This window comes from Leptonotus elevatus, chromosome 1 (assembly GCF_054856555.1).
Source record: "Leptonotus elevatus isolate MCC_2025b chromosome 1, RoL_Lele_1.0, whole genome shotgun sequence".
Classification (NCBI taxonomy): domain Eukaryota; kingdom Metazoa; phylum Chordata; class Actinopteri; order Syngnathiformes; family Syngnathidae; genus Leptonotus; species Leptonotus elevatus.
This window is the reverse complement of record NC_141239.1, coordinates 24,633,359-24,705,447: the sequence shown is the minus strand read 5'-3', so window position 1 is coordinate 24,705,447 and position 72,089 is coordinate 24,633,359. Positions and strand designations below refer to the sequence as shown.

Below are 72,089 nucleotides of genomic sequence, written 5' to 3'. Positions count from 1 at the left end.
TCTCTGAATGCATCATACATGTTTGAGGCTAATTGCTGAAAACATTCAAAGGCTGAGAACTGCAGTTGTCAGCCACAAGTGTGTGCAAATAAGAGAGACATCTCCATAAAGTGTCTGTTAGAGGACTATTTTTTCTTTATTGTAGTCATTTTCTGGTGTGTTAATTTCTCTTGTATGGTGGGCTGAGGGAAAGAAGAATGAATTTGTCAACCACACATTTGTCTACAATCAGACAAACGGTCACTGTCTGGCCAACAAATAACAAATACTTTGCGCATGAACAGCAAATGCAGCTGACTGTGATTGACAAGTTTTATTTGGTGTGACTCAGAGCTGACCATAAAAAAGCACAAAAACTGTTCACGCTCACGCAGCACAAAACACAACAAAAACATTCAGCATCATGGAGTGCTTTAATGCCGACTCATTTTGTGTCCATGAGCGCGCCACATTTGACAAATCTAGCCAGGAATGAGAATTTTAAAACTAAATTCAACATTACATACCCGAATTTAATAAGTCAAAGATAAATCTAGCATAAAGAGTCCATCCATCATCATGACGTGCTTTAATGCAGACCCTTGATATTTCAGTGAGCTCTCGACAATTAACATTTTCAAGAGGAATGAGCAATTTTAAAATGTTTCGTGGAGTTTTAGAAGAATTATATTTAAATTTTATAATTGATAAGTAACATTAATATTACAACTTTTTGTCAAGGAACTTATTACTTTTGGAAAAAAAGGAAAAAGATTGCTGGTTTGTAATAGTCAGAATTTTAAAGGGTAAAAAAGTAGACAGTTTTTTAAATTAAAAAAAACCCTACTGTATTGTTGTCATAGCCTGATTTTTTAACCCAAAAAGTTATAAAAGGTTATGCCTAATCTGGAAAAAAAAACTTACTAGACTTAATTTTTATATTTGTATTCTTTAGAATGATAAAATGAAAAAAATGAAAAAAATATTCAAAATGACAACAATGACAATGGGGGGAGAGATGATTATTTTTCTTATAAATCAAGATGTTCCTGGAAAAAAATGCTACTTTATTTTGGTAATAATATGACTACATCAATTACTGTTATTCTTCATATAAAAACGCAATTTTTTTCCCACTGAAAAAAACACACCTTTTTCCCCCCAAAATTCTGACATTTTAATCTAAAACGAATTGTGATATTCTTGGGGGGGGGGGGGGGGGGTTCTTGAAAAATAACTAAACAAAAATAACTACAAAGTAAATATAATGTTCTTTAAAAAAAAATTTTTTTTTTTATAATATCCCTTTCGTATTAACATTTATAATTAACTGGCAGCAATCCAATGTGAAGCGTCTTTGAGTGTCCAGAAAAGCACTATATAAATCTGATGCATTATTAGTATGATGATGATGATGATGATTATTATTATTGGTTAGCAAGTAAGCAGCTTTTGTTTATACTGAATAGCCCTCTTTACAGAGAGTAATATGATGGCAGATGACATTTTGATCCTCAAACATAATTGGTTTTCCATAATTTCCTATGGGAAAAATGGCTTCAAATCTGTAGCTGACCATCGCATGAAGGGGTTCCACTGTCCAACGGTGCCAGGGAGGAGCCAGACACAATAGAGTCTGGAGCCTCTCCCACCACCTCCGCCAAGTGGTCTCCCCCCTCGACGGGCCTGATGGAATGCGTGCAGGCGGTCTCTCTCTCTCTCTCTCGTCCCTGGAAAAACAACCGCTGTGATGTGCAATTATCCCGCCACGGCTGCTCCAGTGTCAACATGAACAGGGGTCCAGATGGGACCTGCAGATTGACACGGAAGAGGCTGCAAAGAATTTCCGCTGGAAACAGTCAGTCTTCTAATGTAGCCAAATTTAAATTTGAAAAAACGTCAGGTTTGATTGCAGTTAATGCAACTATGCAAGACTGCAACTAGTCATTGCGTGCAAGGAACAAGATGACTATCTCATTTGTTATTTGTATATTTCATTGAGAAAGTGGTTGCTTCAAAGTCCAGAAACAATGTGGGCAGTTTTGCTATCAAGCAGTTCATCATTTCATGGCGTGTAAAGCACTCATACTTGAAATGCAGCAATTTATTTTCTGCTTTCACAGTTACTTATTGGTATGTGAGCAAAACTAAGAGTGCAGCCATGAACATGAGCAGGCCCTCGCACCTTTTTAATGGGGAATCCTCCAAATGAAGGTTTGAATAGCTTTGGCAAGAAAGCTCAGCAACCTAGCCCTTCTGTCAAGGCCACATGAATTCCCTTGTAGAACAGAAATGGCCAATTTCCTTTTCAATTCCGGGCATGGGACCTTGAGACTTTGTCTTTTTTTTCTGTTATGAACGACACATCCACCAAACTTTGTGTTGATTGGTGAAATTAAAGTCAGGGGCTCCTTTTTTTTCTTAAAGAGACTGAATGGCAAATGACTACTTCAAACCAAAACTCCTGCCTTCTTGTCGAATTTTGCTCACGCAAAAAGTTGCCTTGAAACATCCTGTTTTGCTAAATATGTCCACCCAATTTCGTGGACAACTGTGGAATTGATGTGGGCCGGGGGCTGCTATTTTTCTAACTTTCTGGTCACTCTAAGTGAGAAATGATTGTTTCAAACCAAAAAAGCTGACTTCCTGTTCACTTCAAGGGTCATTGAAACTTTTTTGTATTTCCTGTTATGTTTGACGGATCCACCCAAGTCAACTTTCTGTCGATTAGTGGAACTCATGGTGCCGGGGCCTGATTTTTTTTCAAACTTTCAATGGGCTATTACTGAATGAGCTTTGGGAGATATTGCATTCTGTATCCCTAAAATAAATAAATGTTCCCCTCAAATGTGAAGCCCACCAAAGGGGGAACGGCACAAATTAACGAACGTCTCCTGAGTAAGCTGTACAATTGAACTGCACTGCCCTCTATCGTCTATTTACCTGCACTACAAAGCTTTTTTTTGCAGGACGTGTCAACCTGTAGCAGCAAATAAAGATTTGTTAGTAGCACACAAAGTTGACTTCATCCTGTGTCCTGGTCGTGCCTGCCTTCAACTTTCAGCAGCGGCATGACCAATCTTGCAAGGGGCTGTGAAACTGCTGACCTCTGACCTTACTTCAGCTTGTCCCAGACGCACGGAAACTGTCAGTGTGGCCCTCCGGCTGCGGGCAGAGATGATGCGAGGAGATAACATTGTTTTCTTTCTTAGTCTGTTTAAGCAAACCCTGAAAGAAAACACCCTTAGAAAGTAATACACACAGTATGTGACTTCCTTTTTTTGACTACATTAACAGGATAGAGAATCTAATCTAATTTTATGAGACCATGTGAAGAAATCAAATGGCTTTCTTTCTTTTATTTTTTAAAGATTTTATTTCTGTAATTATATGACTTCGATTTCGTAATATTTTATGACTTTTAGAAAATATGACTAGAAAAATTCCGACTATCCTTGTCTCTTTGTCATAAAATTCCCTTAATATTACAAGTTGTCCAAAAATGTTTAATTCGAAAAAAATATTGTTGTTCTTATAATATTGTGATTTTTTCCCCCTGAGACAATAAGACTTTATTCTCAGAATGTAATGACTATGTAAAGATTTTTTTTTTCTTCTAACTGCAACTTATTTTTCGGGGAAAAGACTATCACAAAGAATTATGACATTAGTCTTCTAATATTGCAAGTTTCTTCTCAGAAAAAAAAGGCTATTATCTTGAGAAATTATCACTTAATTGCCATACTATTAATATTTATTTTCACCCAGAGAACAGTGACTTTTCCCTCATGATAAAGTATAACAGTTAAAAGCCTTATAGTTATTGGGTTGAAAATGATTTGAACTGTAACTTTAAACCTTGTAATTTACAACTATTTTGTCTGTAAGGCAATAATACAACTTTATTCTCCTAAAATTAGGATTTTTTTTTCTTTGCTGAGTGGCCTTAAAAACGTGTGAGTTTCTTGTTGTAGCAAAAGCATAATAACAGCAGATGGCACTATTTACCATCACAACTGTTAGCCTCGTGACATCAGCAAGGCAACAAAACAATCGAAAGCAAGCCTTTCCAAAGAAATTCTTATTTAGAACACATCTTCTTACGCTGCCAATGTCTTTTTATTGGCCTCAATTGCTATACTTACTTTTGGAGAAGCAACAACAACTCATACTCAGTTTTGAGAGCAGCTTTAAAAGTATTGGGCCACACCTTTTAACTATTGATAATAAATGCTTCAATGTACCTCAATTAGTTGCCATGAATCTTATCTCTCAAGATTCTGACCAAGTGTATGCTTTCAGCAACAATGCAAGGACCGTGAAGAAGGACTGCGAAGGCAAACGTTGTGATAGAAAAGGGGTGGCACTACATTTGGGCTGGGATGGGCCATTACCCCATCAGAAAATCCATGAAGCCCCAATTAAGCCCTTTCGACATTGTATTTGATATTTTAAAATATATTTATAAATTATTTTCTCAGCCCCCCTTTTGTGTCGGTCAAGCTTCCCTTGAAAATCCTGGAGCCATCCCTGCTCGGATGAGTTGGGTGCAGAAGAACAAACCCTAAAAGGGGTCAAATGTTTCCCTCCATATTGTGTTTGAGGGAAAACATACTAGAATAAAGTTGAAGCTCCTCAAGATAAAAAGATTATAACAGTGTATTTGTTTTTATAAAATTCAAGATTTAGAAAAAGCTCCCGAAAAGACATGCTTGGAAGAGTTGCCTCTATTTTCATACTATGACATTTTATTCGTTTTTAGTTATTCTTTTAATTAATAATGTAAAATTCTCAACATCAGTGTTTTTTTTTAATGTCAATAAAGACTTTCAATCTTTTTCTCGTAAGCTGATGACTATTTTTTGAGGTATTCTTTTCAGAATATGATGGCTATTTATGCCCAAAAAAGCATGAATTTATTCTTCCTATTACATCTGAAAAATGCTAACATAATAAATAATAATAATAATTATTATTAATAATAATAATAACAATAATAATAATAATAATAATAATAATAATAATAATAATAATAATAATAATAATAATAATAATAATAATTATACTGCTATAATAATAATAATTCACTTACCTTTCACTAACCTGTATTAAATGATACTGTCCATTGTACTGAAAAGCAAGCAAAATGGCGCCATCTGCTGGGTTTGGTGGGTCACTTTGACCCCTGCCCCTTATGCGGCGTCACCTCCTTTTTTGCTGACAACACACCTATGCTACAATAGAGGGCTCCGGGTGGCGGAGGGGTTACCGTCACTTGACTTCGGTGGAGGTTGGTGTGAGTTCACTTCCCGCCTGGGAGACCATAAATGTGTGTGTGAGTGCACCAAAAAAACAAAAACAAACAAACCCTATGCGACAATAGCATAGCCTAGCATGAAAAAGCTTCTTTTTTTTGTGAGTGTGTGCACCTTTGGGCCGCCGTGCTGTCAGGCCCACATGGAAGTGATTACATGGAATTACAGAGATCCTACAGAGCTGGAGAGTCTCCTATAACCGCTCGCTCATTCATCTCGGACGTACACTCATGAACACCAGCTCAGCAAGCAGTACAAGGAGCAAGCGAACACACACGCAGGTCAAGGAGAAGCACACACACACGCGCATGCACACGCACACAAACACACACACCTTGCCAGAAGCTGATCATTCCCCTCTTGGCTGTGTCGGGACAAGGCTGCAGTGTGCCCCCCTCCCCGCTGCCCTCTCTCGCTCTCTCTCTCTCTCTCTCTCTCTCTCTCTCTCTCCTGGACGGAGCCAGCGCTGTAAATTCCTCAGACAGGGCTGTTTAGAGGGCCTCCATTTAAACAGCGGGTTTAAGGGTGGGGGCTGGAGCGTGGGGGGCACGCTCGCCAGAGAGGAGCCTACTCAATAAGTCATCATCAAAGCCCCCGGGCCCCGCAGACGCTCATGTGAGAGAAATTATAGTGGCACACCGGATTAGAGCATTTGTGTGGTGGGAGGTGGGGGGATCGGTAGAGGGTTACCTGCTGCTGCTGTGTTCCATAGGCGCCATGCATGGACCAATGGGAATCAGGCTTACTGGATGGAACCTGGGAAACAAATAAAAGTTGCAAATTTGACCTAAGTTGGTCTACAATTGTGTTATGGTATGGTAATTAGGGGTGGGAATCTTTGAATGTCTCTCGATTCGATTCCGATTTTTGGGTGTGCGATTCGATTCAGAATCGATGTTCGATTAAGAAAGATTTTTGATTCCAAATGATTTGATTGACAATGATTTTTGCTTCAATTTATAGATGTTCAAGGAATCGTAATGATCTATTCCAGTCTGACTCGCTAACGCTAACTAGTGCTCTACTCGCAGCACTTTTATCACTTGAAAGAACGGCTCCACACAGCAAAAAATTCAGGTCTAAGCAAAAAGCAAGATTTTGTTGAGCTTAATTTATTGATGCTATTTTATTTGCCCTTGCTCATACTGTAGTTTACCGTACTTCTATCTCATGCACTGATTAGCTAGCTAACAGTCTATCAGCGGGATCAATTGCCACCGAGAGCAACCCCATTTTGCATTGATGGCCCATTCATTTAATTTATATCTAAAAAGCACAATGACACAAAATTCTCTTAATTATTCCCATGTGGGGTGGCCAGAGAGTGACTGTGGTGGCCATGACCAGCCCCCACCCTTTTTTTTGCACGCCACTGGTAAGAAGAAAAGCTTTTTCCTAAAACAAAAATTAAAAAATCACACATAAACTTTATTCTCATAACACTACAACTTTTCCTAAAAAATAACATGTTGTTTTGCGCCAATCACCACCGCAAGTCACTCATGATTTGTTTTGGTGCCTCCATGTTTTTATTACAGCGCACATCCAACGACAAAATGCTCCCCCAAACATCATTCTACCATGGCTGCTTTATGTCATAAGTGTGAACATATTTTGCTCCCTTAAACAAACATTGCAGCTTAACCACAAAGAGCTTTAATTGTCCAACACAACAACTTTTTTGCCTGCTTGTGTGTTATCATTCGCTACTGAAGCTTTAGAGACAGTGGCGAGCATGTGTTCGCGCTGTGGTATCTGGTTGCACATTTACCATTCCAATGCCTGCATGCACACACGCACATACACACAAACACTCCTCCCAATCAAGCCCATTATTATCCCAGGCATGCTCCAGGCTCCCAAAATATCTGTCAGACAGCTGTCGGCACCTCTCGGCTTAGCAGCTGGAGGGGCTCTTGAAGTCGTTCTTCTTCTTCTTCTTCTTTCCTGATAACATGCACAGCCTTTCCTTAAAGAGTCTGGGCCAGATACCTCGCCTGCCATTGCAAGACTGTACCCCCCCCCCCCCCCTTTTTCCCTCTAATGGCCTCCCCCTGAGCAGCCTACGAGCAATAAAATAGCAGACAAATGGTGTGCACGAGGCGTGAAAATGAGCCACCAGGAAAAGAAAAGCGGCGAGGAAGGCCGGGGTGAAGCCACTCTCCAATTACTATTAAAGCTCGGGCGTGACCAACATGTTGATCTAATTATCAAGGCAATATGGCGGAAGACTTGTCGAGTCCAATGAATCAACATCTTAGTGATTTCTGTTGGGCATACCTGCACAATCTAAAGAAAACCAATACCAGACTCCATTAAGAATCACAGTCATTTTAATTGAGCGATGCCTTTATTAGAGTAGTTTTTGTTTCCTGTGGTGCAAAACTGGGCTGCGTCATTCCGAGACATGTGACTAATAATTCTGTGACATTATTTAGCTTCAACGGAAGGGTGAACTATGAGAAAGAGGTCAAGTTGTGAAATGAAAAGGTCTGTTTTGAAGCGTGATGAGTCACATACACACAAGAAATCCACTAGTAAGACTTTATAATGAGCTTATCTGACAGTATCAATCAAAATGGAACTTTAAAAAGATTTTGTTGTTCTTTTGTTTTTGTACAACTCATGTATTGGATCCTGTTACGTTGTGTACATGTGTCTATTCCCTTATCCATTTTATATACCGATTACTTGTTGCTAAGCTAGAGCCTTCACTTGGTTCCGGGACATCAGTGTGGATGACATCATTCCTCCGTTGACTTCATAACCACCCTGAATCAAGTCATAACTATTAATAATATTCCAAACCGCAATATAAGAAGTACAAAGTACAGCATCAAGAGTAGTTCAAAATCAGTATTTATCTAACAACATGCATGTGACAAATAAAACACATCACAGTCACCAAAAATGATGATTAAAAAATATACCTGTCTGTGCTGACCGCTACAGACCAGACGTGTTTTGCTTGTTCAAACTTGGCTTGCTCTGTCCAGCCAATCAAAGACTGTATAAATGATGATTTTATTGCTCCCATTGCCATTGCTAATACAGTTGAGTTACAGTTGAGTTAAGTTGCATCGGCTTGTACTGCTGATTCTGATTCGATTGACATGGCAGCACATGCAGGCTAAAATACTATAGGATCAAATAAATAAATAAATGAATAACTAAAATAAGTAAATAAATAAACTTACCGAATTCAGTGCAGCCAAGAGAAACACTATGAAATGATAAGATTGGACTGTTGAGAATAAATTGATTATCGGGCTACAGCTACGTAATATATTAAGTATTTGGGTTTCCTACTGAAATTTCTATTGATTTATCAAGCTTTGGGAAGAATTATGAATATCCAAGAACAGAAATATAGGCACATTTCACATAATAATAAATGGCCAATTTAAATTGTTCATAGCTTACGAACTGCATTTTCAAGTCTAGAAACATTAGTAGGGAACGTTTTGACCTACGGAACAAAGTGACATCAGAACCACAGTATCACTTTTGGAGGTTAAAAGAGCACATTTGAGTAAGTCTGGTTTGTTAAAAATGGAGCAATGACTTGCATACGTATCCAGATTGTCATGAAGCATCAAAGTGTTGCTGAATCATTTACGTCAATTCAACTTTAATCAATTTACAACGTTCCAAAGTCCAATGCTTTTCAATGAGTGGAGAGTGTCATTTCCCCAAGTAAGACTTGTAAGCTCAGGATTGGCAATTGCCAGCCTATACTGGGCATACGATGCTGGTAGCTAGCTGCTAGTCACTAGCCATAAACGCTGGTGACTGGTGCCATATCATACAATGTGTTAGAGTTGACAATATTAAGTATTGTACTCTTTGCGTGTTCAATTAACTGAATGGTGAGATTCTGTTGAAGAAGTTCCTTTGCAAAGGTATTAATTACCAGAAGCTTCTGATCACACAATAACAAGTCACCCAAGCAGTGCTCTGTTCAAATGTGTAGCCTTCTCTCCAGCCCACATCGTTATTTATTCACAAAGAGGGTTCATAAAAAGGTCAGCCCACAACACACCTGGTTACAACTGAATGAATACAAGAGAATCCGTTCCCATGGGTATAAATCAGATTAGAAAAAATACAATAATAATAAGCCTGACTCCCTTCCGACACAGCAGAATCCCCGGCCCTCCCTTTAGATTACGAATGAATAGACAGACCCGTTGCTCTTTCTCATGAAAGTAACACAGATAAGAATATATGTCTATTCATACAGCCATACTAAATTAACTAAATCTAAAACGGCTAAAATATAATTTAAAACTAAAAAACAATGTTAATAACTCATCATTCCCTCATTTGAGCTCTTAAGAGCTCAACACATTAAAACATTTTTTTTTTCAATGGTTGTGTGGTAAAAATAATTATCCTTAAAACATCCCTTTAGCAGAAGAGGAGGTAGTTTAGCAATCATATGACATTAAAAAACAATTTGATACATTTAAAAGATTTTTAGTGGAATAAGCATAGCATATGTGAGGCTTAACATAAAATGTTGTTCATTAAAAAGTATCGCAATATATCGGCAGACGAATATGTGTTCTTTGAAGCCATCTTGTGATGAAGTTCTTTGAAGGTCTTTTTTTTTTTTTTTTTTTTTTAATGAAAAGAATGTCGCAATAGTTCGTCTCTTCTTTAAGAATTTGGGGTAGACTACCCAAATTCTTCGATTTGTCACGGGATTATTCTGCCCGAAAAATGTGACTCTTCTTTGAATGATTGCCCAAGAAAAGGCACTTGACTTGATCCGTTGACTGATGTCCTCAAACGGTGTCGAATGATGTCGAAACGGCCGCTCCAGAACGATCACTGGGTCAGCTGACGTGGCTCCAGGTCGGAGGTGATAAGATTGATGATCATCAGTTGATGAGATAGCCGAGCCTGGCACGTCTCCGGAAGACTTGTAGACCAGATGTGGAATTTTCACCAACCCCCTGGGGCCGTTCTCCTGAGTGCAGAAACTTTTCATTTTTAGTTTCTCATAAACTCACATAAATTTTATTTGGAGGAAAAAACCCTGATAGGTTTTGTTAGTTGGGATTAGTAAATGTTATTTGGTTAAGATCCGTAGGTCCTGTGCTGTTGGAACAGGAAAATATCTATTTTTGTGACATTAAAATAGAGCCCAGCCTTTGATTGAGTTGAATGACATTCGCTCATTCATTAATATAAGACAGAGCTTATAAATATTTATTTTTCAAATAGGTTTTGTTCAATAATAGGTAATTTTTTACCATGACTAAATTTGTTCTAAATTTGCATAACTGTGCCTTTCATATCTCTTATTCTCTTCCCAGAATCCCATGACCGGCCGAATCCTGGCATGCTGGGAAAAACTCACATATATTCATATTATCTATACTCTTTTGCAAACACTGGGCTCCAAACATTAAATTTTTCAAATATAATTCTGAGATAAAAGATATAATATAATATAATTACCTTCATTCGGCGAATATGCATTATTGTCCTTGCTTGCTTCAGACTTACTTTGCGATCGATTTCCTCTGGTAGATTTCTTCATATTCAAACTGTGGATTATCATTTTCAAACTCATCCTGTCAATTGGAGTGTAGGCCGATACCCCACAACCTTTTTAATTTCGTTTTTAAGTTTGATTTTAATTTTCTAACTCGTCTACATTGGTTAATTTCTTAAACATAAACTCCCTCATTTGACAAAGATCCACTGATTTTTTTTCAAACACGTCAAGATAAAGGGAGGACAAAATAAAAACCTCATAACTCAAAAAACGTCATAAATAACTCAACCCTCTAAATCAGGCTATGAGATAAACAAAAGAGCTACAAAACACTATAAAACTAAACATAAGCAGATACAACTTAAGACACTAATATATGATGACTTTGGGACCATAAAAAATAGAGGTAACCATATTACTCTAATTCTCCTAGAGTCCCGAAAATTATTTAAACTGCCAATCAACCTCACCTTGTTTACAGATTAGTGGGGCTGAGGATAAAGTCACACAAAATTCACAAATATCTACCATTTCCTAGATTTAATCAAACTAAAAATCATCTTCAAACTGCTAATCTTTCACATATTAGCGGGGCTCATAAAAAACACAGCACACAAAATATTTCTGGGATTTATAAATCACAGTGCTGTTAAAAAAAAAATCAAACTTAGCCATCAAACTCTTAGTTAGTCTTTTACTTGTTACTACTCATTTTATTCTATTATTTATTTTATACTATAGCTGCAGCTGGACGAAGTCCAAAAAAGTTCCTCACGGGGAAAATAAAAATATATCATATCATATCATATTAATAAAATTCCCATTGTACCAATTCAGAAACTGATTCTCCCAAAAATATAGGCAAAAATTTAGTAGGCTATAGATTGAAATAAATTTTCTCAATCCCTCATTTCAAATTTACATATGTCGTTTTCAATTTCCTGAAATATCTTGCTATAGATCACAGTTCCCCACTCAACACATTAAAAATGCCTTGCATACACCGTGCAGCACTTTACTGAATGGATCACATCTCATTCCGACCACCAACTTTCTTTGTCCAGACCCCCAGCAAAAGGCAGGACGGCAGCTGTTGTCAATGTTCAGTCCTGGCCAGCATGGCGGCTGCTGTGGCAGCAATGTTCAGAGCAGGCATTTAGATTTCCTCTGGATGCAAAACAGCCATAGGGGAGAAGTCACTAGAATGAGGCGTATACACAGTCACTGGGCATTGAGGAATTTGAACATCATGTTTTTCTTAGGCACAGGACGAGAAGACTGTTGCTCTGCGGATGCTGTCTGCAATGTGGATCCGATGACACACAGTCTTTCTGAGAGCTCACCTGATCAAAAAATGCACACTCGTTGATACAATGCTTTAAAAATGCCAGACTGAGGATATGGGATCATAGCAAGACAGTTCACTCCCTGCTTTCTCAAAAATGTTTCGTAAAAAACACAGCCTCATTTCTTTTTTTTTTTCAATACCCCTTCAAATAGCTACTAGCCATACAACGTATCAGCAGCTGGGGCGCATCCCGTTCGCAGTTTGTAATCAGTGAAGGCCATCAAACCCTCATCTGCCTTGGAACTCAAACATCAGTTTCTGAAATGACACACTCAGAGAAAAAAAAACAAATATTAAAAATCATTATCAACATGTCAATTTCAAAAACATTCATAACTCCTTATTCAACTATCTTACTTCCAGCCACAGCTATACAGATATAGGCATAATTATATCAACTCAACATAGCTCAAACAAAATGCCATTATTTTATCATTATTCTTTCTTCATTTGTCCCGAAAAGGGAAAGTTAACAAATTAACCATCGTCATCAATCATTAAAATATAAAGACTATTAGCTCAGTCACTAAAAAAATAAATAAAATAAAAAATAAAAAATAAAAATAAAACACTAATTTAATATTCTTTTTTCAAAAACTCAACAATATCTTTCAAATATTATTACTTATTTTATATTGTTTATCATTCCTCTCTTACCATTTTGACAAAGAAAAAGTCCCATTACGAGGACACATTATGCTAACAGCGCACAGCCCAGCCCCCACCTTTTTTTCTAACCTAGAAACGGGGGGGGGGGGGGGGGGGGAATCTTAACATTATAAATCGCAAAACCTATTTTATCATATTCCCATTAATAAAACAAACGCCACTATCACAACAATATCATCTCACACAAAACAACACCAAACTTAGTTAAAATATTGAAGAAAAACAAACAAAATCCCCATATGCACATTTCTCACACACAATAACAAAAATAGCCCCCACCTTTTTAGAAGCTAGGTCACACACTCAAATGCATACGCCCCCCACTCTTCAGTCATTATAAAATAATAAACGGTGTTATTCTATCAATTCGTTGTCTACAAATCTTATAGCATTTAAACCGCAGTTTTATACGGTGATTTCAGTAAACGGGTAACTTCAAACAAACCACCCGTAAACTGCTCCACAAATGCTGGAGTCATTTTAGCATCAAATTCAGCCTTTTTCCATTACCAACAAAGAAAATACAAAAGTCTGACATACCATTTTGTCCAGCGAAAGCTTTGTATACAATCGATCCATAGTTCGTTTTTTCATTGTTCATCGACGCTTTTATTTTTCGCTGAACCGGAAGCGCATTCAGGACAAACCATTCTGTATCCGGGTCGAAATCGCCTCCATTTTGTTTGTAGTTTTTGATGTATACATTCGGTTTTAATACAGTGACGTCTCACTTTTAGTATTAATAGTTCAATATGTTAACACATATGGCCACACACAGACAGACATAAGAATTACGTGACCTCTCGTTTATACACAGCGGTTACCCAATCCCGCTGAGCTAAACTGTTCTCCCTTTATTGCAAAATTTTTGCAAGGCGCTTTATTTAATAATGAAATTGTCACGTACCATCGAATTCAACCGTGGAACAAAAGGAATTCAAACGGGAATCCTGACCTCAAAACTACATATTGTAGAAGCGCCAACAAAATAAAATAAATCACGTAATCTCTCGATTGCAAATACAGTGATACAAAATCCAATCATCGCTGTAATCAACCCGGACCCCTCAATACTGTTCAATTTCAAACAGGCGCTTTTTCAAATAAAAGACATATTACGTGTAGAGAACTTTCACACCAAGAGCCATGAACAATTATGTTACTTGTCCTCAAATCCGGCCAAAACTGCTTAAAAAACAGAAGCGCGTACCATAATCTTCGCGATCCTTAGTAAACAAGAAAGACTTGTTACGTCATCCGGCAAACCCTTTTATTCAATATATATTATGGTCTAAGGATTCTTCATAGCGTTGACGAAAAACAAAACAAATCAAAAAATTAACCGCTATTTCTTCCTGTACAAAAAAAGCTTCATCACTTCGAGTCTGCATCACGTCACCTTCAAATGCACCACTCCACGACGTGTTTAGTTCAATATCGTCGGAATTATCAACTCTCTAACGACATCAAACTATAACTTATTCACACAGATCTCATTTAAAATTTAGACAATTTGGAAGACGAAAAAACCAGCTGCAGCGGACCAGACAGACACAACCTCTTCTACGTGGATAACAGTCTCCACTTACCGTACTTTATTTATTTAGGCCTAGAAGTTCCGCCCGTCCTTGAACGCCGCAGCTTGTTCCACGTCAGAATAACACCATCCGTTTGGTTCAACGGAGGAGACCATTCGTTATAATTCAGCGTCGGCGGTCACCATTTGTTAGAGTTGACAATATTAAGTATTGTACTCTTTGCGTGTTCAATTAACTGAATGGTGAGATTCTGTTGAAGAAGTTCCTTTGCAAAGGTATTAATTACCAGAAGCTTCTGATCACACAATAACAAGTCACCCAAGCAGTGCTCTGTTCAAATGTGTAGCCTTCTCTCCAGCCCACATCGTTATTTATTCACAAAGAGGGTTCATAAAAAGGTCAGCCCACAACACACCTGGTTACAACTGAATGAATACAAGAGAATCCGTTCCCATGGGTATAAATCAGATTAGAAAAAATACAATAATAATAAGCCTGACTCCCTTCCGACACAGCAGAATCCCCGGCCCTCCCTTTAGATTACGAATGAATAGACAGACCCGTTGCTCTTTCTCATGAAAGTAACACAGATAAGAATATATGTCTATTCATACAGCCATACTAAATTAACTAAATCTAAAACGGCTAAAATATAATTTAAAACTAAAAAACAATGTTAATAACTCATCAAATGACAGAATGAATGAGCAGTTTTTGAGCAGCCTTATTTAGCGATTGAACACGATTTCAGGACGAGGTGTTGAAGTCAAGCCAGCCGCCATGTGCGGCTTAGGCCAATTTAAAAACGGATGTATATGGGGAAAGATAGCTTTCATAAAAATGTGGGTGCACATGAAATAAACAATTTCCAGAGGCAGAAGAAATTCGTAGCATTTTTTAAAATCAAATTAGTCGAGCACTTGTTTCACCCGTAAATGTATTCAATTCTATAGTCAAATATTTGAAATTAGAATGTAAATTTCGATCAGTGAGTGTCTATCTATCGCCTGGACGCTACAACACAGTGGTATTTAGGTTGGCCGCACATTTTGAACATTGCAAAAAGTGAGCTCTCTGCGGCTGTATCACAATCCTCCCTCGTGGTTAGCGTCTGGCGTCCAAGTCCAAAAAGTGATGCGCCAGCGTGCTGAGCTCAGCCCAATTCTCAACGGCGGCCATCGGAACGCGTCGACAGGAGGGGGGAGTGCGAGAGAACATCTTGGACTTCCTTTGGAGATTTCAAGGGCGCACGGGATAGATAGATGTGTTCTGGAAAATGTCCGCTGCTCCCCTATGGTTCATCATAATGTATGACTGCAACTAATCCAGAGTGCAGAGGTTGAGTTCTTCTTGGGCCTGTGCCAGGATATGATGAGAAACAGGCTCGGTTGCATGTCTGCATGTCCCCTCCCCCACTTTCCCTTTGTCTTCAAACCACCTTTTACACAAGCCTGAATATTAGTGAGATAACACAGTGCGTCTCCAAAGAGTTAAAACGTGTTGCATTCAGGCGAGGGCACTCATAACGTGATCCCTCTCCAAGAAGGCCAGCTTACATTAAGAGCCAAATCACAATAAAGGTCTGCGGGAGCATTCTTCCCAACTTAGCCGAGACGCCCGGCTTGTCCCTTCTTGCCCTCGAGCGCGCAAAAATGAGCGTGCAGGAGCCAACCTCCGAGCCAAGGGACACAGGAGACGACCGACACCCAGAGCAGCGGGTGTCGACGGAAAAGTGAAGGCTGCGTGAATGATCCCGTCCGCAGTTTGGCGAGGCATCATCATCATCATCATCATCATCATCAGCGTCAACCCTACAAGACGCCGCCAGACGGCAACCTGGATGAGTCAACGGCAAAGCATTTGATTCTGTTTCCAGATGTTTCAAGGTCTCACGCAATAACCTTTAGCTGAAATATCAACATCATCAGGAAGAATGCATGCCATTTTTCCCTCTTGGACGCTAACAAAAGGATTCAAAGTCGGTGGATTAGAAAGTAAACACAGGCCTTATCGAAAGGCAAGTTTGTCTGAGGAGGGGCTCCATTTAGCAAAAACAAAAAAACAAAACTCAATCAGGACAGAATAAAACTTACAACGGTCCTGACTTTAAAAAAATTCAAAGTAACAAACGGTGTGCAACAAGTTAATTTCAACACACTCTAAAAACAGTTGGATTAATTATGATTAATCATGAATCAAAAATGGACCGATCCACTTTATGGGTCAATTTGACCCAATTTTTTGACCCAAGTAAATGATCTGACCAATATTTATGAGTTGTTTTATGCTGAAAGACCAATTTCTCGACTCAAAGTTGGGTCAAATCGACCCAAGTAGAGGATCGGTCCATTTTTGACCCATAGTTGGGTTATTTTTGACCCAACTGTTTTTAGAGTGCAAAAATACATTGAACAAGACTGACTGAATTTCCATTAGATTGTTTGATAATTAGAAGCAGGGTGGCCTGATGGTTGGCGTGTCTTCCTTAAATCCTTTTCACACTGCACTTAGCAACGCAGCGTAGCATCAACGAACCCGTTCATTGTGCTATGCGCTGCGAGGATGGAACACAATGCCTCGTCGAGGTGTTAGCTGTGACGTCAGAAGGCCCATGCAATAGGAAAGGGGCTGGCGGAGTGATTTCAGAATGCTAACAGCAATAGAGCAACCAGAAGGAAAAGCCTCCCTCGTACTTCCTGGTCGGCTACTACGCACACACTTCCAAATATGGACAAGCTCCTTGCACGAAGTAAATCATGCATCTGTAGATACTAAGTATAAAAGAATATTACAATAAAACTATATTAGGGATTGCTTTTGTGGACACCCTTTTTCCCTTTAAAAAAACAAACATCAAATATGCTATTTTAAAAGGTTGTGTAGTTAATCAATGTTTGATGAGGGCCACAGTCTAGGTCTGGAACACATTTATTTGACTTGATTAGTTTTTAATGTAAACAAATTGGAGTTTCAAAACCTAGCGATATATTGTGTTCAATGGGGTTCTAGAGTACTTGATTGTGTTGGAGGGTAATTTTAAGGTACATAGATGCAACCAGTTGATTGTATATGTTTTATATTTTTGCACATTTTAAAAATAAATTTTAAACTTGCACAGCTTAACGGCCTGTTTTAGATATATCGCAACAACAAAACATGACAAATTGTTTTAGGAAAATCTGGTATTTTACCCAAGGTAAGACCTGGCAGTGAGGCCTGTGCAGTAAATAAAGATATTCTATGAGTCACTGTTTGGCTCTAGAATAGATTATTTTAGTGATTCTTTACGTTGTCTAGCTGTATTTAATTTTAAGTGCAAAACATGCATTTACTGTCATCTTTAGCAGATGTTTATTTTTAATTTAAAAACGTTTTTTTTTTTAGATGTACTGTATTTTTTAAATATTTTTTTTACATTTTATGTGCAATATATTTTAATTGAATCATTATCTAAATACTGCTTGGATATATATTTTTTAAATTATTTCCCCCTATATTTAAGAATGGCTTGCAATAATATTGAATATTTATATATGAATATATAAATATATGCAAAGCCCCATTTTTGACTAAAACCTAGGCCTCGCTACTATATTTGGATGTGACTCATCATGACGGTGGTGGAATTCTTTTTTTTTTTAGGAGGTTCTTGATGTAAAAAGTTTGAGAACCTCAGGATTTATTTGATTTAATTTGGATATGTTTTGACTGTGCCGGTTGAACACATTCTTGGAGGTTGCACTGTATTTTAAGTGTGCACATGGATACATCCAGCCTTTTGTACTGTATTTATATGTAGCCTGTCCTTCAAACAGATATGTCTCTTTTCAACTCTATAAATTACAGGCCACAATGTGCCCATGGTGTTAACATGAAAAAGGACAAATCTGCTATTTTAACAGGGGTGTGTTCTCATTCTACGTTCTCTGCAAACGCAGGTTTTCCATCAGGCTCTCCAAAGCCCGCGCCTTTTTCACCCTGAAACAATCCCTTTCGCCGTCCTCCCGGAGCCATTCTCCCGCTCCCTCGCTCGTCTCTCTGCTTGGGTGCAAAGCCAAACAAGCCAGCCATTAAGTTGAGTTAAGCGCAGGAAGTGGAGGGAGGCAGGGAGGGGGAGGAGGGTGGGCTGGGGGCTTTGGGGGGCCAGGCAGCAGTGTTTACAAGGAGCTAGTCAGGTTTCAGCAGCACTTTGAAGTGAGCAGCGCACTGGAGACTGTCTGTCACTGTAGGCCGAGGCCTAGCGCCGCTCCACTGACTCACTCACATTCCCTCCATTCATCTGAGCGGAGAGAGGAGGAAAGCAGGGCGGGGGAGCCGGGATAGGGCGAGAATAGACAGCGAGAAAGAGAGGCACAGGTCGATTTATGTCTCATATCTCTTCCTACCTTTCATCAACTCTAACTGTCTGTTGTTCAAGCCCATCTGCAGCCAAGCCCAGATAGGAGATAAGAACACAAGAAAGACGTTCTTGTCCGGCAGGTCATAGGAGACTGTATAGAAAGACTGAAGCCTCCCAGTAAACTAATATGATTACATGCACGCACACAATGGTACATTTGGAGCTCCGAAGCCTCCCTGCCTGCGAGGCGACAGGATCAGCTTCCCAGCTCTCCCTCCCCAGCAACCAAATACACGCACACACACACCCGTGGCCTTCATGACATCAGCGCAGAGATGCATCCACTGGAGCTGAGGAGCACAGTTTGGGGGATTCCAGTTTGGCAGCGGAGAACGCTGAAACCACCTTGTTTTTTTCTTTTTATATTCCTTCCAACAAACAGGCAGGCAGGCAGGCAGGCAGGCAGGCGGGAATGCTTTCACGCCTATCCGATGGCGCAGGCGTTTCTCGCCAGATGATCCCTGTGTTGTTTTAACCGCGGCCTCTCGAACAAAAGGGGGTGTTTTTTTTCCTTTTCTTTCTCTTTTTTTGGTTTTTTTTTTTGCACTTGGTGGTGTTATGTGTGAGGCGAGCCACCATTTGGTGAGGTCACATTCTCACAGATTGCAAGATCATTTACAACCACCGTACCACAGGAACAGTTTTCTTTGTGATGGCCACCTTCATTATGCTGCCAATAGGCCTCTTGTCTCATTTTTATGAACAATTTAGGAAGCTCTAACGTTGAATGCTCCCAAAAAGTCATCCATAAAATTAAAAAAACAAAACATTCAGCTTCGGAAATTTCTGTACAGTGACGAGCTATTGGAATTTGTTCACACGCATTTACAATTTTTTTGTGCAATGATAACCGTAGAACAGGAATTTGAATGGACTGCTTTGTATAAGAAAATCCCGAGCTGTTCAGTACACTATGAGCAACGCCACCAACCTATTTTCTACACAAACTATTGCCACGTGGGTCGACGGTGAGCTAGGGCCGCTTCCAGCGGACTTTGTGGGAGATGCAGGGTACACTTAAGATTGGTCTCCAGCTAACTGCAGGACAAACAACCATTCACACCAAAAGACAATTTCAGTCTCCACTTAACCTAAGAAACAAGCTTTTGCAGTGTCGCAGGAAAACTCTCATCGGCACGGCGAGCAACTCCACACTGGAAAGGCAAAGCCCGGATTTGAACCTCCAGCTGACAAACTGAGAGGGAGGAGCGATAACCACTCGTCCACCGTGCCACCACTTACTGTTAATTGAATAGTAATGAAAAAAACTTGAGCATGAATTTTACAGAGTAGACGCTAATGTTAAAAATGTAGCTTTAAGCAAAATGGTTAACGGCAAGCATGAAAAATGACCAGCAAAAAGCAAATTTTTCCTGCTTTTAAGGGTAAGCCAATCCCAAAAATGTATTTTCAATAACCAGTTGTATGTGCCCTTACTTGTCTAAACAAGGCATTTTGATGAATATAGAGTTAGTTCATGGGATATGAATTGAGCAGTAAAGCCCACCCGTTGTTATTCATCTCAGGCGGCAGCCATTTGGCCACTTTGCTGTCAACTGAAAATGCTCAGCTTTAGAAAACAGGTGACCCGTGATTGGCCATTACCTGAGCAACTGTGATGTCATTTTCAGGTGACAGCCAGTAGCAAACTCGGCGCCCCCTGAGATGGAAATAAACAGGTGGATTTTGCTGCTTAGCTCATTTTTTCACAAACACCATATTAATCAGAATACTGTGTTTAGACTATTGGGGTTGCCTGGAACATATTGTTGTAAATAAAAAATTTGGGTTGACTTCCACTTTAAAGGGTGGTTTGTTTTACTTTGATTATACAGTAGATAACTTTTCTTCATTGCGACGATGCTACTTAAAATATCGGCTGTACAGTTATAATACAGCTTTTATGATGATTCACCTCACATTACCTCCAATGAAGCATTTGTTTTGAAAAATATTAACAATAATTAGACTTTGGAGGTTCCGCTGTATTTGGAGATCCAACCCTTTCTGTGAAAACAACATGGCCGTCTTTTGGACTCTTGAGTCTTCAGCCAAGACTGTGTTTAATCACTTGGGCACATACAGTATGGAGGAGGAACATACACTACATGAATCATTCAGTTTGACAATCTTTAATCTCCACATTTGGATTGACACATATTTTTGGTTTGATGTGATCTTGGGACAATTTAGTAGGAAACTGTACAAAGAATTAACATGTATCACACACACTACAAGTATTCCACAAATATGGCTGATACGATGCAATGGTAATGCTACAAAAGCAGTTAGCGCATAGAGTCTATTACTTTTTGTACAACATCCTACTAAATTTACGCAACAACTTTGGTTATTCTTGCACAGCAGGTGAAATATGGACATTCTAAAAACGTATACATACACGTGACAAGAGCCCAAGCTATACGACTGCCCAAAGATGTCAATCATTCATACATTTTGGTTAGCAATAAAGCATCAGATAATTGTTGTTTCATAATGTTTTCGATTCTTTACAACTATGAAGGATTTTGTTGTCATCACACTGATGATTATATTATGTATAGCTGTGAGGCATAATGCTATTTTACAAGCCCGCCGGGACACGTTGTGCCATGTTCAATGTCCGCCTGACATAATGCCGCTGAATGACGCTTCCTGTCCGCCCGCATTTGAAAATAGATGAGATCTCCAATTGGTGATGTTCTATTTTGGAAAGAACAAGCACATCACCCAGGATGTAAAGAGAAATCAAAACTGGGAAATAGAAAGTATGAACGCATGACATCAAGTGCGCAATTTCTATCAGCAATCATTCCGACCCAATATTTTTTATGCAAAATAAAATATGATCATTTATGTTAGTTGTATAACTACACAATAGTATTTAGTAGTTTTCATATAAAGTGACTACATACAGTAATAAAGTTAAGTGGGTCATTTGTACATTTTGCTGACAGAACTTGAAATTATTTTATGTCAATTATTATCATTATATATATTTTTTTACATGCAATTCATACAAAAATCCAGCATGAATCAGGCTCACATTACTGCAAATGTTATCATTATTATTTTTTTTTATGGGGAGCAGATTTATTTGGCTTGTTGGAGTTCAAAAAAAGAAGCAATTACACTGACAGTTAGGCAGAAGTGTTTTTTTTTTTTTAAATACAAATATATAATTTCATGTTTTTACAATTACTATTTACACTTGGATTTAATTACATGTGAAATGTTCATTGTGCTCCTTTCTTGACTGCTGGATCATGGAGCCAAGGAGGACGAAGAGTAGAAGGAACAGGAGGAGGAGGTGAGCATTTCAGCACATGGCGACGTCGGCCATGTTTGTTGTGTGTTTGTTCAGCCAGGCTGTCCCGTTCCTCATTAATCCAACTCGCTGCTTGGTCAATCAAAACCCAAACACTTGTTAGTTTCGCAGAGCTCGGAATGCCGAATAACTTGCCCCCTCCTCACTCCAACACACAGCCACCATGAAAAGCACAAATCCGCCCGTCCAAGAGCTTGCGGCGGGCCCTTCATCCTACACGGTGGTCTCTCCGTGTTTGCCGTTTGTCAGCCGGGTGTAAAACTTGTGCCAGGAATGCAGCGTTTTCCCGGACCAGATCCAGAACCCAGACGTGATGCCCACAATGAGCGTCATCAGGTACTTGATCATGTAGACGGTGAAGTCTGGCGTCATGCGGGGCCCTGTTTGCGCCGGGCACGGGATGGCCAGGCTCCTGCAGCTGTGGCTAACCCAGCTGCGCTCCCAGTGCGGGCGGAAGGCCTGCTCATAGAAGAAGCATGCGATCACGATGGTGGCGGGCACGGTGTAGAGTACGCTGAAGACGCCGATGCGCACCATGAGGCGCTCCAGCTTCTCTGTCTTGGTGCCGTCGTGCTTCATGATGGTACGGATGCGGAAGAGCGAAACGAAGCCGGCCAGTAAAAAGGAGGTCCCGATGAACAGGTAGATGAAGAGCGGCGCCAGGACAAAACCTCGCAGGGGGTCCAGGTTGCTGAGGCTGACGAAGCACACGCCGCTCAGCACGTCGCCCTCGATCTGCCCGATGGCCAGGATGCTGATTGTTTTGACGGCCGGCACCGCCCAGGCCGCCAGGTGGAAGTACTGGGAGTGGGCCTCGATGGCCTCGTGGCCCCACTTCATCCCCGCCGCCAGGAACCAGGTGAGGGATAGGATGACCCACCAGATGGAGCTGGCCATGCTGAAAAAGTAGAGCATCATAAAAAGGATGGTGCACCCTTCCTTCTTGGTGCCCTGGACGATAGTCTTGTAGCCATCCGGGTTGAAGCTCTCATTGCACACCACTTTGTCGCCCAGAAAGAAGCCTGCGATGTAAGCGATGGAGACCATGGTGTAGCAGCCTGACAGGAAGATGATGGGCCTCTCAGGGTACCTGAACCGCTGCATGTCAACTAAATAAGTGGTGACTGTGAATAAGGTGGACGCGCAGCACAGGACCGACCAGACCAGAATCCAGATGCGTGAGAAGTGGATCTCCCTGTCGGTGAAAAACATGTACCCGCCGCCCCGGGCCGGCTCACACGGAGCGGCACAGTCCTTCTCCTCCAGGAACATGTAGTTTAAGTACGGGGGCACCGCGAGTGCACTGGGGCAACGGAAGGGCTTGTCATGGCCGGAGACCAGCGAGACGTCCTGGGTGCCTGGAACAGGCAAGGGCGGAACAGTGGCGGCAGAGGAGTCGTTTTGTCCCACGCAGATTTGACCGTCACCCAGCACGGGGAAGTTCTCGCAGCGGAGTCGATCGGGCCATTGAAAGCCAAACTTGTTCATGAGGGCTTCGCAGCCCTGCTTGGCCCTCTCGCAGATTGACCTGCAAGGTGGGATGGCCTTCTCCAGGACAGTGCAAACGGGCGCGTACATGGAGCACAGGAAGAATTTCAACTCCGGGGAGCACTGTACCTTCACCAACGGGTAGAACTGGTGCACCTCCAGCCCTGCATCCTCCTGGTTGTAGTGGCCCACTAAGTTGGGCATGATGGTTTGGTTGTAGGCGATGTCCGTGCACAGGGGTATGGAGATTGGTTGGCAGAATCCATGCTCCGGGATGACAATTCCGTTGTCTCCTTGATATTGAGCTGATATCACCATAGGCAGAAAGAGGAGGACAGACCAAGTCCCACACAAAATCATCTCGCCAAGTTTTGAGACTGCAGCTTAAGTCAGAGAATTCAATGAAAAGCGTGTCTAGCAAGCCTCCTGAAGCAGGCTCAAGGATATAAAACGTTGTATAGGCTGATCATTCAACGAGAGCGTCGTCCTCTTTGTTGTTTGCTCTGCGTTTGGAGCGCTGCTGGCTAACTTTTTCTTTTTCCAAACTCCCATTCCCTCACCCCTGTCGTGTCACTTAAACGAGAAGAAATACGTCCAGTAGATATCTTCAAAATAAAGGCGTCGCGGTGACTACGCGAAAAAGATGCGTTATTATGAAAAAACAATAAGCATCAATATTGATAATGTAGTTCGTCAAATTGATTATGGCAATTACACTCACTTATACAATAATTGACAGATGGCCAAAGACGATGTCTCAAGAGTTTGGCAAAGTTTCTTTATTTTATTTTGAAGAACACCGTTGGAACAGGTAGCTTTCTCGTCAAACTTGACACAACAACTGGATTCCGCGGTCCAACCAGACCTACAAGTTTGCAAGTGCGTGGAAGAGGAGGAGGAGGTCCCCATCTAGTGTTCACATCATGTTCACCAGCCACATCATTAATAGTTGAACGGGAATTAGAAAATATTGCCATTTTAATTCAATTATTACCCCCAAACGCTCTATAAGTTCTACAATAATCGAGAATTTAAAAAGAAAGAAATAAGAGACGCCCCATTAAATACATTATTGTAACGTTACGTACTAACACGTATTAATATGAACATATATGTCCTTTCATTTAATTAAGATGTACAACACAACTGTGAGATATCTTGATGACACATGTTCGCTAAATAAACACACGCTTAAAATGCGGAAGTCACAATGTGATACTCGGAGAAGTCCAGTTTGCCTGTACATCAATCATCGTGTGTTATTAATAGAGTTGTAAACACTTGGAATGTTGTTATGAGTACGTAACAATTAAAAAAATAATGCTTGTGAAAATGAATATTATATAAAACAACATACTATATCATATTTCAAATTACAGATGAACATAGTAGTACATAATGTATTAATTAATAACGAAGAGTGTCTCCGAAAGGGGGCGCGGTCAATAGATGTTGCTATGCTTAGCTTTAGGCTAATTGGACATCAGGCTTGACCAATAAGTAGGCGGACAACTTACTGAATGGTGGGGGGCCGCAAGGTCGATCAGTTACTGGTTATTTTAAGACATCTCATCATAAGTTGATGTAACAAGAGTGTCGAGGTAGGTTCACTCAAGATTGGTTTTAAACTTTTGATTCATATTTGCGCTGTTAGATGTTCCTATAATGGCACGAAAATTGATAGCTAAGGCCGCATGAACACTTTTTAAACTAGCCAAAAGTCCGCCAAAATGGCGGGCCTCGTTTTCGCAGTCGTACGTACTTGTAATTGAAATAATATCTGCCAAACCCAACTATGACGTTGAGAATGGTGAAATGACTTAATCACTAATATCGTGTGTTCTGATCGATTAGGAACATAATAAAGACTCAAGTTCAAGGGGCGATCAGTTTCAAAATGGCATCAGACGATCTTTTATTTTCCTCATACGTCCAGGTAAGCTTTCACAACGCACACCGTACAGACGCATACGTTATTATTAAGGTAATACAGTTTTTATATTATATTTACCTTTGTACAACCTGTAAAATTTTATTTGGCCCCAGAAAACCAATTTAAATGTGGAATAGTCCTGAAGGGGCGGGGGGAAACTGTTGATTACATTACTACATATAGTCCAAAATCGTAGCAAAGTGTGAAAACGTTAATTTCATACACTTTAAGGGATGTCCACCACTTAAATAAATACATAAACGGAATGTGTCATCTTAATGCTGAGATTGAAAGAATACCGGTTGGATGTCATTTAATTTATTGTAGATTTTCCCATTTGTTCATTTTTTCCAGGCTAATTTCAATTGTGGTGGTGGAGGAACCACTTCCTTTTACAAGCCAGGTTTTTGTACTCAGGAAGAGAGAGTGGTGGAGTTCAAGCTCTGGTCTCCCAATGGTCACAGTGATCTTTCTGAACTCAGTAATTGTGCATTGAACAGCATTAGGAGCAGGTAGTATGTTTAACATGTAAAAAAAAAAGAAGAAAAAAAAGTCAAGCATTTTTGTGACAACTATTTTTTTTTTTAAAGGAAAAACACTGAAAAAAATGAAAATAAGGAGGAAGTTGAGCTGCAGTGTTTAGTATCCAATATTTTAGATGAAGATGATGATATCCAGAGCGGATTCTACAATAGAAGGTATGTAATTGATCACAGTTTAGAGTGTGTGTGTGAGGGAGGGGGGGGTTTAATCCACTGTGTATTATATATACTCTATTTGTAGTGTATGGCTGTATTTTGGTGATATTTTGATTTGCAACCCAATTCAATATAAAAATTACAAGTTTTGATGTGTGTCAAGAATTAGTATTGGATGTTGTACCAGTTTTAAGTGGTGGGACGCAATTTGCACTGGTTGGCTACCCATTGTTTCCATTACAGTAGATTACAGAACAGTAGTGTTGATTTTAGAAAAAAAAACCTCATGCTGCAGTCACCTCTTACCTGTCACTCATGTGTAAACAAGAGCTAATATTAAATCAGTAATATGCGTTAAATAGTAATATACAGTACAAGCTTCTTCTGCTTATTCTCTCCCATTGAGCAAATTGTTGAACAGTTTTATTTGTTTGATAACAACTCGAATGAAATTCTGGTTTCTTTTAGAACCCCATCTATTGCCAATAGTCTTTGGCATCCCAAGACTTTGAGAGAAGATCTTTTACAGTATTTTCAGCCACGGGATACAGTTCCTAACTATGTTCCCAATGAGGCTCTCATTCAATCTCAAGTGGTGTCCAAAAATGAGCAATTCCTTCAGGGGTTCAGTGGCATGCCTGCTAATCTGCACAGTCATATTAGTGTTCTTAACGGAGACAGAGATAGCTATGGCAGTCACTCAAAGCCATTGTCACCAGGTCTTCCCATCTCCAAAATGGCAAAGCACTTTCCACCACAGACACTGGAGAGCAACTATGACCTGTCAGCTGATTTTCACCAGGCTTATCATCAGCCAATTAACGACATCCCTCAAATCAGCGATGTATTTCAGCTTCAAAACAAGATGAGCAGACCATTTTTTGATCAGCACGAGAGCGGGATGAGTGCTAATCCTATTAGTAATAATGAGCAGGACATGCTGGAACACATGGACCAACTGGCTCGTGGTTTGAAATCTCTAATGGATGATGCGTCTAATCAAGGATGTTATGGATGTTTTCCAAACATAGAAAGAAAGACAGAATACCCTGAAGACAGCATACCTGAGCAATGGAAATTCCCCAGCCAGCCCATGCCAATGTTTTGCAAAAAAACGCTGGAGGGAGAATTTTGGGGCCAAAATGTCAAACCAGCATTTGAGCATCAGGGTGTTCAAGAAATGTCAGTGCTGGGCAATGAAAATGCTGAATATTTCCCGGAGATAAAGTCCATCTCAGTGTCTTCAAATTCCCCAAACCAATATCAGAACATTATAAAGAGGAACCGGTACTCCAATCCCTGCTCTAAGCAGGGGCAATACAAGATGAAATCACTGATGCAGAAGGAAAAGAAGAAGATGCCAGGCTGCATTGAAGAGAGACTGCAAACCACTGCTTGTGTGGCGAAGACACACAGAAGACCATACGTTGACCACCTGAGCGGGATGGAGACATTTAACAGAGAAAACATCATGGGGAATGTGCAGCTATTCGTACCTCTTGCTCAGGTTGACAGTCAAGCCAGAAGGTTCACCCAGCTGCCTGTCATGTCTGAGAAAGACACGACGCCTCATGGAAACGGTTCTCCTGCCGTGATGGCTTTAAATGGGGCTGCAGCGTTTTACAGTCATCTTCAGGGATCAGAGGCCCACAATGGAGAGAGAACTTGCGAGGACGGGGATTCTCTGGCAGCTTCACTGGAAATGAATCCAGGGGGACTTGTGATCCAGTTTTATCTCCACCTGGATGAATGCTCTGAACAGTTGGGCTACCTGGAAGGGGAGAGGAAGAAGGTAGGCTTGCAAAACTGGGGAACGGGTCGGGGGGTCTCTTTTTACATTAAGCTGATTAAGGTAGTAATAGTGAAAGTTCCAGTTTTTCGCCGCAGGTTAATTTGCAAATTTATTTGAACCTATCTTCTGTTATTTTGATTGAAAAACTCACCCAATTTTGTCCTCGCTCAGATCACACTATAGCATAAAAGTAGCAAAGTAGTGCCATTTTTTTGCAAAGGAACTATGTGGAAGTCAGTTGAGTTTAGAAAAATGTAAACATTCTTTTTTTTAATATTAAAAAATACTATACATATTTGTTTTAGATCCTATTTTGAAAATACTGTATCGAATGTTCTTTATTGCTCTTAAAAGTGGGTCACGACTTAGCAATAAATAGGGAAATGCTGGCCACATTGTCACAACGGTTGACAACTGTCTAAATTCCAATGTGTAAATGTCCCTCTCTCCATCAACATTTTTCTCCCATTCTGATTGGCTCTTCATTTTAGACCGAGGTCACCCTGGCCAAAATATTTCCAGGTGAATGGACACCGCCGCCGCCACCGCCATGCCCACCCGGACTTTCACTCAACGCCACCAGAATCGACCGTCTCATCCTTTATCAGAAGAGGGAGCTGGCCAACGTGAGATACGTAGCGACATCTACTGGAAAAATGTCTGCTCACAAAAAAACTTATATTTGTTATCATATGTTTCGCAGGTGGAATGGCTTTTGTACAAAATGGCGCACACATGCAACGTACCGCTGCAAGCTAACATTCGCTTGGCGCTAAACAATCATCACCAGGCCTTATCTTGCGTTCAGGCCAGACGCGGTGAAGAGTTCGCCAATGCGTCCAAGCATCCGCGGCATGGCGCTCCACTCACAGAGGACCACGGTAACTTGAATACACTATTGCACACAGTGTCAGGTCTTCGGATCGGGGACACAGCGTTTTCTATAGCGCTTCTCCTCATTCAAACATGCAAACTCCACACAGGAAGGTTAGAGATTCAAAACACAAACCTAAAAACTGTGAGGCAGACGGGATAACCACTAAGGCTCCATTCTGCCCTAGCAGCACAATAAAAATCTCATTGTATTCAATAAGGGGCATATTCTTTCGAGTGCTTAATTTCAGTCAGAAATGGCGCTCTGCTGCACACTTTTTTGTGTGACATTTAAATGAGGGCATCTCTTATCAAATCTAGCGGTGCGCTTATTCTCCCAGAGACTTAAGCATCTTTCTTCTTGCACGCTCAGGAGGGTGTACTAAGGACTAGTGCCTCTTGAAGGTGAAATTGCAGGTTATAATTCAGATAAGTGTTCTGCTGGGGATTGCCGTGTCATGCCTAGCGGCTGCTGGCTCGTGCTGGTGTCTTGGATAATGTCTGAGAGCGCAGCTCGTTACAACTAGTCAATCTTATGGTGGCAATTGTGACTTACATTTTGAAATATATATATATTTTTTGTATGTATGCCGGTCGTGAAATCCACAGAAGCGCCGCGCTCTCGTATCCGGCGTTGTTCGGCAACGCTTAAACAACAGGCGGGCTTGCTCGCTTTTCAACTGCAGCAATGGAACAGCTCCAAATATGCATTCAGTTATGAACACAGTACTCTGATTAAATGACTTGAATGAAATACAGAATGCAAAGACACATGCTCCTTCAAAGTAGCTCATTAGATAACCCGTGCACATCACTGGGGATGAGCAATATAACTTCCGCATCCATACGCAAGTAAACTTCACATTTGAAGGGTGAAATATATTCCAAACGGATATCTACGGACTCGGGTGTGTTTTTTTTCTTTGGCTTTTAACAACTCATTCCAAAATAATAGACGTATCAGAGAAGACAGCACGCGAGAAATAAGCATCCATCATAAGAACACAGTTGATTTAACTTTGCTTGCGCAATTTTCTTTTTCTTTAGACTTTTTGTGGCAAAAAGTGGCTAACATATTTTACAGTTGACAATGACATACAGTTAGGAACGTAAATATTTTGCATAAACGGTTAAATATTATACTGTATGTACCATACACTTCATATTTGAAAAACAAAACAAAAAAACATTTCAAAATCCAAACAGATGTGTCATTCAATCTTTGATGTTCCACTGTAGTATAAATGCGGTTAAAGGTTCACGGTGCAAGTTGTGTCTTATGACCAGCCTTTTTTGAAATGTTGCCTTCTTCCTAGACACCTTGCTGCTGGTCATTGCCCTGAAGGAGCTCACCGTGACCACCAAGAATCTCTGTAGAGGCCTTTGGTGCGCTCTCCAGATGACCATGCCCACTCCAACCAGGAGTGCGGAGGGCCGCCCTGAAACCGACAGGGAGCTCCTTACAGCCCTCTGGTGTTCCCTCCGGATGGCTGCCCCCACTCCAGTCAGGAAGCCCGACGACCAGACTGACACAAACAGGGAGGAAACGCGCGCACAGATCTGCCCTTATTCTGTTATGTTGTAATCTAGCGGGCAACGCGCAGTCCAGTTTACACGATTCACAGAATTGATCAAATTATAAAATAACCACTTAAATGCAGTACTTAGCCAAAAATATAGTCAATGTGATGAGGATATGAGATGAGCAAATTATTAGGACCTCGTGGCTTGAGTTATGTAGTTAGTGCATGAACTGTTCAAAGTTGTGAACATCATTAATTAAGGGTCCTTCCTAAATTGGTTTGAATAAGTATTTAAATTGACTATTTATTTGGGTTCTTTAATTTAACTTACTGGTTTATTCACTCCCCACAACTACTATTCCTTAACATTATATGAATGATATCAGTTTAAATAAGTAGACCCAGACTTTTCTAAATTATACAGATATTATGCAGTGTTTAGCTTGAATTTGGAACTTTTTTCTTCTTTTTTTTAAACTCAAACTGATTTACCATTCGGACCATAGTTTTGAAAGTACGTTTTAATTACCGTGATTGTCACACTACCATCAGTATGCTGTCACATAGCTAAGTTGAGACATGCAGTATGTTAGCCCCTGGTCATGTTTTGCAGTTGAAATATGGAAAGAAAATGTTTTATCTTCCGGAGACATCCATTTGTTCTGTTAGCCAAGTCTTCAGGAAATGCGTTCTCTGCCACATTTTAGAATAGATAGTGCCTTCTTTGTATTTGGATTGTTCTGGTCCTTGTATTTTACATGTTAACAGCCATAATGTTTAAAAAAAGATTCTCCAATTTCTACTTTTGTACTACTGAAACGTTTAAATTAAAAGCAATTGCAATCACTCCCAAGTTTATTACTTTAAAAATTTTTTTTTAAAACAACAGCGCTTGTTTGTTCTTGGTCTCATTCATATCTTTTTACATTAGCACGTAATTGGTTTGAAAGTTTTGAAAACAAAAACAGTTGAATACATTTCATGTTTCAGTGCTCGTGCCCACAACACAATGTCCACTCCACACTGAAGAGTTGTGGGGCCAACCCTTTGACCACGTCACACAATGTCTTTCTCCTGCTTTTATCTTTTGCGTTCTCCCTTTTGTGTGCGTTTCTTTTCCTTCTCCTTCCTGTCTTGTTTGGCCAGTTTGTCCTTCTCCCGTTGCATCTTGTCCATTTCCTTCTTCTTTTGGGAGTCTTCGCGGGCCTGCTCCCGCTTTTGCTTTTGCCTGTTCAGGACCTCTTCCGCGTTGGTGTTCTTGAACATTGCTGACGACCGATGCAGGTCAAGGACAGAACAGTGAATAGGCAGGAAAATCGCTCATGTGCAATTCAGCTGCTGCGTTTCCTCCGGAGAGGCGCACGCTGAAAGGGGTACACGCATAATACAAAATTTTAACAAAGCCCACAAACGCACAAAAAAATAAATAAAATCACTCTGTGTGATAACTGCTGTTAATAGTGGGACTTGACTACTCAAGATAATCAACAGCACACCATTACACATTATAATGTCCGTTGTAGTATCAAGAGTGACCAGTGAGAGGCAGCATAATGCCACACGTCATCCAAACTAACAGAACAAAGAGAAGAGTACAGTAGTATTACTTAGTAGTAGAGGAAGCTAAGCTACCTTGCATCTACTCTGGTAAAGCCATTATGATTACAAACTTTTCTCCTTGTCATTTTGTGGATATGTGGTGAATGACCTAGAAGGCACATTACATTATACACTCAACAAAACCATTTGTGTGTGGCAACAGCAAACTTGAGGTTCCTTCCCAATTGGGTATCATTACGTTACGCTTTATGTCACAAAAATCAGTCTACGCCCTAATCGCTCACAATCATCTTTCAGCCATCAGGCCTTTGCCGACTTTGATCACATGGGATGGATAATGGTTAAATATGTCTTGACTTTACGTATGCGTGTAGCCCGCTTAAGTTTGCCATTATGCTCTTTTCAAAAACATTTCCCTCACCTACGTCGACACACAATGACATTAAAGCAACAAGAAAAAATGTCAGCTGAGAAACACCATTTAGTCAATAGTGAAAAAGCTGCAGCAACCACCTATCTTGCATTCTGACACTTATAAATATTTGTATATTAGTGAAGACATTGGTATGGAAAGGATACACTTGTCCTGTCTGGGAATGACGTTTCCATTTGGCGACTCCTCCTCTTTACCTTCAGTGTTTTAGTTAAGGCAACCAAATCATCTCTGCCTTTACAATTCAATGTGAAACATAAAACAAACTCGTTTCCACCAGCAGTGCAGTTTTCTATGCCAATAACCCGACATGAGTACTTTTTTTTTTTTAGCATGCTACAGTGGATATACAAAGTTTATACACCCTATTCAAACGTCAGTTTTTTTGTAATATTCAGAACAAGAGCATTTCTAAAACATAACTGGGGATTGTAATTTCCCAAACGCTTGTACAAAAAATTGTTATGGTCGAATGGAAATTTATTTTTTAATACCAAATTATTCTGTGTGTGGACTTTTAATTTCCATTGTACATGCTAAATTGTCCCTAGGTGTGATACAGAGTGGTGGAAACATAACAAATGAGGCTTAACTGAATTTTGTCGCCAGGATTGACGGTATGCCCATAAATGTGAACAAGGAGGACTTTAAATGACAAGCTTTAAATCGCTAAAGCAAGGATATTCCTCTTCGTCTGTAACATTAGCATACTGCGCCAGGAGGGCCTCTTTGCATTTCTTGGACTCCTTTGACACTTCTTTCTGCCTCACCACAATCTGCGCCTGCTTCTCCATCATACTGGCGATGGCCTGGACCTCAACTGGGCAGGGAGACAAAAGCAGTCATGTTATTCTTAATGAGGCTGGTTTAAAACTTGAGCTAATCCGTCCTTGTTTGTCTGGCACTGACATGACAACAGGAACAGTTGCAAGCTATGCATATCATATACTGATTTGAAGATATGAAGACTATTTACACAGTAGATTTTTTTTATTAAAGCAAGTTAATGTATTATTTGAATATTTACATAGTATTTACCATCTCCAGCGTCTTGCTTGTTTGCCGAGCGGTTGCAGTACTCCGTCCAATGCTTGATAATTTGCTGGCATACATCTCCCAACGTTTCTTCTTCATCCTGCAAATTTGAGTACAGTACACAAAACAAACGCTATAAACAAAAGATGGTGAAGTCAGGCGGCCGCATCGTTTGTTACTTTGTGACGCATACGGCACGGGGTCGGGTTTAGTCCCACAATAATGATAAAATTCACTTCCGTATGGTTGGTGGTCCATAGCTGTGGAGACACTTGTGTAACTGTGACGCGTACCATAAATAACAAACTTCGGTCGAGCGGAGAAACAGCTGTCATGTTGGCTACGTGCGACATGAGGGCGTTGCTAGCTCACCAAAAATGCCGATAAAATCCCTTGAAGCGCGTCTCGTTTCTCTTCGTCGCTTTCCTCTTCCTGTAGCACGCCCAAAATGTAAGCGCCGTACACCTCGCGGTCCACTTCCAACGCGTCAAGCCGCTCATTTAGCCAAATATCGAACTCCCCGGCGTCTGCCTCGGGCGCGGCCATCTTGGCTTTTCGGGGTCCTTCAACCGGCACGCGTCTGTCCTTCGTTATGCCTGTAAGAAAATTGGCGTTCCCACCCCAACAGCAACGACGTGTCTGTCTCTATACACAAACAGGTAACGTCACGTTTTAATTATTACAAATTCAAATACGAACATTTGCCTGGACATTTTGTTATATATTTTTCATTACACGTCATAGTGTTATGCAGCTGCTGCATAACGAGAGCAGGTGCTGTATTTGGAGGCAAACACTTCTAATGGCCCAGCAATGGCAGGAAACATAAAAAAATATATATTTATATGATTGATGATACTTACTCTATTTTTTTTGTTAAGGGCCCCAACACCGACATCCTTAGGTGTGCTTCAAATAAGGCCACGTTTGTGCTACTTTTGCAAAGGCCTTGTTTCAATCTCAGCGTAGCCTACTGTTGACGAACAAAATCAGCTCCTTTACCATGCTCAAGCCTCATACTAATTGAAGTCCAAGTTTAAGTAAAGTAAGTATTTAAATGACATAGCTACCAAGCCTAGCAATGCACATTTTTACTTGCCAGTCACATACATTTACTGATACCACAGTTTCAAGTAACCTTTTATGGGCAAAGTTCTCGATGTAGTACAATTAGCACAGGCCTGTTTTTTTGTGTGCTGTTTATATGACAAAAAAAAAAACACTAAAAGAAGAATCTCTGAAAAGAAGTTGAACTGTTCATTTCAGAGATTTCTATTTTTTTCTTTTTACGGCAAATGCCTCCTGTCTTATGGAAATAGTTGTGATGTCTATGTTGTGCTGCTTATTAATTCAATTCCATGGTCCAAAACTCGAATCAGTGCTCAGAGCAAATCTTTCCTTCCTGGGATTGTGCCATAAGTCCCCAACAGTGCCTGATTGAAAATGGGTGTTTTTGATTGTCGCACACAAACTACTTGCTCACTCACTTTCAGGCTTTGAGCACAGCCAGGCTGCCAATGCTGGTTTCATTAAAATGTTGATTCCCTAAAATAAGCAGCTATTCGTTTTCCATTCATTGAGCTGCTGGCAGTCAAACACTTTTCTTTTGGCACCAGAAAATCATCCCCAACGAGTCTCCGATTGCAAACTTACACTTTTGTGTGAGTGGTTTAGACTAAGGTTATTTTAATACTAAAAGGCACGTGCAATTTAAAACAGTTCATGTGTGTTTCAATAACGTCTGTTTCAAAATATTACAAGGATGAATAACTAAGGTACACTTTGCACACCCTATTTCCACACTCTGAAATTATCCAGTTTTTATTATTATTATTTTTTTTACTCGTCTCAGACTCTCACGCAAGTGAGTGTATGTTGTAATATTATATCTGGCTTGGGCAATGACGAATAAGGTCCTCTCTTCCATGACAACCTTGGGTGCGGCCTGCGATTAGGTCACAGCCCAGATTGGCGGAGAAACAAGCACCTGTAATATGAGTAAAAGCATTTTCACTCTTGCTTGCTTTTAGTCAGTACTGTGTGTATGGGTTGCACGGACATATTGCACAATATAAATATTATATATGCCACTTTTGTGCAACAAAACTCAATGCATCGTCGCTTACCTTTTGGGTTTGACATGGTAGCAGGGTTGTTGCACCCATGGGGGCATATGGGTGTTTCTGTATGATTGTTTCTCTGCATGCTAGTGTGTGACTTTCACTAACTTTACCTGATCATTGCATAGGTGGAAAATCTCTTGTGATGTAATAATGGCTTGCTCACAGAAACGTTAAATAGGAAGCTACAAGATTGACCTTGTTTGATTTTATACTTGATTTGAGGGCAGATACTTCAGGGATTAAACTATTTGTATCAAAGAAACGAAAATAGTAAATTCTTCACCAAATGTCCCCTTAAAGGGCACCTATCTTTCCCTTGTGTAAGTACTGTACAGGTGAAATAGAGATGCGCATGGGCATGACGTACTGCTATTGTCCACTAGGGGGAAGTAGAGTACACAAATAGCCCTCTCCTCAAAGTCAGGCTCTCCTTTTTTATTTAGTTGCATGACAGCCACATGGATGTTCCTCATGTATGTAATTTGCAGCAAATTTGCTTCATCCTTGCGCATCACATCCGTCGTGTTTAAGTGTAATCGTGAGTAGTGCTGCAGGGCAAGAAAAAAAAAAAAGAAGTCCGCCAGCTGTTTGTTGGGCTCCCGTTCATTTGACACTGGGACAACACCTCGCAGCTGTTTGAATAAATTAAATAATGATTCCGTTTGAATGACTTGATTTCGCTTCCAGAAAGTGATTTGTTGTGCAAGGGAGTCTGCGATGTATATGTATGTGTGTGTGTGTGTGTGTGTGAGGGAGGGGGTTGTTATTAGTTACACCCCTAGTTATACTCCAGTCCCACTGCTCCCACATAATGGCTTCACACTTCACTGATGTTGCAGTAATGAAGTGTGAAGCTTCTGTTGGAGGCTACAGGGATGCTGCCGAGTGGAAACGCGTCACCTTTGCGCCCTTGCAGTCAAATATTCACTTCTGCTTGTGACTTCTGCGGGCTAACATCAACATTTTTGTACCCTACCTGCTCTTGATGCTTTTCCAATGGTGACAAGATTAAATTTTTATCTATCATGGGTTTTGAAGCATTTTCATTGTTTAGCAACACATACTGTGTAAATTGTTGTCCATTCGGCATCCATTGCAGCCCTGATGGGTTTTTATTAATTTTTTCTTGCCCTCTTGTGGTTAGATCGGGGGATGTCGTTAATATTTGTCAACTGTGGGTGTTTGAAACCCCTTGAGACTCTTTTGTGATTAAGGGCTGTGTAAATAAACTTGACTTGACATTTTGACTATTTTTTTCTTACAGTGTTCTATATATACTATCCAGCCAAGTCTGAATTTAGAGCTGCATGTCTTCAGCGTAATACCATGTTGTGTTGCAAAATTCCAGGCAGCAATGAGGTCTAAAGAAAGACATGGTCCAAAAGAGCAGCGAGGATGTTTGCCCATGGGTAATAATGTATGTGTTGCTGCTTTGTTTGTATTACATGAGCAATTATTTGAAGAACAAGAATCATCTTTATTTTGTCATGTGCACTTGCATATGGAATCTGACTTCTGCACAAACATGCTGTTAGTGGCACACATTGTAACAGGTGAAGGATTGTATAATTTTCCGTAACCTGTCTAGGGTGTTTTGCATAATACATTAGCAACTTTGGTTGAATATTATAGTTTCCTTAAAAGTAAAATTTAATTTTTATTTTTATATATAGTATTTAATTCTCTGGTTTTATATGTCAGTTTTACAGTAAACCTCAACTGGAAATGAGAAACAGCTTGAAGCAAGCATGCTGCGCCTCTTATTTGGAGAACTGCGTAAGCAAGAGTCTTCTTTTAGTTGTGCGAGCCCATTTCTTGATGAGCGAGTGAGAACAGGTGCTGCTACGGAATGCAATACTTCAAATAATTCTAGTGTTTTAAAAAAGCGTAAATGTATTGAAGGCTTGTGGAAGGGCTAAAATGTAATACATTTTCTTTCTATGGTCTATTTCCCAGACTTTCATTTATTGCAGGTTGGTCTGGAACATATTCCCTGTGATAAACGGGGGTTCACCGTACCTCTCCTGCTTGAAAGCACGTCTAGTCTAGCATATTTGTGAATGAACTGTCCTCGACCTCAGCTGTTTGCTCCTTGGTCGAGCAGATTCGTCTGTCGAGTCATTGTGACCATTGAGACAAAGCGAGAAATTACAAAAATAAAAATGTGTGTGTGGAATCATCCCTCTCTGGCTCCATCTTGTGCCTCCAATTTGATATGCAAGGAAACCACCAACCAAACCAAGATGACCAGGAGTTCACTTCTTTTTACAGTTGTGCAACTAGGGTTGCCACCTTGGACTTGTGAAAAAAAGGGACACCTGACCAAGCTTGGGCACTTAACAGTCAAGCCTGAAATTATTCATACCCCCGGCACATTTTGAATACGTGGACATTTTAGCATGACAAAATCCGAAAACACACAGCAAAAGTGGTTAAGAAATGGTTTGCAGATGAAAATATCAACGTTTTGCAGTGGCCCAGACAGTCCAGACTTGAATTCCGTTGAAAATCTGTGGAGGGAACTAAAGATCAGTGTGATGACAAGAAGAGCTCATTGCTAAAGATGAATGGGCAAATATATCAGCCGGGTCAGCAAATATAGGATGCGTTTTATTTGCTGTAATAGCCAATAAAGGCTTTTCTATTGATTTTTGAGGAGAAAGGTATGAATAATTTTGGACGTGCCACTTTTTGTTCAAATGTACATAAAAGCTGATAATCCCCCCCCCCCCCACAGAGATAGAGAGAGAGAGAGACTGCAATCCAATGTATGTCCCTCATAACAAAACAAGCTGAACTCAGTGTAATGTTCATTATTCAGCTTACAAACAAGGCATGCACTCTAAAAAACAAGATACAAAAAACGACGTGGCAACGTGTATTGCACTATTCTAGAAAAACCTCATCCAAAATTACGTACGTACGGTTCTGAAAATCCGACTGTTCTTCTCTGCACGCTTTCGTCGTGATTCACCGACTTCCCTGGCTCCCGTGAGAGGAGGACTGACATTACCGTAATGACAATACGTTTTCTGTAAAGCACAATGGCTTAGCTTTCAGACACCATTGGAATTTTTCACATAGCACAAACGGTGCCAGAGTTACGGTAATCCAAAGTGTCCTGGGAGAGATTTTTATTTCCCCAGGACAGCTGGTCAAAAAAGAGAACAATTCTTGGAAAAACTGGACGGGTGGCAACTCTATGTGCAACAGTCAAGCATGTTAAACAGTGCAGTGCGTTTTATCGTCCTCTGGGTGCCGAGTTGCCGTTGCTGTGTACCCAAGTAACGGCCGGCCCACGGGGCGGCAAAGTAGGGAACAGGGAAGCTTCCTTTTCCACTGGGCCGCAGTCGTCATATTTCAAGCTGAGCGACTCGGGGTCACCGCTTAATGCCACTGCTGCTCTTAGTAATGCGTAGCTTTAGGACGCCTGTCCTATTTATATTGAGGGGCTGTGGATTGATGCGAAATGACGAGGGCTGCGAGGCTGCAGAGTGGGTGGGCGTCCACATGCTCCGCTCCACAGGCGAGCCTGCGTGCGCCTCTGTGGACGCAAATACACACAGACGCACACACTTGTCTCCCGTCCCGATGCCACCAGCCTTTGAAAAAGCCCTACAGTCTCAATGTGCAATGTCCTCTCTCTGTCAACATATCCTCTGTGCCAGCGCTAATGTGACAGAATATAACCAGAGCCCAGAACAAGCAGTCGGCGCGGTGCAATGGGCACGCTTCCTCATCCTCGCCAGCAGTTTGCCTCCTCATCTCGCCGTACTGCTCAAAGTTGAGCACGGCGATTTATTCCCGTGAATAAGCCGGTTAACGCCGCAGAGCTGGAGCTTGTCCACACACCCGAGTTCACCTTTAGAACAGCTCACTTTGACTGCCATGTTCAATAACGAGCGTAAATGAATTACTCACGGCAATGCACCATCAACTTGATGTTTTCTTCAATAGACTTTTATTGCACTCTCTTCATCTAACTGAATGTTCAGTTCATTTTAATTGTGTTTCGTAATGTCAGCAATGATGTAGCGTGATAATTATATGAACTTTTATTACTCTGCCGTATAACTGCGCTCGTGGTCTCGGACCTTGGATATTTGTCACACGACCCAATTATAGATGATAAATGTTTCGGCTCTGCAGCTTCAATAATTATTGAATGTATTTAATGATACCATTTTAAAAAGGCCCTGAGGGATGGATACGACATCATTGTGAAGTTTGATCACCTTTATTTGAATTGGATGATTTCATTAATGGACTAATAGGTTTCTTGTTAACGCAACAACACCCAGACAGCAATGTCTTTCTCTACACCTGTGAGAAGAGCTTGTGTTCATATTTCTTTTCTTTTTTTTAAATTCATTCACTCATTTCAAGAGGAAATTTCCTACCCTGTTTCAAACTGAAAACAGATCCAAACTACAGTATATACACATTTTTGGAATGCAAAATACGGAGGGTTGTCGTTCTAATTTCTTGCAAGAAAGACTGACTGTTCCAATTACTTCTTAACGCGGCTCCACCTCGCAATCACAAAAGTTCAACTGTTATTAGGTGCAGGGAATTGAAAAATAGCCTTGGGTAATGAGACACATGCTTTTGCCATGTCTAGAGACCAATTGTCTTCTGATCACATGCAGGAAAGTGTTATGTTGTCATTACATACTCACAAAAACGGTTGTGTTTTATTATTATTATTATTATTATTTTGAAGGTTAAATTCTCTTAAAATGTATTTAACACCACCCTACCACAGAGGTAATTGTTCTTCAATCAAAGGGTCCAAAAAAACACTTGAAAAGACCCTTAACAGCTGAATGTTTTTCTTCTTCTTCTGTAAATCAGCTCTTTTGTGCTCAAAGTACCTTTTTAAACCAATTTTCTAATCATGTTCAGAATTATCTTTCCATTATCTTGCAGTAGCGTACCCCATTACATTCTTAAAGAACAAAATGAAGTCCTGCCGTTCACTGCAAACAAAATTACTGTAGCTTCGTAGTGACGAGACCTTATTCCTTCAATGAAAAGAAAATATAGTTTTCCCTCAGCACACCAAAAAGTCAGTTTTTTTAACAACAGTGGTACCTTGATCTATGATTTTACTTAATTCTGTGACTGAGTGGAATCCTGAGCAAATGTTGTGAGCTGAAGCTGACTTCTTGAGACCCACAAATGAGCAGAGGTGGGAACTTCCATCAATCGTCACTACCCGTCACTGACAATGCCACCTTCCGCCGAGTGCTTCCACATTTTCGACAAATGCTTTATGATGCGAGGCCTCACCAAAATACTGTACATAGAATGAGGACGCCTGCTTCAATCGGTGCTCAGTCTGTGTATTTTTACGAGACTTCACGTCATAAAGCATTCAACGAGAGGTGGGAATCGTCATTGACGGAAATTGACGATTGACGGAAGTGCCCACCGCTGCAAATGAGGCCACATCAATAGAGCTAAATCGTGTTGAATTGTTCTTAAAGTGCTGAATAATGTTTTGTTATCGGCACTTTAAAACTCAACACACCTTGTAAAACCAATTTTCAAGTTCAAGTGGTGTTAAGTCAAAATGTGCTCCCCGGCAATGGTGGTTCATCACTTTGTTAGCGCCTGCTATGTCTCTTTGCAGCAGCACTATTATCATCTGGTTATGTGTAATGAGGCCTCTTATTATTAACGCTTATGCATCCATCAGGTTGAGTGTGAACCTCCCACTTGGTCCTCTCTGTGCCTCGGTGCTCAAGCGTTCGCTGCGACACTCCAAGCTTTTTCACTCCGGCAATTAAATCTCTGACAGAAAAAAAAAAAAAATGAATATGGAACGCTGACTCAGAGAAGTCTACTGAGATGGCGAGAAGAGTTCTAAAGGGCTCTCCAAACCGTCAAGAAAATTATTTGACTTTTTGTCCTCTCTCTTTCCTGTCCCTGCATGGTTGAACTATCTTCCTCCCAGGTTCCATGACCTTCTGGCTCCGAGGAGAAACTCTTGGCCACCACCATGCCAGCTCTCGCCACATCTGAGTACGGCGGATGGGGGTGACGGGGCGCTGAGTGAGGGCTGAGCGGATGCGTCTGGACAGCAGAATGGAGGAGGGTAAATATTTAGCCATGCCATGTGGGGAAGAACTTCGCCAGGCCATGTCTCTGTCCTGCTCCCCTCTCACTCTGTATTCAGGGTCACGGATCTCATTTCTCAGATAATATTTCAAGCTGACCACAGATGGAGAATTAAATTGAAGACCTTCTTTTGTATGGGTCATAAAGGATGGCTTTTGGGAGCTTCGGGAGAGATGACATGAAAAGGAAATTGATAGTGTCGATTTAGGTCCACTTACGGTCCTCTAAAGGTCTTAGTAGATGTATGCATGAAAGTGCAAAAATGAACCGTGTAATGAACCATAATCGCTAAGTGTACATTTATAGTTCAGTCACAAAGGACATATGGGAGCCCATTTATTGGCTGAAGTAACGGGACATTCCACCTCACTCTAATAGTCACTATTGTGCAAAGTTATCAGAGTGGGCTGCTACATGTGATCAGATATTAGGTGGGTTTTTGCATTCACCTATTTTTATTCTAATTTTCAAAAAATGCAAAAAAAAAAAAGACAAAAATGCCTAAATGGATAGTAACGCTAAAAATTCAGGGAAAAAAGGTCTAAAATTTGTTAAAAGGTTTTATTGCAGTGTTTCAATAATAGGAAAACAACCTAGAGAAACAGGTTTTGTGACTAAACGATGACAGGACTGGATACAATGTAGCACAGTTTGACCACATATTACGTCACATGTACATATTGTAGCCGCAAAAAAATGGCAGCGAACTATAAAGTAGGTATGGTGGGACGAAAACATTGGAATATTTCTGGAATTAATAAAACAAGCGAATATTAATGCTATTCTCGATGGAAAACAGCAAAGACGTCCGTGGTTTTGCACCGTTGCGAAGACATTCAAGCCAATCGCAGAACCGCTTGTTCTTGCTATGCAAGACAATAACACGCGGTGAAAAGGCCAACTTCAAAGTAAACCTTAGCGTATCAAAATATACATGGACAGCAATACTTTGGTACACTTATTTTGAAGATGTTCCCTCGTCTTTTGTAGTAGCCGTCACAAACTGTTGCCACTAATATCAACACAACTCCATCGCAAGCTAAACATAATTGCGCTAGCAGTCAACTGAGTGTCTTGTGGCAGAGATGCGCTCTCATATTCTCCTCTCAGTATTTGCAAAATAACATGTAAATGGTCATAAGTCTCATGTTCGTTTTGCACATTTTTACTAAATTTGCTTAACAATTCCTAAACATTTGGATGGAAACCACATTGATGTCTTTGTCTTTATCCTTATCCTTAGGCTCTGGATCATTATCTAAAGTTATTTTATTACAAAGTAAACAATGGAATTTTTTTATGACCGTTAGACAACTCAATATTTAGCATAAGAAGCTAGCAGTTTTAATGAATTTAATGAATATGAATTAATACAGCGGGTTTGGTATTGACAATTGTCTTGCAATGAATATGGAAAGACAACTTTTGGTGTTTTCCGTAAAATATTGGGCAAAATAGGTAAATGAGTTTTTACTTTTCTACCTGCAAGGCACTCAAAGCGCTTCACCCTGACTCCCCATTCACCTACTGATGACTCAGCATCAGGAGCAATTGGGGTTTCAGCATCTGCTCAAGGACACTTCAACATGGTAGCAAGGGCCATGGATCCAACTCACAACCTCCACTCAACCACCTGAGTCATGCTGCCCCCATATTACAAAAATAACAGCCACAAAATGTAAAACTGCTACCAAGAACAGAAATTTTCAAAGGGCTTTTGAATTTGTATCCACGTTTATTACAAGTGCATTCCTGCTATCTATTTCGTTAAGTGTGTTATTTGAAGACAGTTGTCTTTCAAGTCAAAGCTTGCGTTAGCCTGGTCTGGTTGGATTAAATCAATCCCCATTATTTAGGTGTGTTAGCTCGACTATGAAAAATTTGATTTAGTGCGTGGTCAGTTGAGATGACATGCTTAAATACGTTTTGTATATCTGATTTAAGTTGAAATGTGTTGTTTTTGTGTTTCGTGCTCGTTTTCCATGTTGATCCACCAAATATTTGAAAGTTCTTTAGGTCGTTTGCACACAGGCTCTAAAACCCCACCTATCCGAAAAGATTCCCGTGGATATACGATCCCCCGACGCTGTATTTATATATATATCTGTAATAACATGCAGACCACCCATCAAGGTCACTGGAGTCAGGGTGAATCTCTGCGTCATCACTTCAGCACGACATCGATGCCGACGTGACGGTGACAGTTGGAAAGAGAGCAGAGGTCCAGGGAGTCGAGCCTGCTCTGTACGTAGCCATCACTCACAGACGTGATGCACGGTGCAGTCTCATGCCACCTGCGTGCATCACGTCAAGAGTCGGTTCCCCGAGCCCCCTTTGGAGACAAAACAGCTTCCACTCTTCCTGGAGGATTTGTCGTAAGATTTTGTTCAAGATGTATTTAAAACCATCACCAATGTTGGACCCGAAAGAAGGCTTTGAAGTAGTTATTTGGCCTTTTTTCTCCTTGAATAAGGCGACCAAAACCTTTGAAACACCTTTTATTAGTTTGATCTAGTTTTTAGTCAAGTAATCAACTTCCAAGACCAAGGTTTTGAATGGATGTTTTTTGAATGAATGGTTGAGATCAAGTCAAGGCCATAAGAAGATGACTAATTCAAGACCAGGGTAGACTGAGATCAAGTCAAGACCAAATCAAGACTGAGGCATTGTGAGACGAAGTTTAGACCAAATCAGCGCAGGCAATGTCAAGACCAAGATGTTCAATAGTTTAGACCAGTGGTAGGGAACCCTGATCCTCCTGCCTGTTTTCCATGTCTCCCTCCACAAACACGCCTGATTAATGAACAAGATCGTTATCAGGCTTCAACAGAGCTTTCTGATTAGCTGATCATTTGAGTCAGCTGTGTTTGAGGAGGGAGACATGGAAAAGAGGCAGGACAGTGGCTCTCGAGGACCAGGGTTCCCAATTCAAGTCAAGAGCCGGGCAGGGCGGAGATGAAGTAAAGACAAGGACCATGCCAGTTGAAGACTAAGTCAAGACCAAGGCAATCCAAGAACAACTCAATACCTAAGCCAATTTGAGCTCGTCTCTTAACTCATTTGCTCCCAATAACGTATAAATAAGTTCTATTTTAAATGTTTTAAGTGTTCCAAAGATGTATTTCTACGTTTTTAATGTGTTTTTTTTTTAAATTCTAGAGCATACAGAAGAATTTGATGCAGCCTCTCAACTGCAAAGAACGGATGAAGAAATGATAGCTATTACACAAACGGCCAGCAGCAGCAGAGCAAATGAGATGACCCAGGGCCATGTTGAAAAAAAATCTTTTACTCAGATTTCCAAATAGATTTGTGAATAATGATGAAACTTAGCTATATTCTAATGTTAATTGCTGCAAAAGGGAAACAGTTAGAAATATACTTTTTTTCCTGACGAAAGAAGAGACTCTAATCTTTCTTTTGGTAGGTTCCATGTTTTTAAAGCAATAGAACACAATATTCTGTGGGCCTTGCAAAATCAGTCAAAATCCAGTAAAACAGCCGGGAGGGAAGGGGGTTGCTTCAGTGGAAATGGCTGGGAGTGAATGAGTTTTATAAAGCCAACCATCTTCTTCTGCTTATCCAGGGTCTGCTCGAGCTTTGTAGAAATCTATAAGAGAGAAAAACGATTTTGGAAAATAAACGCAGACTTTTCAGGAGCTGAAAATAAGACTCATCAGCTTTTTTTAAAATTAGGATATTAAAGGGAATAGTTTCAAAACCACAACACGAAGACAGCTTCGAGTTAGTTTGTTCCGACACCTACAAAATGTGGTCTTAATAAAAGCCTTTATGCCACTTCATCGTTAAGCCTTGTGGGACTGTGTCACCGGAGAGTACAGCAGTAAATTACATCTTATTAGAACTAATGCCAGCAGTGACACAAAGAAAACATCCTCCTGCTCTGCCTAATTGTCCCCCCTCAGGGTCCAGTGTGTTATGAGGACCAGTATCGACAGCCAGAGTCATTAGGACATCACACTCGAACTGATGAGAGGAGATTTCAGGGGATGTGTCCGTCCTGATTTGTTAATTTGATGTGAGTGAATGACACTGCGTCTGTCTGTAGTCTCTGAAATGAAATGAATGAAAATACTGTCAGGCTTCTGCTTGTGCATTTGGCCCCCAGGGACGGTGGTCCAGTGGCGGTTGCCAGACAGGTCCTGGTTATGAATAGATGGGAGCGGGAGGTGGAAAGGGCATTAAAGTTTGCGTCTAGAAAGAAGTAGCTGATCGTCAAGCTTATCTGTCACTCTCTCCTGGCTTGGCAGGGAGCGGGGAAAGGGCGCAGGTCAGCCCGGTCAGTCGGATCTATTTTGTCCTTACAATGAGCTCTTGTCTGATGGAGATACGCCGGCTGTCCGTCACTTTGCACCGCTGATATTGTGTCACTGTTGTCTGAGAGCCGGTGAGGCCGGCCCGTGTACCTTCTTGTAAATGTCTGCGAGTGTGTTGTCAGATTGGGATCTCCAGTCAGGTAGCATTATCCCCGATGCCAGCCACCCCATTCACCACTTCACCTCTTCCCTCCTCCTCCTCACATTGCTGACATCCTCAGGGGAAACAGATAGAAATCTCAAGCTGGGTCCTTGGCAGAAGCAGTGTTGAAATCTCTCTTTTTTTCCTTTTTTTTTTAAAGCACCTAGAGTTTTTCCATCGGGATGGATATTTTAAAATGCGTTTTGTGTGTGTGTGTGTGTGTTCATCTCTTTTGTCCACACCAAACTCTACTCTTGGCCATTACAAATCCACTTTTTGGAAATGTCATATATCCATCCAACATCATTGCCAGTAATGCTTTTTTATTTTCAATAAACGTACTAAAACCTTGTAGAGTGCGGCACCAATACTTAGGAAGAAACTATTTAAACTTTCTAGAGTTTTAGTATCTATCTGGACGCAGGTGCAGATGAATGTTTTTGCAGATTGAGTCAATTGTAGTGTCAATGGAACCATCCAACTGTCAGAGTGAAAATTGACACAGATGCGTGTCATCTGTTTGTGACGTTTTATGAGTTGACAAACAACTGGACAAACAAACTCAAACATGGAAGTATTTGTTACCACTTCAACCTTGGTGGTATGGTCCACCAGTCTAGTTATGTTCATGAGTGTGCCTTCTTCCTATTGGCTCACATGGCCTCACTGTTTGGATTCATAGTTGTACAGCTTGAACTGAGCATATTTTAAAATGATCTTGCTGATGCACACACTTTACAGCAGCCTTGATCCTTTGTTCGCTAGAAGAAATGTAACTTCTGCCTTTGTGGATGTTGATAATGTTTACCCCATCCAACGGAACACCCCCACAACTCGTCAAGGCTTCTCTAAATAGGAGCTCACTTTATATGTCAAAGACTCATGTCAACGTTTGTTCACATAGCCTTTTGTGATTAGGATTCTGGTGTCAACGGCAGACGAGGGATCAATATTTGCAACATGTACGATCAATAGTTTGCTGAAATGCTGATACTCTATTGTCCAGGGCCACATAGAAAACCCCCGTCCTTTCAAACTCATCCTAACAATAAGAAAATGTTAGCTTCAGATTCTCTCTCTCTCACTCGTTTTGTTGAGTGACATACAAATACAAGCATATGCAAAAGTATCAGTTCTTCAATATTTTTGATTTGATGTCAGTATGCACAATGTGGTTTTGCTCAATGCTAAACATGTTTTGGGGACTTTCTGGAAATGCATGAAAAGCATCTAGGTGGAATTATAAATTAATTAAAAAAAATATATAGTAGTATTTGTTCTTCTGTTAAGATGTCAGTTTCATTACTGTCAAAGTTCAGCCCTTCCTGCATGGCGTGCCCTTACTGTCATCAGCCATGCTCTAAAGTCACTGTTCGTGTAGTCATCGGTTAACTATTTGGACAAAAGTCATCTTGGAGAGTAGGCTTGTGAACATTTAGAACAGTGGTGGGCAAACTCGGTCCTCAAGGGCCGGCGACGTCCTGCAGGTTTGGGAGGTTTCCCTGCTGCAACACAGCTGATTCCAATCAACAGGGTTGTTACCAAGCTTATGTAGAGCTTGCTGATGAGCTGATCATATATCAGCTGTGTTGGAGAAGGGAAACATCCAAAACCTGCAGGACGGACCGAGTGTGCCCACGTCTGATTTAGAATCTACTTTCTTTTTTTTAAAACATTATCTTAAAGGCTTTTAATATTTTGAAATAACATGTTATACTTTAACTTACACTGCTGTTTCACTGAAAGTAGGTCTAAACAAATGCAGAAGCAATGTAACACTGTACAATTCTTACTTACTTTGACTGGATGATGATGATAGTAGGGACCGGTTAATTCATCGTTAAGTCTTTGGTTTGGAATGTGTGGAGTTGATTGTGGCCTTGAAGCAGTTGCGTTGAGGCAAAACTGTGTGTGCTACTTGACTGCAGCAGTAGAGGCGGTGTTTATTCCATCTCAATTAGTTTACTATTGAAGTTAGGCACACAAATACTGATTTAATTTCTTCGCAGACAAGGAAAAACAAATACTATGTATTCTTACAGCACTTACACAAACAAATAACATCTCCAGAGATAAATGCGAGTCTCCGCCCCCAAACCAGCTGTCTGCCATAGTGCCAAGACTGTCAACAAATCTGTCTGACTTTTCCGATTGTTTTCTATGATCACAACTAACTTTTTCTCCTCTGTCAATTAGCAAGCTTTGATGTGTATCTGAGGCTTCAAAATTCAGCTGCCTCTCGGCGACCCAAAGGCCACACAAGATAATCAGCACTTCTCACGCAAATGTGACCAAAAAAAAGTGTTAGAAGGATTTATCTCCCATCCTGCCTATCAGAAATGGCACCGACGATGTGCAAATTCGTTTTGGCAGCGACACTAATGTGGCGTCGCTTGTTGTTTCCGCAACTGATTTTCTTAATCCTCCGCTTGTTCCACACTTGCTAAACACGGGGGCTTAATTTTGTAATCTGGGAGGTCCCGCTGACGCAAAGACCAACAACTCAGCCCACTCGCTCCCCTCTTCTCCTTGCCGCTCCTCGTCAGCCACTGCCTTAATTAGTCAGAATTAAGACGAATGCGCGGGCCTCCTGCGATCAATTGGTATCGAGCGGACCTTCGCTCGCCCTGCCCGGGGGGCTTGCTCAGTCGGCACATCATTTATATCAATAGCTTTTGTTTTTCTTTGCTTCCCAGCTTCTCCGTGATAGGCTCACTCCATCGCTTCGTGAAGTGGCCGAGCGTGACACGCTACACTTCACATTTGTTTTGATATCGCAGACACATGCACACACACTTTCATTGGATGTGTGTGGTAGACATGGTGACTATTGGGGAACAGGCTATCTTTTTTTTTTTTGTCTCTTTGCGCTAACAAGTTGACCCCTTTTAGATGTTGGTGTGCTCTCGTCTCACTCCATCTTGTCTTTGTTGTTTGTTGTTCTGGCCGATGAGAAGCTAGCGTTGCGTGCTTTTATTGATGTGGCTCATTTAGCTGAATGGAATTGCTACCGAAAGATGTATATCAATCTCTTGCCGCTGATGATGGCACTTGGTGTCGGTTTACTTGAACCACCACCAAAATGTAGGTGGGTTGACATATATTAATAATGTAACATAAATCATTACTTGGAAAAATAATAAATATGTTTGACAACACCGCGATATCCTGTTACTGCTATTACTACTACTAATAATGATAAATTGACTTTGGCTTTGCTGTTTTTAATGATTGTCTTTTGGATTGGGTCATGGGGTCGTGTAATGATGTTGGTGTTATACTCATGCAGTTATTATGGTTCTGCAGGTCAGGGGTTGGTTGTATTATTGATGGATTATGCTTGTGCAGTTACTCTGTTATGATGATGTTTGATGATGTTGTATTAGCCACACTTCTAGACCTATGCAAATGATGAGAATGTTGTCAGTTCCGATGCTATTAGCCACTCTTATTTTTGTCATAATAGGCCTTTTGTCAGTACGTCGAGTCCCTCAGCACGTCGACGTTTCCCCGTGCAAGCTGTTTGTCCATGTGTTTGAGGTTGTTTCCACGCATCCGGTCCTGCTCTCGCAATCAAGGTTTCTCTACATCCAGCCCGCTCAATCTTCTTAGTCAATGTTTCTGCAAGTGTTTTCTTTGAGGCTATCTGAAGCCAGCCGTTTTCTGTCGTTCCTTTTATATTTCTTTCACATTTCCCATGTCTTGCCTGCATTTGGGTCTTGTCTGTGTTTGGGTCCTCAATTGCTCACCTCACGTGACACCTTTTACACAAAAGAAACGTTTTTGGTCTTACTTTTAATATTATACCAGGTAAAGTGTTTTTACGTTAACTTAAAACGTTGGATACACTAACAAATATTTTATAATCTTGGGAGATCGATACGGGAACAGAAATAATAATGATAATAATAATAATAATAGTCGCAGCAGTAGTGGTATTAATGTAAATGGATGAATCTTAAAGAAAGGGAAAACAAATTTAAGTACCGCAGTACTGTATTCGAAATTTCAGTAACAGTGTTACTAATCAAATACATAATAATATAAGTTAAACATTTCCTTCTGAATGCAGCTTTGATATAAAAAAAAACATAAAATAGGGTTAGTTAACAGTATTACCAATATCATCACTGTCATAGTTAGTATTATCATTTATTAGTGATTTTGCAACATTGGTTATGATAATTTTTCTGCAATAAACTGGCAAGCAGTATGCTGTCTGTTGCCCTGAGTCGGCTGGGATAGGTTGTAGCTCACCTGCAACCCAAATCAGGACAAGTGCTATAGAAATGGATGGATGAATTACTAGTATTTCCACTATAACGGTATTTACATGTTTCAGTACAAATTTTCCTGTTTGCTTTTAGTGGAATCTTGCGTTTAATATTGTTATGCATGATGAGGATAGTGCCGTGACGTCTCTGTGGCCCAGGACACGTTGGGGCTCACACTGAGAGTCTTAATGAGTTTGATGAGTGATGAGTCTTATTTCTCTCCATACGGTCCTGCCAGAGAAAAACAATACCGGGACAATCACGGAGCCCCTTGTGATTGCGAAGGTCGAAATGGAATACAAACGAGATCGATTTGTCATTTCCGTGCAAAGTTGGGACACCTCTTATCGTTCATTTATTTAGTAGTAATTGCTGCAATTTCTGCTTTTTTATTTGGGGGGGTGGGGGGGGGGGGGGTTATTGATTTGACTTTGAAATCCCTTTGATACCTAAGTAAATTTTTTGTTAATTTAGACATTTCATCAATGACAAATAGCATTGTCATTTTAAGTATAATTGGAGTCGTTTGCAACTTTGCAACACCTTTTATTCCTAAATACTGTACGTCTCAAATGCATTTTATAGTTTTCCCCAGGAACACTGTATCTCCGTGAATTTAATGGATTTACAAACCAATGTTTTCTGGCAGCGACAATTTGTTTTCCTCTGCATCCTGTAAGCGTGACTTGATTTTTGTAAATGTTACACACAACAGCCGGCGCATTGTATCACCTCCACATAGACTCCAGAGAAATTCATTTATAAAGGTAGCAAAGAACACTTCTATTAGCTGCTTTCACCAAGGTTAATGTTGTAGTAGTCAACTGCTGTCGCTGACATAGATCCAGTTTGTCCTCTACGGGTCACTGAGCGTGCTCTGTGCTTTACAAGTACTCAAGGGTGTCAGCGTTGACCCGGGGTGTACGCTAAAAGCTCTCAGGCCCTCCTCGTGCTGCACTGCCAAGCTGGGATGCTCGGTCGGCCTTGGCGCTTTGGGCTAAATTGGCGACAAGCTCTTCCGTTGTTAAATTCTAGTGGTAGCATGAAAGGATGGTCCAGTGGATGAATTCTTGGCTGCAGCAGAAGCACATGCGCATCAAATTTAGCAGTGCCAATTTCTTTTTTGCTTGGTTTTGTGAGCCTGTGAACATGTGATTGCACAAGTGTTTTGTAGAGAAAAAAAAGACACAAAAAAAACACTCCACAGTCGACATTTGAAGCTGAAACTCAGTTTGCCACAGAATTCAAGAAGCAAACCGAAAAGAGGAGACTACAGAGTACAAGATGGTTTTAGGCATGAATGTTTTTAAACATCCGCGGGAGATCCAGGAAAGAAATACTGTGAAGACCCTCTCGCTTTTGTTAAATAATTGACGTACAAAAAAAAGGTAATATAAACAAGCCTGATAGTAGGGGGCTCCATTACAGCAATTCCTGAATCCAGACATGCTAACGGAGTGACAAGGATGTTCCCACTTGTGTCATTGATATGGACCAGTATCAGCCATCTTTCAGGGCCCAGTACTAGCCACCACACTCTAAAAAGAGAATTGTTGAACCAATTGACCTTACCGTGGCACGCCCCTCCCCGCCCATTAAATGCGAGGAGCAGCGCCCTCCGACATTTACCATTATCATTAAAGTGCATTCACAGTGATGGCAAAGTAATCAGATCTTCCTTGGGAGTTTACGGTAAAGTCAATTTAAGATTACAAATTGAATTGTTGACCAACTTCAAAGAATGTCTTCAACTGGTAACACACGATTGAATCAAGTTATTCCAAAGTGAATATATTACGTTTAATTATGAGTTATACATTTAATATATTCTCTTGAATTAAATTAATCCAAAATTAATCCAAGCGTTCATTTCAAAATTAATCCAGGAGTTTATTAAATTTAATATATTCACTTGAATTAAATTAATCCAAAGTGAATATATTAAGTTTAATGAATTTATAATTCATTAAACTTAATATATTCACTTTGGATTAATTTAATTAAAAAATAATGCTCCCTGCTAGTTGTAATTAGGTAATATGAAAATTTGATTTGTAATCCATATATTTCCAAAATGATGCACTTATACAAGAATTTATGATCTTACAGTGGACATTAAAAAACAAACAAACTATATTATTATAAATATTATATAGGTCTACCTCATGTTGGTTGTGAATCACTGCCTTAAACTTCTACAGAATCCAATAGGCTCCAACGCCAACAAATATGACTCTTTTTCTTACTTTCAGTACTTTTTCTTCAGTGCCACTTTCAGTAAGGACCTCCTGGACGTGAACTCTGACTTGAAACTCAGCCCGAGAGAGTGTCCATGTGCACAAAGTGGTTTCGAGCTCATCAGGTTCATAGGTTGACGTAGAATAAAGAAAAAGCCCGCCAGCGGAAGGCGGGAGTCTGTCCGAAGCATCTTTAAGGATTAATGGTGCACGGAGCGGCGCGATTAATCCTCCTCCCTGGCTCGCCGATGCGCTGTATAGAATATGAAGGTGACAAAGTGCAGTGTAAATATTAACCAGTGTATCCCCTCCCAATTTTGCCCATTGCACTAGCTTCTCTGCTTATTACCGCCACTGTAATGAGTCACCAAGGAAAACCCCCTCGTTCATTCTCCTTCATAGGGATGTGCTGCGACTGCTTCTGTCTCTTTTTTTTTTTCCTGCCTAATTTGCCATTGTGAATACTATCGAGTTAAGTGGCCTGGGTTTGTTTTGCTCCCTGGCTCCCTGCTGTGCAGGCATTAATACACCACTTGGGCTATAAAAAGAGGAAGAGCGGAGTAGGGGGGGTGGTGGGGAGTTCAGTGGCACTGCAGTGGCACGTTTCAAAGCAGCAGCACACCAAGTGATGCTGATGAAGAGGGATGTGGTGAAGGGAGACCAATGCCCGGGCCCTCAAGTGTTGTGACGGCCCCAAGGCCCACCACCCCGCCCCGCACCCGCGGCGGTGAGACAAACTGTAGCTCGCCTCAACAGCAGCCAAGCTTACTGGCTGTTTGCGTTTCTGCAGATGGCGCTCGGTTTAATCACTGAAAAACTGATATACTGTAGTATTCATCCTTAACGCGTCCTCCAAATGAAGTTCTTAGGAATGGAGTCAATAAATGGGTAGATTTATTTATATATTTATTGTTTTAACCCCCCCCCCCCCCCCGGTGGCATGTCAACATTTGTTATGTCAGCCGATCTCAACTTTAAAACAAAAGTAAGCGTGGCCATCTCAGGGCAGTAGCCTCCTCTTCTTTTGTTGCTTCATCTGCATCTTAGCAGACATCCATAATGGCTTCTATCTGCATTGTTGGACACTCTGGGATCTCTGTAACTGAATGATTTTTGCATATTATTTCCGAGTATTGCCTCCCCATTTGCATCTGTGTAGCATATATTTAAGCTCAATTATATCCTTATGAATTTGCCTTAATCTTACACAGTGCTAGACAATAGTAAAAATGTCTTGTTACAAAAAGCCATGCATGTATTCCTAATTAATGACATATAAAGTGAAAATAAAAGATTTTTAAATTTGACGTACCATAGAGAAGAGTTTAAAAACACTGCCAAATTTGAATTATAAAAAAATACAAATAAATCACATATAGTATATCAAATATAGCACTGCTACAATCAGGAAATATTCATCTCAGAAAGACAAAATTAGATTCACTGGTATTACTTAGTTAACGTTAGCTTACGTGTGTGTGGGACATGACTGGAAGTAATTGTGTGCTGTTGGCCCACAAACACCCCCATGTACTTTTTTTTAAACTAAGTTTTGCGTTCTGAACGCAACTCTATTCCACATGCGCAGCCGAATCACGGCGAGTAAAAGGAAGCCCTGTAGCCATTTGTGTCTCGGGATTCAGCGAGAGATCGACGTTGTCTCTGCCGTTTCAGTGAGTTAAAAACAGCAGAATGTTTTCTGATGCAAGTTGTTTTACATCTTAAGTCTTTGCAGTTAAGGAAGTCGTTAGTGGACATGTCTCACATGAATTTGTAGTTAAGCGATTCTCCTTATTTTCACAGTAATGAAGTCAACTTCATAGTATAGAGATCAGCGCTAGTTTCAACCCGTTTTGAGGGAAAATCCACAATCTGGCCAGTTCAAGACCGAGACAAGACAAAGTCCCTCAAATTATGGTCTGCAGACCAGTCTCGAGAGTTACAACCAACACTAGCCGAAGCTCCTTGGTTGGCATGTGCTGGTAGAAAAGTTTTCCGCTTCATAACCTGCTGGGCTGACATGGCAGTCAGTGCTTTGGTGTTCACTGACCCGGAACCGCTCGGTCCCCACAGTGACGACACATACTGGCGCTAGTGGATAGGTTAAACCAACTGTGGCCCAGGGGCCATTTGTGGCCCTCCATCCATTTTTAAGCGGTCCGCGTCATACACTAAAAATGGCATCTGTTACTAATACATTTGTTGTATATACTGTAGAGCCTTTCTAAATATGCAAAGGAACTGTTTATCCTTTTTAAAGTAATATTTCTCTTTATCAAGACTGATGAATAAAGATACATACATTTTTACAAGCAAAAATCTGCTCTGTTTCAATGTCCAAATTGTGAAAATATCACATGAATGATTGCCAAGTAACTGGTTAAAAAAAAAAAAAAAAAAAGGTCAGTTATACAACAGTTTTCCTGCTCCTGTTTTTGCTCTGAATGTAGAGATTGGATTCGGCTGCTGTTCAGTGCAGGAGCTGATATATTCTGGTGGGTTAGGGTCTCGACCACCCCAAAATATTGTCAAATCCTAAACTATTTGCCTTGTAGAAAGCTGTTCAGGGAGCAGTTTTTCCAAAACAGTGGAATGGAGTATATACCACGTAGGAGGCGAGACTTCTGGGTTTTCACACATCAGCTTTGTTTCTGGTCCTGGTTTGCGACGTGTGGGCCGCGTCCCAGTACTTGCGCTTGCACCTTTGTGCCCCTCGGTTTCGCGTTCCTGTCGACAGGTGCGAGTGTGCAATGCGTCTGTCTCAGTTGTCCGAAGCATTTCTGAGAGCCCATCGGCGGGAGCGCGCGGTTGGGGGGCGCAGGGGTGGGGGTGCAATTGTCGGACCGCGGCCAGCAGTGGCCGGAAACGGCGCTGATGTGTGAAACCCGGGAGTCAGAAGTCCGTGGCATCTACCTCATAGATAAACATTGTGCAATTACTTGATTGACTGATTTTGGTGTGCTTGAAAATGTGACGAGCCATTGCATCCTTCAATTTTTCTATATGTTGCCCTCTGAGAAAAAAATTGGACACCCCTGGGTTAAGCAATGTTCTGCCGAGCTGTGTCACTGGTTTTGGTTCATCAAAAGTCAGCTGGGATAGGCTCCAGCTCACCTTTAAACCTAATGAGGATACACGTTACAGAAAATGTTCTGATAGATGGATGGAAATACTAAATAGTCTTTTTTTTAATTGTCTTTTTAAGGTGTGTCAAAGAAGTCGACAATAAATAATCAATCTGTAGTTGATTGGTATTTTCACCGTCAACCAAAGAATATTCCTTCTGTTCAAATGGCCATCGCTTAGTGCCAAGCAGTAAGCGGAACCAAAGAAGACGAGGCGTTTGGAACATGGCAGATTCTTGTTAGCTGGGATCCGGAATAATCAGCCGCTCACGGGGCTCCCGCCACAATCCTGCTGGGCCTATGAGACGTGCCTATTGGAGCCTTGGGGGGCCTCGCGGGTGGAGGCGAAGGAGGCTGGTGGTAGTGGGGAGGTGGGGCGAATGCTGTCTGACGGTAGCGGCTGTCTATTGGGAGATTTGTGGCGGAGGCTCGGGGCATAGAGTGGAGACGGTGTCAGGGCGATACCCTTGACGGTGATGTGATTGAGTAGACAGCTGCGACCCGCTTCGTTCTTTACCCGCCACCAAGATGACCCCCCCCCCCTCCTTGCCCCCACGTTCCTTTTCTCCCGCCTGTATATCCCCAACCCCTTCTTCGCCTTAAACCACATCTTTTTGAGACTGAGTGAAAACTGGCTATTACACCCAAGCACATCCAAGTAATTTATGCATGATTGCCTCTCAATCGGAGGCAATTCATCATCCTCTTTCCTATCTTTCTTTTTTTTAATCTGTCGGCGTCTTGTTCCGCCGGACTTTAATCTATGGGGCTATTAAGAATGCCTGTGCAATAATGGCTCGGCCCAGGTGACAGCGTGACATTGGCTCCGTCATTGCCGTCGCGCGGCTTCGGGACGTGGGAAGTGACGGTGGGAAATGGAAAGGGGGCAGATGCGCCTTTATTGGACCGTTTGTTTGCGGCAGATGTGAGGAGATTTGTCTGGGCAAAGTGTACACTTTGCAGTGATTCATTAGTGTTATCCCACATGCACAAAACAGTTTTAAATAACACACTTTTAATAGGAAAAGGCTGTTTGTTTTATCGATGCTGTTGTGCCATTTTGAGTATTGTGCATCAGCATATTGTGTATAAGGCATAACAATCTATAAAATGATAAATAAACAATTCTTGCGCTATGAAGCAATTGATCCAAAATAGATCATTTTGAGTTCTCCTCTGTCGTCATTATTTTTTTGACACAAAACTGAAAAAAACAAACATGGATGTTATACAGATTAATTAAACAAAGGAAAATGCAAAGGCCAATTTCACCTAATTTCATCTTAAAATCATTGTGGTTGTTTCTTTACTGATAATTACAATTATTTTTAAATGTATTATACTAAAAATTTCTTCAGGGGAAATTCAAATTCACACTCCGCTGTATATTTTTGTGCTGCATACCACTAATTATTCAAATTTATTGAGATGCTGACTGGGTTTTTAGCTAGCTATGAGCTATAATCCTCAAAATGAAAAATAAAAATGTCAAGTATTTCACTTTGTATAGTGAATCTATGTTACCTGAGTTTTGCTTTTAGTTCTGAACACTGAAATAAATAAATAAAATAAATCAATCTATTCTATATCTTGTACCTTTTACCGAAAAAGGTGTAGGGAAGCCGATGTTGTGGACAAACGCTGGCGTGCCTTAGAGACATATACGGCAGCGGAACGAGTGCACCTCGACCGTTGCAGTTGCACACACTCGGTCGGTGACTTGTGTGGTGTGGCTAATGGAAGCTGACCTCGCGCCATGTTCTCTATCTGCTCCATTCAGCAGCTATCAGGCCGGGGATGCATCTTGATTTAGATCCTGTCCACCAGCCGTTGTTGTCTATTCGGCACTTGGGTAGTGAAAAGAAAGAAAGACAGAAATCAGAAAAGTCAACAGACGATAATGGGTACAGTAGGCTCGACCATAAATGCATGAAATCATCGTTGTAAAAATCAACAATTAAAAATGATGCAAATTTCAGGCGACCACAAAAAAAATTAAATTTAAACCAATTTTGCCGTATTTTTATGCTACTAATTTGGTGAGAAAAAGCTCATTTGCTTTGCATCCTTTTTTTTTTTTTTAAGTGAAGATTTCGTTGATGAAAAGTTGTGAGTGGACTTCTACCAGTCCATTAATGCTCACAATATTATACTAAGAGTATTTCCAGAAGACTGTATATTCTTCGTGGAGCTCTTTAATAGATATACCCCTTTTCTGCCAGAAGCGGAAGGTCTAAAACTGCCCAAAATGGTTCCTAATATACTGTTTCTGCCTAGCCCATGTGACAATGTGTGACTCAACTGGTTTCAACTAGATATGTGTGCAAGGGTGCAGATGGATAGGAAGATGCTGAGCCAGGAGAAAAGGTCACAGCAACACAACAGCCTAGGTCAAGTCACTTATCTATTTATGTGCCAAAGAGGCCTAATCTAACATCGGTTTACATGCAACCTAAAAAAAACAGTACAGTATTATCAATTAGATGACAGTAGATGGAAATGTTATATCAATATTATTATTATTATAATATTTATTATTATTTTTAAATAATATTTGGTGTCATTTAAAATTGGTGTATTACTGTATATTCCAAACAATCAACAATGAAAACATTCCTTTTCAAGCAATCCCACAGTGTGTCACTCATCGGCAAATCATGTCACTTCTGCCCAATTTTAACAGCTTTTTAGAATGAATAACTACTAAATACTGATAAGAACAAGCTTAAATGGTTTGTTGTTCCATGTATGCAGCGGCGGTTGTTTTTAGTGCTCTATAGTATAAATAAAGTTCAGTTGAGTGTTGATTTTAATAACTGTAAAGTCTTTTTTTTTTTTCATGATTTACTCCTGGTACATGTACAGTAACCTCAAATGACATCACTTTTACTAATTTGCCAGTACTGTACTTTTAGTATGAAATTGTACAACAGTCTTGTGATAACAAGCTCAATTGAAACATTTGAGTTGTGAGATGCAAAAATTGCACAACGGTCAAACATTGTCAATCTGTAAATTTTCTACTAATATTACCGTACTTTCATCCGTCCATCTTCCCAACCGCTTATTCCTCTTATAGTATGAAATCCCTCTAAATTGATGAGAACAATCTCAATTAAGCTAATATTTTTTTCTTCTTAGTAAAGGTTTCATTGACTTATGTGCCAGCATAAAATATCACTTTTCCCATAATTTCACAGTGTTTTTGTTATGAAATCCTAAATTCTGGCGATAACAAGCTCAAATTAACCCTTCTAGTTCTCAGTACATATTTTATTGACCAACTTGTTCACTTGATTTCGGAATAAAGCCAGCAATTAATTAGTGGTTTAATCGTTTTTTTGGTCACATTATGGCCGCACTGCTCCTCTCCTCTCGCCTCCTCTCTGGCTCATTACTTATTTGGCTGTTTACTGTCGTTCTCTGCAAATATTTTTCCAAGCTAGATGTTAGCCGTCGTCGTCTCGGCCGTTGGAAGTCAAATCTGTAGTTAGGGACTCGCGTGCCGACACAGATGGTCGGCGTTAACTTAAGAACACCCAGATGTTTTTTCCCAAAAAGAAAATGAGTCATATTTCAGTAGATGTGCGACATCCTCCGTGTTTTAACGCCACTGCGGCAGTGAGGGGAAAGTCCTGTACAAAGTCAAATGGGACAGGTAACGCTTGTTCTTTGCTCCTAAAACTTTTTTCATGTCTCGTCTCCAGTGTTGAAATTGTTTTCTTGTGTCTGTCCTCCTAATGTGCAAACACTTTAAGGAAGCCGCCTCATGGCTCTTTAAGGAGCAGCAGCAATGAAGCAATCCATCTAAAAGACACCCTGTTGATTTGGCTCCTTTTTAATCGTCTGCGTGCATGCTACCATTCTGCCCATTTTCACTTAACTTTGTGAAGCGCTAGGACACTGGTCACAGACAAGAATAACTCTTTTGGAACTATTTATAGGGCATATTTGGCATTTTTCAATGAATAATGCTTGGATCTGATGAAGATGTTTCCATTAAATTGTACGCACGCTTTTCAACTAAATTAGAATTGTACAGACGACTGCTTGTATGCTTACACTGGTGCCTTGAATTACGAGTGATGTCCTGCCTGACATGTTTTTCAAAGATGCAAGCCATCACTCTGCCCCTTTTTTTATTTTTTTATTTTTTATTTTTTTTGCTTTAACCTGCGAGACAAACTTTGCTCAGCCTTTTGTGTGTACAATAAAGAAGGTAAGATCACAACCACTGTCTGCTGTTAACATACTTGAGAAACGTAACAGTGCTGTATAAAGAAAAAATAGAAAATAGCCACTGGAAACAATGTAATTCAGTCCAACTGCGGACGCCTTGGACGTCCGGATTTCACGATGATATGCGCTTGGCCTCATGGGAAATGTGGTTCTTTCAAGGGAAATTAAAGGGAAAACAATACCGCTTTTGTCCAAAGGTGCCACCATAATCAACGAAAACCAAATGCTTATTTGTTCTACTTTAACAATTATGACAAGCTTACATTCTTTATTCTCTGCAAAAAAAAGGTGAATATGAATGCAACTAGTCACTAAGAGTTATTCAGAGTTATTCATTTGTATCTGTATGACTGTATTATACTGCCCCTCGGTGGGCAAACCAGAAGGTGCAGTACAATAAATTGAATTCAAGCATTAAATAATGATGCACAAACTGTTTAATTATTTGTATTCTATTTAATTAGTTTAATGCTCTAACATTTTATTAAGTACAATATTATAAAGTGTTATTGTCCACACCCCCAAAAAACTTTACAAAAAGTTGGGTTTAAAGGAACACACGACTCAAAATTCCTTTTCCGCCATTGTATTAGGCAGTGTGTATGAACATGAAAAGCGCAAATATCAATTGCATTTGATTTCCTGAAAGCCGATTAAGTATCATCATGCCATACTCTGTACCAATTATTGGACGTTTTTTGTCCAGTCCACGACATTGCATCACGTATTACATGCGTTAACACGGCACTGTTAAATAAAAATGCCATACGGCGTTGTCAAGTACTGTATTGCCATATTTTAGATGGCACTCCTAAGTATCTCAGTTTTCTTATTTTTCCTTTGAGAATGTACCTTGATGGATTCTCACCAAAATGTATGTGGACATAATCTAGACATGTGCTAATCATAAACTGGAAATATTAGAATGAAAATCGCAATGCTTTTATTTCATTCACGTCGTAAAGTTGCCCCTGCCTCGTAGAGAAAGAACATTACATCATCTAGTGTACAAAAAAATGTGACTCTCTTCTCTCAACTTCAGGCACCACTATTTTTGAAATTCTAACTGAGTCTTGGAACCCTACTTACTTAAACTGTGTCTCGGGCTTGTAACCCTAATTCAAAACTCTAATTTGAAACTCTAACCCTGGCTTACTCCAATGCAAGTTTGAAGCCCTAACCCAGGCTTTTATGTATTGCTGTTCCTCCAAACAATGAAAAAAAAAAGGCCTTGGTTGAGGACTGAGCAACCCTAGTTATATTTCCTAACTTCTCTGAAAGAAATTGTTAGGACCCAGTTGCGTTTGAGGTTTTTAATCTTTAAAATATGAAGCACATTCTCTGGATGGGCATTTTGCTTGTTTGGTGTCCTTGATGAGGGAACATTTGGACTGCTTACAGAGTTGACGTTCGCACCTCAGCTGAATGCCGAAGCTGAGAGATCTGACGGCTATCAAAAAACAAACAACACTGATTAATTTATGCCCCTTTGTCATTGTCATGTAATAATAACAACATGCCAAGTTTAGACCAGCGAGAGTGATGTTGTTATTGATTATGTCATAGGCAGCCTGCAGGCTTGACATTGCAATCTTCACACGCTTCGCTCCTCACATTTTCCACCATGCTCGCGTACATGAATGCGCACATGCGTGTACCGGAGAGATAACGTGAACACATGAGAGCGTTATACATCGTATCGGGTGGAAGCGGCCTCCGGGCAGGAGCGCCGGTTCTCCGCTCCGTCGGGATTTGGCCGCCTGGTTGTGGCCCTCGGAACCTGGCCGCCATTGTGCGGATCGCATCGCCAAGCCTGACGGACACACATCCCGCTCAGCTTTCATCTTGGGGTCACGCTTGCTCTTCCAGGCTTTTTTCCTCTCTGCTGGATTTTTTTTTTCAACAAATTCTGCCCTTAAAGTCCACTACTAAGTTTGCATGATCTGAAGTTGGAATTACCGCGTTTGTTTATGATCGTTGCCATGGTGTGCACTGCATCATACTGAGAGATGTTTGTAAGTGATGCATTTTAGTTTGGGCTGTTTGTGTGTAGATAGGAAGAATGATCAGAAATTTACAAAACTTTTTATTGCCTGCATGGACCTAACACTAACTGGAAACCCTGAGCCATTTGAATAGTAATGTAAAAACCCTAACCAAGGTTGAATCCGTTTATTCGCACATAGACAAAAAGACAATATAAAAACAGTTTTAACATCAAAGTGTGCAGGAGGGATTAGGAAAGCCTTCTTTGGAATGCAATGGAATGGATTGCTATTTCCAAACCGCGTTTCTACTGCAGGAACTTCGGGGTAAATTTACGGGGCCAGCCCCGTAGGTGCGTGTCTCCACTGCAGGAGCCTTTCCAACCAGGCAACATTTACAGGAACTTGCGGGGAAGAGCGGAGGTCCTACTCGAGGGTAGGTACGCCGCCGGCCCGATAAACTCCCGATCGAGCTTTTGTGCTGATTGGCTAAAAATTATTTATTATAAAAAATTATCTTACCTTCATGCGCGACGATGATGCATTCTCGGCTTATGTCTCTTCCACCAAAACAATTCTCTTAATAATCCTTTGCCTATTTTTGTTCCACTCTACTGTTAGCCTTTTCAAATTCTTCATCTGGATGCCGTCTCCTCTCACTCAAACCATCCATCCATGCCAAGTACATAAAAAAAAGCAGAAAAAAACGGCAACCGCCATAAGTTTTTCTCTTTCCTCGTCGTTCTGATTTTTGCGGTGCTGTGCTTGGGTGACGTCACAGAAACCGTCGCAAGGTCCATCGAAACTCGTGACTTGCGAGTCAGCCTTTTCAAATTCTTCATCTAAACGCCGTCTCCTCTCACTCAAAACATCCATCCATGCCAAGTACATAAAATAAAAAGCAGAGAAAAACGGCAACCACCTAAAGTTTTTCTCTTTCCTCGTGATTTTCGTCGTGCTTGGGTGATGTCACGGGAGAAACCGTCGCACGGCATTTACGTGTCAATCGAAACTCGTGACGTCGCGAAATGGGTCGTACTCCACAAGCGGGCCGGCTGAAAGGACGGTTCCTGTGAAAGTCCCTCCCCATACCCAAACGTCCTGCGGTGGAAACACGGCTATGTATAGCGCTTTTTAAAAAAAATTGTTTTTATTTCAAAGCCTCACATTCACCGCTTCACAAACCAATGGTCGACTGCTGCCTAACGGCGCTGCCAAGTCCACTGGGAGCAAATCGGTGTTCAGTGTCTTGCTCAAGGACACTTGGACGTGGTCATCAGGAGTGGGGATCGAACCCACAACCTCACAGATGGGAGACGACCACTCTACCACTGAGCCCCACCACCCCCTTCTTTGAAACCCTAATCTAGGCTTGACACCCTAAACTTTCAACTCTTTAAATGACCTAAAACCATAATTGAAACCCTAACCCTGGTTTGAGACCCTTATTTGAAACCTAACCTTCATTTGAAACCCAGGACTCAAACCCTCAACCTAAAACCAGAAAATTGATGCTGCTCACACTTGACCTGACTCGCGCTCTAAGTGACTTTAGGCTCCAATGCAGGGCACATACGCTTGTTATTTAGGTATCATAACGAAACCTTTACCATAAACTTGCTCCCTGGTGATTAGCTGACTACTATTTGAGAAAGTGATTATTAGATATTGCTGGCGTCAGGCAGTATCATCATACCTCCAAAATGATCACCCCAGAAATGGCATGTTTGAGAACACAAGCTATTTTCAACACTTTAGACTAATTAATAAATAAAAAATACCCTTGTACCAAGGACTCCCTTGGAAAGGAGGTTTTTAATCTCAATGTGACAAAAAATCTGAAATGTACCAAACTGTGAGAGCCTGACGCCAGTGATATGTAGCAGATTCCACATTTTAAATAAGTAAAAATCGACAGTGATCAAGTTAATCGTGGCACCAAAATTCTAATCATCATTAGAATTTTAAAGCTTAACCAAGGCTTGAAAACCTAATTTGAAAACCTGGCTTGCAAACCCGCTGGCAAGATAAATTGGTTGTTCTTTGTTTTGTTATTCGTTAGTTTTGGGATGCTATAAGAATGTCCTGAACTCCTATTTTGTCACCAAAATGACATCTATGTGCATAAAGTTTAACTACGTATAGCTGAAGTCATGTCGGTCTTCTTTAAACAGCAACAAGTTGAACAACATTTTTCATCAATTGCTTCCAAGCATGATTGATCAACAAGCAGTTCCACACAGTTGACTAAATTCTTAACCATCAATGTGAATTCATTTAAAGATGATACATTATAGCCTTACTGTTTTTCAGTGTTTTGTTGTTGAGACACTGAAATGAACGAATATTTTACCCTGCTTAAGATTCTGATTCTGATCACCTGCAGAGATATTTTGACACCCCACTTTGGAATAGTTAATTCTCAGTGACAAAATCCCAAATATTTCAGAGGCTCTTTGTCACAGCCGCTGTCAGATCACATGCAACGTTTGTTGTCCGGCAGCACTGGCCCGGCGCCCTGTCGCTTCCAAGCCGAGGAGATTTAGGCGGCAGCTGCGTCTCGGGCTCAAATAGACGAGTGACGGAACGCTGGCGGGGGAAAGAAGACATGATGTAATCACGGAGATCAAGACTTTCAAGTTGTCTGGCTGAGGAATGAAAAGGCTGAATCTACGGCCAGAAGTGATGCTGGTGACATCTTCCACTAAACAATGGCCACGGTTCGAACAAAGCAAAATAGGAATCTCACAGTTTGCTTTGCATGTGTTGGTATCTCAAATAGGGTAAAATAAAGTTTGATTCCAGACAGGTGGTTTTTACTCCACAACCTCAGCGGGGGCCTCGGCTGACAGTTCCACTTCAAAAGTGTCTGGAAATGTGAGGTGTGACTGTCAGCACCACGTCCCCGCTGGTGTGTCACTAAGCTTCAAACTTTTTTAGCTATTGACTTATTCATCGCCGTCTTTACATATTTCATATGGCGTGCTTTCTTACTTGCGGGTGGGCCATTGGTGACCTTCACAACCGGTGGAACCGCTAAATTTGCATGCCCGCGAGATGTTCTGATTCGGAATTAGTACAAAAGTTTATGAAAATCAAAATCCGTAATACGAAACACATTCAATGCTGTATGTTTTATGGCATTATTATTTGAGGGTGTCCTCCGTTTACGTCAGCTTGCCATTGCTAGAGTGAACCGAATTCATATGTAAGTCAGAACACACTGTCGTCTATCACTAATCTATGTAAAAACAGTAGTAAAAAGAAAAAAACATAATTGCAGAAGATCATGGTTATTTGTGTGGGATAGGGACCGCAAAAATTTGATGTGCAATTACACTTTATTCTAGTACAGTAAATAAAAAACATGTTTGAGTTTCCTGGGGTCACATGCACTCTCCCCACAGGGAGGCCCCGCCCCTCTATTTGACAAGGACTGCCACACCTAGATGTCACCAGATAGTGCCAAAGTAATAGCACAAAAACAGCACTGATTTTTGGCAAATCATGGTTATATTCCACTCCCAAAAATCAGCAAGTAGGCCACTACGTGAACCAAACCACAAAAATGCAATATTTATTTGCACAGAAAACACTTCTAGGCCATAAATATAAAACAATACGTGTACCCTGCTTGACATGGTAGTCTCACAATTCCAAATTGTGTCATCATGTATGTCACCTGAAACATGCTTTTTGTTTAATAGCAACACTTGCAAAAGAAGAACTATTTTCATTCAAATCAGTATGTTTTATGGCATTATTATTTTAAACATTGGTAATCAATAGCTTACATAACACGAGTCGCCTCGTCATAACAATTACTTTGAGCGCTATTGTTTTTTTTTTTTTTTTTTTTTTACACATGAAGAGCTAGGTGGTCCGTTGAAGGATCATCATTGGCACATCGTTTCTGGCCCCTGGTATTATCTTTTTTGTTTCATCAATCACTCGTCGGAGACTGTAGCCACTTGTGATTGTAACGATTGCACTTTGATTTGTTGCGTTAATACATCAGCTTTTCGGTGCCAGCCAGTCTTAATCTCACAAGCACTGACCGACATTAATCATCCAAATGGTGCTCCCGAGGTAATTAACACCTCAATTATAGACAGTTGATTGTCGCACTGGAGTACGTGCTGATTTTTCTCCGATTATATATCAGCGAGTCAGTGTCTTGGTCATATTTTATGGCAAAATACGCAACTTTTAAATCTTGGCTCCAGCAGATTAGTTTCCTCCTCCCCTGTATTTCTTTCTTTGCTGTCAGTGCTGCGCCTTTTCAGTCAGACATCAAAAGATCTTGATGGTTTGACAGGCCGGGCCCTAGAAACTCGCCGCCTCCCTCCAGATCCCCTCTCACCACCAGCCGACGAATGTTATTTGCCCCATTTTCGGGGCTTTTCCATGGCAACTTGGATCCGGTGAGCAGGCGAGGGGTCTCCAGTGGAAGCGAAAACACTGCCTCTGCTGTCAGCTGGCACGGAGATGCAAGACAAAAGGGAGAGTTAGAAGTAAAGTTAAGCGTTTCCGTTTTAGTGTAAAAAAGAAAAAGGAAAAAAAAGGACATTATAAAATTAAATTGCTGATCTCAAAATCCCAATTTGATTAATATGTGTACCTGGGAGCTCTAAGATGCAACCCACATTTTGCTCTATTTTAAATGGTCTTAAGGCTAAAAATATACAGGTTCCTCTCCTTTTTGGAATATTTTGACATCTACCACATTCTGTTTAGGCAGGAATCTCGTCAAATCTTCTGTATTCCACTACGGTAGGAAACTAGTGTACTCAGTGGCCCTGTAACTTTTCTGTCACTATTTTACTTTAGGTTTCAAGGTCTCACCATTTTGGCACAATGCGATGTCTACCACATCTTGTTTCGGCGGAAAATAGTCAATGTTTCTACAACTTGGATCTTTTCCATTAGCCCCGCACGACAGGCTACCACACTGCACGGAACGACACGACACGACCTCCATTGCATTTCTATTACAGCAGGCACGCAGCGGGAAGGGGGCGGGATCATTTGAACTGTCAAAGCTACCATAACATTTCACGTGTGGCAAGTCGCGCCAACATTGAACCATACTAACAATTTCATATGGACCGCCATGGATGAAATATTGCGATCTTGATTTCACGACCGGCTCGCGAAGCTATTCCTGAATGGAGAGCTCAGCCTCATTCATTTAACTGCCGCTGGAGCTCTCATTCAAATGAATGGGAACATACGACAAGGCGAGCGGTGTGCACTCGTGATTTTTTTTAAACCACAATCATTACAAATCCATCCACAAGTACCTTTTAAATTGTAAATATAGTTTAGTGTTGTAAAACATTACCATATTTATTCTATAAACTGTATTTTTATGACTTTGGCAAAGCCCGGCGGGCGCCTCTTGCTTCACTTCCATAAAATAGGGAAATGCGTGCTCCACGGCGTTGCTTGCTGCGTTGCTGTCGGCCAATCAGATGACAGTGACAACGTGGCCCCGCTCTGCCCCAGATGACCGGTGATGCAGATGGTTCTAAAAAGCGGTTCCGTTGTAACCGCTCGGCCCTGAAAAAGTCTGATGGAGACATCCCGGGACAAAAAATGCCGCTTTGGTATGGAACCTGTCCGGTGGAAAAGCGCCATTAGTGTCTACGTCCTGTTTGAACGTTTAGCTCACACTGATCAGGGAAAAAACTCATCCTCGTCAAGTCTACTGCATTCCCTTGAGGAAGGAGAACTCTTTTTTTTCTGGCAAATTTGCTCTTACAGTGTGCTTGCCAATCACGGTCCTGTAACTGTGTTGGAACTGTTCACCTCCCGTTTGAATGTTTTCCACATCCTGCTTGAACATGAAACTTCCGCCTCCTTAGAAGATGTAACCCACATTTTTCTCTATTTTAAAAGGTTTCGGGCAAAAACATATGGGTCTCTTCATCCAGTCCTTGTGTTTCAAAGTAGAACGAACCTGGAAAGCCCTCATGTCATTCCTTCTCATGCAATTGCCCGCATGGCTTCCCAGGACTCAGCCCCTCTCCTCTCTTTGTTTCCTTCTCGCCGACGCGGAGCGACAAGACAACTTTAAAGTCGGGTTACGCTTGCTCTTTCCGTAGGATTACACCGGAATCCCAATGGTTTTAAACAGTCACACTCTGCCACTCAAAGCCAGACGTTTTTCTTTGCGGCGTTTATTAAAGGAGCTCCGCCGTGACAAGTGAAGCGTTTTGCAGCACCGGAATGAGGGGATACAGAGGAGCTTCCCCCCACCTTTTTTGGGGGGGGGGTTTAAGTTCCAGGCTTGTTTCCTAGCTTTATGCCACTCTGTTTAGAAATACATTCACAAATGTGGCTCAGGGATACAACATGCCACAAAGGATCACAAAGAAGCTTACAGTCGGTACAGAAGGAACCTGAGGGATGCAATTAGGGAGAAGCATTTAAATGCATTTCCTCTTATCAATGATTGGGAAAGAAATCATGACAATGGTAGGAACTATGAGTGTGCGTTACCACCAAAAGCACACTTATTGTATTTCAAGCATTCTTTTCATTAACTGTCCTATTTAAACAATTGAAGCAGGTGCCTGAGGCTCTGAGCTAAACCCTACAAATCTGTAACAAAAGGAAGTGCGCCCCAAATGAATGACATTCAGTCTACAAACTGCTAATGGCCGCTGTGCTAAAGTCAAGGAAGTGTTCTTTTTGCCATACATGTTCAAAATGGTCCAGCAACTTCCTGATTTGACTTCTACCGCATCATATTTACGCAGGAAAATGTGCTCCTGCAACTCAGTGGTCCTTTGCCCTTTACTCTTCACTTCCCATTTCAGCAGGAAACTAGTTAGTGACTATACTTACTATAGTATTTACTTCCCATTTTGACATCTACCAAATCTCGTTAAGGCAAGAAACAAGTCACTGGTCCTTAAGGTTTGCTCTTATTGTTTAGTTCTTCTTTCGATGTCCCGTTTCGGGAGGAAACTAATCAGCGGCACTGCATCTTGCCATTACTATTTACTTTCTGTTTCGATGTTCACTGTATCCTCTTTATGCAGGAAACTAGTCAGCGGTTCTGCAACTTTGCCTTAGTTTAATTTCCGGTTCACTGTCTAACAATTCCCGTTTGGGTGGGAAACTAGTCACTGGTCCTACAGCTTTGCTCTTACTGTTTACTTCTTGTTTTGCCGTTCGATGTACAGTATGCTCTTTATGCAAGAAACTAGTCAGAAGGCCCTGCAACTTTTCTCCTGCTGTTTAGTTCCTGTTTCGACATTCTACACTACGTATATTTTTTTATGCAGGAAACAAATCAGTAGTCCTGATTGCTGTTTACTTTCTCTTTGACATTGACCACATTCGTCATTTCAGGGTTCACCAATTCCGGTCCTCGAGGTTCGGAGTCCTGCAGATTTGAGATGTTTCCACATACCAACACACGTTATCAGGCATGCTGCTGAACTGTTTATATGAATCGGATGTGCTAGTGGGCTAAAACATCTAAAACCTGCAGGACTCCGGACCTCAAGGACCGAAATTGGTGAACCCTGGTCTCGGTGAACTAGTCAATCGTCCTGCTCTTTGCTCTTAACGATATACTTGATGTTACAACATCAACACTCAGGCAGAAAACTAGTCTACTTGGTCCCACATCTTAATGTGTTATTTAATTCCTGTTCTGACATCTAGACCATCCCTTTTAGGCAGAAGTACAGTTATTCTTTCTGTAACCTTGTTAATCCATGTGATTTACAAAATTCTATCTCGCTTTTGGACCCCTTCCTCATTAGATGGTGAATAAAGACAGTATGATTAAGGGGTTCTTTGTGCAGGCTGTCTTCTCATTGTATTCATTGCAAAGCAACCTTTCCAGTCGTTAATCCCCCATAGAAAATTAAAGGGATTGGGGTGAAGACAATTTGTGAATGCACTAACATATGCTGACGACTGCTGGGAGAATGCCACACCTGGTGTGCGTGATAATCGTGTCGTTTTATGTGAAATCCACCAAATAGAAATCAGCCTTGTAGGAATGACAAATATTTGTTTGTGGTTGCTTGCCCACAATCAGTTTGGACATTGATCAAAATTGCGTTTTCTCGATTAAAAAAACAACGTCTTTCCTTAAAACTTGATCCTTGTGATATACACTACGATATTTAATTTAGCTTTGTATTATTGTAATATTTGAATTATTGTCTTTTATGTTTTATGTATAGCACTATGTTAAATTTTATGTTATGTTGTGGTTTAAGTGCTCCAAATTAAATGTTACAATTAGAACGCTATTCTTGTAAAATTACACCAAACTTCATGTATTCTTATTTCCAAGACTATTATTATGTCTTGGTTGCAAAAGTAAAAATATTTTAATTAAAACATTGCAACTTTAATTTTGAAATATTTTTGACTTACTTTTTCTCATATTTTACCATTTCAAATCCTAAATTGATTCTATTACAACTGTACTTTATGACACTATTTAGTAGAAATGTTTTCTTGTAAAGTTGAAATTATTGTAATTTTCTTTGATTAATTTGCCTCTTTTTGCGCGTAACGTGTAATCCTCTGCTATAACCAAATCTAAATAATTCCACTCAAGAGTATATCTGTTCCGCCTTAAGAACGTTTGTGTTCTTCCTCAGTGTGATCCTCCTAAGGAGCATCTCGCAAATGGCCTAGTCTGTCAGGCTGGCTGTTTATCTATTTCTTCTCGTACTCCCAGCTCATTACTGAACGCTTGGTGCAAATATGGATCCATTCCACGACGATCCATCACATGTGACACATACACACTGTAATCTATTTTAAACAGCAGGCTATGATGCTGATGATGCATGACAGACGAGGGGATATTGTCTGCACATTTATGAGTGTGTATATTGATCATCAATTTTCTCCTGTCTCCCTTGCCGCTGTGCTGTTTTTCCATGGCTTTATATGCATTGTGCTTTACGGCGTATTGACACCCCCCGAACGTGTTAGAGTGGAAGGTGGCTAAATTGAAACATGATGATGGAGACCCTTCTAATAAAGACCACTTAGTGCAGCACAAGTGGAGAGGAGTAAATTGCGCAGAAACTTTGTCTATTGATCCGTCGCGGTAGCAAGTCATCACAGTTTGCTAGACTGAGCAGGAAGGGGGGGGGGGGGTTAATGTGGGGGCGGGGAATGATAGCAGCCGTCTTGTTTAACCTTTAAGGATGAAGCAGCAGATCACGACATTGAGTAAAAAGTATGTTAGAGAGATGGCGTTTTTTTTATAGAAGACAGATGGCATCCACGCAGGCTTATGCATTGGTAACATTTACTAGGGTGGCAGTCTTGCTATTACTTCTTGTAATGGCATCATTATAGATTTGCCAAAGTTGGAAAAGTTGTGTAAAGTTTTCAAAGGGATAGCTATGGAATTTAGCAAATATTCTGTTTGACACTGAGAATTCACTGGAAGTGTGTGGTAATTTATCCTTTAGAAACGTTTTCATGAGCAGGAAAACACATTTATACAAAATGATCAAATAAAACCACAAGAATGAATTGGATGAATTGGCCGTGCCTTGCACCACTTTTTACATGACGGATCCTTGAAATAATTATGAAACTTTGACACCTTCTTTCGCTCACATTAGATGACACACGCACAAGAAAACCCTTCCCCTTTTTGTCATCTGTTATCTGGATCCGACTGGGTCCCATTCGGGCGAATTCCCAAACCGGAATTTTTCAAAGTGGACAACATTGTAACCTAGTGGAAAGCATGTCTGCCTGACAGCTTTGAGGCTCAGGTTTTGAGTCTCTGCTCAAGCCTTCCTGTCATCCTGGTCATGGTAATTAGCAAAAGTCGAGTCAAGGCAACTAGACGCTACTTGTTTGTCAGACACTTTACCTATAATCAAAAATGATTTTCCAGTTATACATTTTAAATGCGGATGGAATGTTTGTCCCCTCTTATTTCATCTTGAAGCTCTTCTAAAGGGGCAGTTAACAGCATTGAAAAATTCTATATTTTCCTCTTTTTTTTTTTTTGTAACCTGTGAGTTAACAATTTATACTGTTTCAAGGTATTTATTAAATTGCTTGACTGTCTATTAAA

The 72,089-nt window shown here is 40.7% G+C and overlaps 3 protein-coding genes and 1 long non-coding RNA gene across 4 annotated transcripts; 2 read left to right on the top strand and 2 right to left on the bottom strand.

Annotated features, from left to right (window-relative positions):
- Window positions 1–20,873: 20,873 nt before the first annotated feature.
- fzd2 (frizzled class receptor 2) lies at window positions 20,874–24,130 on the bottom strand. Its single transcript, XM_086086671.1, has one exon. The coding sequence runs from the start codon at window positions 23,931–23,933 to the stop codon at window positions 22,299–22,301; it is 1,635 nt and encodes a 544-aa protein (XP_085942797.1). The 5' UTR covers window positions 23,934–24,130; the 3' UTR covers window positions 20,874–22,298.
- A 913-nt stretch (window positions 24,131–25,043) lies between these two features.
- meioc (meiosis specific with coiled-coil domain) lies at window positions 25,044–31,239 on the top strand. The gene is made up of 8 exons (XM_086086659.1): window positions 25,044–25,174; window positions 25,428–25,509; window positions 25,861–26,018; window positions 26,097–26,204; window positions 26,673–27,996; window positions 28,488–28,622; window positions 28,700–28,877; window positions 30,186–31,239. Exons 2-8 carry the CDS (start codon window positions 25,471–25,473, stop codon window positions 30,452–30,454), a joined length of 2,211 nt encoding a protein of 736 aa, XP_085942785.1. The 5' UTR covers window positions 25,044–25,174; window positions 25,428–25,470; the 3' UTR covers window positions 30,455–31,239.
- On the bottom strand, window positions 31,230–33,999 carry ccdc43 (coiled-coil domain containing 43). Its single transcript, XM_086086686.1, has 5 exons — window positions 33,793–33,999; window positions 33,424–33,520; window positions 33,070–33,205; window positions 32,532–32,587; window positions 31,230–31,660 (listed from the first exon to the last, which is right to left on the bottom strand). The coding sequence occupies exons 1-5, from the start codon at window positions 33,964–33,966 to the stop codon at window positions 31,473–31,475; spliced, it is 651 nt and encodes a 216-aa protein (XP_085942812.1). The 5' UTR covers window positions 33,967–33,999; the 3' UTR covers window positions 31,230–31,472.
- Window positions 33,696–45,392, top strand: LOC147181351 (uncharacterized). The gene is made up of 3 exons (XR_015096258.1): window positions 33,696–34,079; window positions 41,503–41,643; window positions 44,826–45,392. It is a non-coding gene; the product is annotated as an uncharacterized LOC147181351 (long non-coding RNA).
- Window positions 45,393–72,089: the final 26,697 nt, after the last annotated feature.

Excerpts from the sequence above, each read along its gene's own strand:
- fzd2 (XM_086086671.1), bottom strand. The coding sequence starts at position 23,933 with ATGATTTTGTGTGGGACTTGGTCTGTCCTCCTCTTTCTGCCTATGGTG.
- meioc (XM_086086659.1), top strand. The coding sequence starts at position 25,471 with ATGGCATCAGACGATCTTTTATTTTCCTCATACGTCCAG. Across the intron at positions 28,623-28,699 it reads AGAAGAGGGAGCTGGCCAAC|GTGGAATGGCTTTTGTACAA; the intron begins GTGAGATACGTA and ends TATGTTTCGCAG. Across the intron at positions 28,878-30,185 it reads TCCACTCACAGAGGACCACG|ACACCTTGCTGCTGGTCATT; the intron begins GTAACTTGAATA and ends CCTTCTTCCTAG.
- ccdc43 (XM_086086686.1), bottom strand. The coding sequence starts at position 33,966 with ATGGCCGCGCCCGAGGCAGACGCCGGGGAGTTCGATATTTGGCTAAAT. Across the intron at positions 33,206-33,423 it reads CAAGCAAGACGCTGGAGATG|TTGAGGTCCAGGCCATCGCC; the intron begins GTAAATACTATG and ends CTCCCTGCCCAG. Across the intron at positions 31,661-32,531 it reads CATTCCCAGACAGGACAAGT|CAATGTTCAAGAACACCAAC; the intron begins GTATCCTTTCCA and ends ATCGGTCGTCAG.